Raw genomic sequence first — 51,923 nt, forward strand, 5'->3', positions numbered from 1 at the left:
GGAGGCCAGGATGAAGGCCAGATCAGAACAAAACATCTGAATTGTTGTGGCTCTTGAAAGATAGAGCCTTCTTTCAATTGTAAAAATCCCTATGGGGATTTAAAATAGCCTGCCTATGTAAACTGCCTTGAATAAATTCTTGAATAAAGACCAAGAAAGGCGGTATATAAATACCTGTATTATTATTATTATTATTATTATACCAACCTTCCTCCAAATAGCTCAGGGCGGTGTACGCAGCTGCTCCCCTCCTTTTATCCTCACAGCAGTTCTGTGAGGTAGGTGAGGGTGACTAGCCCAAGGTCACCCAGGAAGCTTGGTGGCTGAGGGGGGGATTCAAACCTGTATCTTCCAGGTTTATGTCTTTATCCCAGACCACTACACCACTCTGGCTCTCATCCAGGGAACACGTTTCAGGGAACAAGTTCAGGAAAAGTTCAGGGAACAAGTTTTAGCTCTCTACTCCACAGGAAAAAATTCAGACAAATTGGTGGGAGCTTTTTTTATTGGGGGGGGGGGCATCCAACTTCTGCCCAGTAGTGCCCAAACACACCTGTGGTAAAGCATCCCCCCAACAGTGTCACCTCATGTAGTCAGCACCACTCTAATGATGCCATGGCGGAAGTTGCCGCTAGGTGACTTCAACCTATTCTTAATTCCTGTCCTTCCCTGCAGCTGCCACAAGTTGTGAAAAGGGGGTTAGCAGCAGTTTATATCCCCCCACCTGCCAGTTCTAAGGCATGCATCCCCTGCATGCGGTGTTACTGATAGGCCCCAGACCTTCCACCCTTCCCCCACAAACACCCCTAGCTGAGGAAATTCAAGTTGTTGTAAAAAACATAAGAAAATGCTTCCTTGGGCACAATCTTATGCATGTCTACTCAGAAGTAAGTCCTATACCTCCGCAGAGGCGGGGGACCGTTTTCTATGGTCCGCCCCCGGAGGCTAATGGATCCTGAGGGTTTCCTGAGGGCTCTGGGGGATTTTCCCACTGCCAAGACTGGTGCCTCATCTGAGGCCCTGGTTGACCTCTGGAACGGGGAAATGGCCAGGGCAGTGGATGAGATTGCTCCGGAGCGACCTCTGCCACGTCACAGACTCGGAGCGGCTCCTTGGTTTACTGAGGAGCTGCGAATGATGAAGCAGCAGGGCAGACGTCTAGAGTGACGGTGGCAGAAAACTCGTGAGGAATCCGATCGGACACGGAGTAGAGCTCATTACAGAGCCTACTCCGTGGCGGTGGTAGCAGCGAAGAGGTCATTCTTCTCTGCTACCATTGTGTCTGCTGATAGCCGTCCGGCAGAGCTGTTCCGTGTGGTGCGGGGCCTCCTCCATCAGGCCCCTCCAGTAGATCAGGAGGAATACACGGGCAGCCACTGTGATGTGTTTGCGCAGCATTTCGCAGATAAAATCGATCATATTCGTCACGACTTGGATGCCACATTGACAATGTCTGACGATGTCCCCTTGGCAACTGCTTGTCCAGTGTTGTGGGATTCTTTTCAGCTTGTGCAGCCTGAGGATGTGGACAGACTCCTTTGGAGTGTGAGGCCGTCTGCCTGCCTGTTTGATCCTTGCCCGGCTTGGCTGATAAGAGAGGCCCGGGGTGGACTGGCTGAGTGGACGGGGAGGGTGGTCAACTCTTCCTTGGTGGAGGGGATATTGCCACTCACTTTGAAGCGGGTGGTGGTTCACCCCCTCCTGAAGAAGCCCTCCCTGGATTCTACTGTGCTGAATAACTACCGGCCAGTCTCCAACATCCCGTTTCTGGGCAAGGTAATCGAGCGGGTGGTGGCGGCCCAACTCCAGAGGACCTTGGATGAAGCGGATTATCTGGACCCTTTTCAATCTGGTTTCAGGCCGGGCTTTGGGACGGAAACTGCCTTGGTCACCTTGGTGGATGACCTACGCCGGGGACTGGACAGGGGGAGTGCGTCCCTGTTGGTCCTGCTGGACCTCTCAGCGGCTTTCGATGCCATTGACCATGGTATCCTTCTGGGCCGATTGGCCGAGTTGGGAGTTGGAGGCACCGTTTTGCGGTGGTTCCGCTCCTACTTGGAGGGTTGGTCCCAGATGGTGGTGCTGGGGGATGCCTGTTCGACACCCTGGCCCTTGAAGTGCGGGGTGCCGCAGGGTTCAATTCTGTCCCTCATGCTATTTAATATCTACATGAAACCGCTGGGAGAGGTCATCCGGGGGTTTGGAGTGGGGTGTCATCAATATGCTAATGACACCCAGCTCTATCTCTCCTTTCCTCCAGACTCCAGGGTGGCGGTTGAGGGCCTGGAGCGCTGTCTGGAAGCAGTGAGGATCTGGATGGGGGCTAACAAGCTGAAATTAAATCCGGATAAGACAGAGGCTCTCCTGGTTCGGAAATCCTCGATGCAGGTGCTGGATTATCGGCTTGCTCTGAATGGGGTTGCACTCCCTCTGAAGGAGCAGGTCCGCAGCTTGGGGGTCCACCTGGACTTGCAGCTGCTCCTGGACTCCCAGGTGGCGGCTGTGGCCAGGGGGACCTTTGCTCAGCTTCGGCTGGTGCGCCAACTGCAGCCGTACTTGGATCGTGCAGACCTGGCCACGGTGATCCATGCTACGGTGACATCGAGGTTAGAGTATTGTAACGCGCTTTATGTGGGGCAGCCCCTGAAGACGGTTCGGAAACTGCAATTAGTGCAGAATGCGGCGGCCCGTGTGGTCACTGGAGCTAGGCGGTTTGACTCTGTCAGTCTGCTTCTCCGGGGGCTACATTGGCTGCCCATTCGTTTCCGGGCCCAATTCAAGGTGCTGGTCTTGACCTTTAAAGCCCTATACTGCTCTGGGCCAGGCTATCTTAGAGATCGCCTACTCCCGTACAATCTGGCTCGTCCTCTCAGGTAATCAGAGAAGGCCTTTTTGCATGTGCCGCGGCCTAAAGAGGTACGTGGGGCGGCGGCAAGAAATAGGGCCTTCTCAGTAGTGGCACCAACGTTATGGAACTCCCTTCCCCTTGACTTGAGAATGGCTCCCTCCCTCGAGACCTTTCGGCGAAGCCTGAAGACCTTGTTGTTTACACAAGCCTTCTGACTCTATGGCCTTTTTAACATCTTTTATACATCTTTTAGTTTTTTACAGGTGTGATTCCTCCTTGAGCAGTTTTATGCTCTTTTTATTCTGACTTTTATCTGATTACTGTTTTTATGGTTTCTCTTAATGTGTTTTTAATGTTTTTATCTGTTAAATTATGTTTTAATCTGTTGTTTGTTGTTTGTTTGTTTGTTTTTTAATATGTTGTAAGCCGCCCTGGGTCCCTTTGGGGAGAAGGGTGGGATAAAAATAAAGTTTATTATTATTATTATTATTATTATTATTATTATTATTATTTTGTTCAATGGGACTTACTCCCAGGAAAGTGTGGATAGGATTGCAGCCCTTGACACTCAAAAGCTGCAGGAGAAGGGCTGTCATAAAGGGTGGGGGGGGGGAATCAAGGATGCTGTGAAAAAGGTTGGAGAAGAGTGGAAAGTTAGCCAGCAAAGCCAGCTTGTCAAGAAAACCAAAAGGAAAAGAAGGAGCCACCCTATCACTGACTCTCCCTCCTATGTTTTACCTCAGAAGTAAGTCCCATTGTGGTCATTGCTGAAGCCTTTCCTCGTTAGGGAGGTGCCCCAACCCAGCAATCATTTTGGTTTCCCCTTTCTGCACCTTTTCCACTATATCCTTTTTGAGATGTGGTGACCAGAACTGGATGCAATACTCCAGGTGTGGCCTTGCCATCACTTTGGCTGTTTTATTCTCAGTACCTTTCAAAATTATCCCTAGCATAGAATTGGCATTCTTTGCTACCACCACACAATGGGTTGACACTTTATTGGGGTCCACCAGCACCCCAAGGTCTCTCTCCTGATCTGTCTCAAGCAACTCAGAACCCATTAGCCTATATGTGAAGTTTTGAATTTTTTTGCCCCAATGTGCATTAGCTCACACTTACTTACATTGAACCACATCTGCTGTTTTACTACCCATTCTCTTAGTTTGGAGAGATCCTCTGGAGCTCTTCACAATCCCTTCTGGTCTTTTGGTCTTCACCACCTGGAAAAGTTTACTGTCATCTGAAAACTTAGCCATCTCACTGCTTATCCCTGATTCCAGGTCATTTATGAACAAGTTAAAAAGCACTGGTCCCAGGTCAAATCCTTGGGGCACACTGCTTTTCACCTCTCTCCATTGTAAAAATTTCCCATTACAGCCATTCTGTTTCTTGGTCCTCAACCAATTCTCAATTCATAAAAGGACTTGCCCTCTTATTTCCTGACTGTGGAGTTTTCTCAGCAGCCTTTGGCGAGGGACTGTGTCAAACACCTCCTGAAAGTCCAGATATATCATATCCACAGGTTCGCCCACATCCACATGCCTGCCGACCTTTTCATAGATTCTAAAAGGTTTGTGAGACAAGACTTACCTTTACAGAAGCCATGCTGATCCAACCTCAGTAAGACTTGCTCTTTTAAGATTTTATCTTTGATGAGGCCCTCCACCATCTTACCTGGAGCAGATATCAGTGTCGGAGATTGTTGAGCCAAGGTACACAAAGTCATGGACAACCTCCAGTTCATGCGCAGAGATTGTAATGCAGGGAGGTGAGTCCACATCCTGAACCATGACCTGTGTTTTCTTCAGGCTGATTGTCAGTCCAAAATCTTGGCAGGCCTTGCTAAAATGATCCATGAGCTGCTGGAGATCTTTGGCAGAGTGGGTAGTGATAGCTGCATCGTCGGCAAAGAGGAAGTCACGCAGACATTTTAGCTGGACTTTGGACTTTGCTCTCAGTCTGGAGAGGTTGAAGAGCTTTCCGTCTGATCTGGTCCGGAGATAGATGCCTTCTGTTGCAGTTCCAAAGGCATGCTTCAGCAGAACAGCGAAGAAAATCCCAAACAAGGTTGGTGCAAGAACACAGCCCTGCTTCACTCCGCTTCGGATGTCAAAGGGGTCTGATGTGGAGCCATCGAAGACAACAGTGCCCTACATGTCCTTGTGGAAAGATCTGATGATGCTGAGGAGCCTGGGTGGACATCCAATCTTGGGGAGAATCTTGAAGAGGCCGTCTCTGCTGACCAGGTCGAAAGCCTTCGTGAGATCTATGAAGGCTATAAAGAGTGGCTGTCGTTGCTCCCTGCATTTCTCCTGCAGTTGTCTAAGGGAGAATACCATATCAGTGGTGGACCTGTTGGCTCGGAATCCACAGTGCGATTCTGGATAGACGCTCTCTGCAAGTACCTGGAGCCTCTTTAGTGCAACTCGGGCAAACAGCTTTCCTACAACGCTAAGGAGAGAGATGCCTCGGTAGTTGTTGCAGTCACCCCTGTCACCTTTGTTCTTGTACATGGTAGATGTACATGCTCTTGTACATGGAAGACGTACAAGAACAAGGTCAGTGACATAAGAACATAAGAACATAAGAACAGCCCCACTGGATCAGGCCATAGGCCCATCTAGTCCAGCTTCCTGTATCTCACTGCAGCCCACCAAATGCCCCAGGGAGCACACCAGATAACAAGATACCTCATCCTGGTGTCCTCCCTTGCATCTGGCATTCTGACATAACCCATTTCTAAAATCGGGAGGTTGCGCATACACATCATGGCTTGTACACCGTAATGGATTTTTCCTCCAGAAACTTGTCCAATCCCCTTTTAAACACGTCTAGGTTAGACGCCAGCACCACATCCTGTGGCAAGGAGTTCCACAGACCAACCACACACTGAGTAAAGAAATATTTTCTTTTGTCTGTCCTAACCCGCCCAACACTCAATTTTAGTGGATGTCCCCTGGTTCTGGTGTTATGTGAGAGTGTAAAGAGCATCTCCCTATCCACTCTGTCCATCCCCTGCATAATTTTGTATGTCTCAATCATGTCCCCCCTCAGGTGTCTCTTTTCTAGGCTGAAGAGGCCCAAACACCGTAGCCTTTCCTCATAAGGAAGGTGCCCCAGCCCCGTAATCATCTTAGTCGCTCTCTTTTGCACCTTTTCCATTTCCACTATGTCTTTTTTGAGATGCGGCGACCAGAACTGGACACAATACTCCAGGTGTGGCCTTACCATTGATTTGTACAACGGCATTATAATATTAGCCGTTTTGTTCTCAATACCCTTCCTAATGATCCCAAGCATAGAATTGGCCTTCTTAACTGCCGCCGCACATTGGATTGACACTTTCATCGACCTGTCCACCACCACCCCAAGATCTCTCTCCTGATCTGTCACAGACAGCTCAGAACCCATCAGCCTATATCTAAAGTTTTGATTTTTTGCCCCAACGTGCATGACTTTACACTTACTGACATTGAAGCGCATCTGCCATTTTGCTGCCCATTCTGCCAGTCTGGAGAGATCTTTCTGGAGCTCCTCACAATCACTTCTGGACTTCACCACTCGGAAAAGTTTGGTGTCGTCTGCAAACTTAGCCACCTCACTGCTCAACCCTGTCTCCAGGTCATTTATGAAGAGGTTGAAAAGCACCGGTCCCAGGACAGATCCTTGGGGCACACCGCTTTTCACCTCTCTCCATTGTGAAAATTGCCCATTGACACCCACTCTCTGCTTCCTGGCCTCCAACCAGTTCTCAATTCATGAGAGGACCTGTCCTCTAATTCCCTGACTGTGGAGTTTTTTCAGTAGCCTTTGGTGAGGGACCGTGTCAAACGTCTTCTGAAAGTCCAGATATATAATGTCCACGGGTTCTCCCACATCCACATGCCTGTTGACCTTTTCAAAGAATTCTATAAGGTTTGTGAGGCAAGACTTACCCTTACAGAAGCCATGCTGATTCTTCCTCAGCAAGGCCTGTTCGTCTATGTGTTATGGATGTTAGGCTGACTGGCCTATAGTTTCCCGGGTCCCCCCTCTTTCCCTTTTTAAAGATAGGCATGACATTTGCTATCCTCCAATCTTCTGGCACCGTGGCCGTTTTGAGGGACAAGTTGCATACCTTAGTCAAGAGATCTGCAACTTCATTCTTCAATTCCTTAATAACTCTTGGGTGGATGCCATCAGGGCCCGGTGACTTATTGATCTTTAATTTATCAATGAGGTCTGAAACATTTTTCTTCATCTTCAGATTTCAGATCTTCAGTGACAAAATTAAGGTGGTCATTAACAGGCAAGAAAAGGGTGGTCCTGTGATAGGGGTAGTCCTAGGTGACCTAGGTATAAGGAGGCACTGTCCTGGGAAAGGACGGCCCATCCATGAGGCCAAGTGAAATGGTTGCATTAGACAACATGTTGGCAGAGGGCGCCCAATTCTGATTGCCCACTTGCTTTTGCAGATCCTCCTCATTCCAGTACTTGAATTGGAAACAGACAAATTGGGTGAACCGGGAATTCTGGATAACAATGGATGGATTCCAGTAGGGCAAGTTCAAGGGCAGGCCTGTACAGTTCCTCAGCCACTGCTAAAATCCAAGGGTGATGGCCTCTTGATGGGGTTTATATATTGATATGCAAAGCAGGTTGTAGAAGCCTTCAGAGCTGCTTCTCATACAAAAACCTCCTTTATCATGCAATTCATTGAAACACTTACTCCCAGTGGCATAGCTAAGGGCGTGCAGGGCTTTGAACAGGGCATCAAGCTTTAGGGGGGGAACAAGCTGAACTTGACACTAGTGACCAAAATTGTGAAAATTATGATATGCATGAATAATGCCATCATGTTATACATCATTGGAAAGGTAATTTTATGCTGAATGCAATGAAACAAACTGCACTGGAATATCTGTATTCTAGCAAACGTTATGGCCAATTAACCATAAAATGAAAACAACTGCCATATGGAACAAAAAGTGGATTTTCTTAACTCAAAACCGACCTAAGAAACTGATTGTTCTAAGAGGCGATGGCATGTTATTATGTTATTGACATGTTGCAATGACGTGTTATCATGATACAGCATGAAATCAATAAGGTGTTAATATGAGTCAGTCGTTTCCATGTATCATAATACACTTACCCCTGCTAACTGGGCAAAAAGGCACTTTTTCAAGTGGTGCTCCTCTTTTATTTAGCAGGGAGAGAATAACAGTCCCTCTTCACCCCAGCATAGTGTCTCTAACCAATAAGGGGCACACTTTTTATTTACTTAATCAAATTTGATTTTGCCATGGGGGGGGACTACAAATCTTCTTTGATCCCAGGTAGCAGATAACAGCAGATACACTTTGTTTTCATAACAAAGTATAAGTAGAGGTGAACAAGGTTTTATTTTTTCACATATTTCAGTGTTTTCCAAAGTTAGAAGTGCAGAAACTGGTGTTATGTGTTTTTATTTAAGATTTACATTATAATCATAAATTATAATCACTTTCAAAGTGTATTAGGTAGGTGATATGGATGCTCTAGTGTCAGCAGATGCAGCCACAGTCATTACCTATGCACCCTCATTAAAATAATAAATAAAAACCAAAGAAAAAGTGACCTTTTTGCATTTTTTAAAACAAAAATTAGAAGTGCAGAAAACGGTGTTATGTGTTTTCATTCTGTTATCACTGTTTTCACCCACCCTTAACTATAAGAGAGCATTGGTACCAGCAGGTGGCATCTAAGGACATAAGAAAATGAATGCGCATGACAGTTAGACCTAAATCTGTCTTGTGCCAAGGTTCTTTTTTCCGTCTGAGGCAGATGTGACACCACAGCCCATGTATCTAGGACAAGTGACACAAGTTCTTCATGAAATGAGGAAATTGCTTCAAGAGCAGATAGAGACAGAAATCTGTAGACCATGAGACATGTACATGGAATTAGAAACTGCCTGTTAGAATGTGCTGACTGTGCATGAATCATCCTAAACAGACTCAATAAACATTGGGGGTCATGTTATGAAATCTTCTCTTCCATGATGGGTTAATGGCTGCAGCAGCTGCTTCTTGTGGCAAAGGAAAAGTGGAGTAAGCAGGTGTAACAAACATTGCCCTTGGGGTAGGGAAGGACCAGGGGAGACACCAACCCAGCCAGGACTCAACCCCCCTCCACCACCCTCAAGAGCAATGCTTATTTATTTTTTGCTTACTCCAAGCCAGGTCCCAATATCATACATGCCCTGGTCAATTACTGCACCAAATGTTTTACATAAAAGATTTTTATTAAACTTAAGGGAGTTCAATTGCTCCATAAAAACATTTCCATATGCAACACAATAGCTTTAAAAACAAGAAAGATCTTAAAGAGGCTAAAACTATACTTACAAATCTCAGTATTGCTTCCACTATCAAGCTGTAAGCTTCCTTCCCCCTGCACTCTCCTTTCCAGGCACCCAACCCCAGGTTTTATTCCTTAGTTGTTAATACCCTACACCTGACCCAGCCCATCTTAAAGGGGAAGGGACTTGCCCCACCCCGTGACACGCCCCTCCCAAGTTGGAAGAGATTCCAGCCAAAACTGGAACTATTCCAACCCACGGAATGAGATCCACATTAAAATTAAAACCATAAACATTTCACTATCCTGTAAGATACAGTGCCTGCACTATGCCTATACTAGGACTGTCAATCATCTTGTGGACCCCATCTCCGTGACAATGAATCGGCCACAGAATTTAAAACTCCCCGAATATGGGAGATAGAAAATGAATAATCTTGTAAAATCAGTGACCATCTTAAAATCCTTTGGTTAGAAGACATACGCTCCAAACTCTGAAGGGGACTATGATCACTCTGGATTTGAAAATGGGTGCCTAAAAGAAAATGGCGTAACTTCATTACTGCCCAAACTACAGCTAATGTTTCCTTTTCCACAGTGGAATATGCTTGTTCACGCTTCAGCAATTTACGAGAAAGAAAAACAATAGGCTTAAGTTGACCTTGATGATCATACTGGGCCAAAATTGCACCCAGCCCACAAGAACTTGCATCCGTCTGTAAAATAAAAGGCTGTGAATAGTCTGGTGCAGTTAAAATAGGTGCCCTAGCCAAACACTGCTTGAGAGTATCAAAAGCTATCTGACAAGCTAGAGTCCACTTAAGTTTTTCAGGAGCATTCTTTCTTGTTAAATCTGTAAGTGGAACAGCAATCTGGCTATAATTCTGTACAAATCGCCTATAATAACCCGACAAGCCCAAAAATGCTAACAAATTTTTCTTAGTTTTTGGAGGTTCCCAGTCTAATACACTCTTAACTTTAGCCTGCAATGGTTGAATTTGTCCTCTCCCTACTCGAAACCCCAAAAAATCTACATATGACTTAGCAAACTGACACTTGGATAACTTAACCATAAGCCCCACCTGCTGGAGTTTTGTGAGGACCAAATCTAAATGTTTCAAATGTTCCTCCCATGAATTTGAAAATATACAAATATCATCCAAATAAGCAATTGCAAAAGTACTAAATTCACACAAAACTAAATTCATCAACCTTTGAAATGTCACTGGAGAATTTGCAAGTCCAAAAGGCAAAACTTTAAACTGGAATTGTCCAAATGGTGTAGAGAAAGCAGTTTTACATTTACTATCTTGTGCTAGTGGTACTTGCCAAAACCCTTTAGATAAGTCCAGGCAAGAAATATACTGAGCTCCACTAACTTGGTCCAAAAGATCATCCACTCTTGGTAAGGGATGAGCATCAAATGTTGTTATCTTATTAATTGGACGGAAATCAACACAGATTCTAAACTGTGGATCTCCATTCTCATCCAACCCCTTCTTACCAACCACTACTGGGACACTAGACCATGGACTAGCTGCAGGCTCAATAACATCTAATTCCAACATCTCCTGTATTTCTTTTTCTAAAATCTGCTTTAATTTCCCAGAAAAAGGACGACACTTAGTCTGAATAGGAGCACTATGACCAGTATGAATAGAATGTTCAACAAGAGTGGTTCTGCCTGGTTTGTTATTAAAAACAACAGAATGTTCCTGTAAAACTTCTCGTAAAACTTCTCGTAACTGGACTTGTTGATTCCATGTCACATCCTCAGGCAACTCCATTGTTTCCACCCCATCTGGTTCCTTAGTCTCTGCAAGAAGATCTCTATCAATCCTGCCCTCCTCCTCCTCCAATCTTAAGGTTAAGACAGAAACAACATGTTCATAATAAGGTTTTAACCTATTAACATGGAGAACTTTTGGTTTCTTATGTCCCTCCACTGGCACAATCAAACAATTAACATTAGACAAGCATTTTTTAACAATATATGGACCCTCCCATTTGCCCTGCAGTTTATCTTGACGATCCGGTTTTAACACCAAAACCTTAGATCCTGGTACAAATGAACGTATACGACATTTTGCATCATAACGTTCTTTCTGAGAGGCACGTGCCCCCATCAAATTCTTTTCAGCACATTCCCTCACAGTTTTTATTGTTGACTGAAGAGTTGTCAAATAATCCTTCACTGGAACCGGCATATGCTGAAGCTTACCCTGCCAATGTTCTTTAAGTAAAAGCCAGTGATTCCTGAGGTGCTTCCCTAAATGCAGAAAGTAAAAGTGGAAGCCCCAGGTCCCAATCTGCCCCATGATCAGCAACATAAGAGCGTAACATTTGAGTCAAGGTCTGAATTGCTCTTTCAGCTACCCCATTCCCACGCTGATTATACGCTGCTACAGGAAGATGTTGAATACCTGATATCTCTGCCATTTTTTGTATTAATTTACTCACAAATTGAGGTCCCTGATCTGAAATCAGTGTGCGAGGCACTCCTAACCGTGCTGAAAAATCAAGAAGTACCTTTGCTACTACTGGAGCAGTAATGGACGATAATGCAAATCCTTCCACATACCTTGAAAAATGGTCAAGAATCAAAAGAATATAACGTTTCCCAGTCTTAGTTGGACTCAAAGGCCCGAGAATATCTAAAGCAATTGTTTCAAAAGGTGCTGAGGGAAATGGATAATATTGCAATGGAGCCCTAGTTTCATCAGTTGGTATTCCTCTAAATTGGCAAGTTTGACATACTTTACATTTCTGCTGAACATCTCGCCAAATTCCAGGCCAATAAAATCGCTCAGATAATCTAGCCAAAGTCCTCTTAGCTGCCAAATGCGCTCCCCATGGGGATGCATGTGCAGTATTCAGGAGGAGTTCCCTAAAAGCAGTAGGCACAACAAGTTGTCTGGCAGGTTTCCATTCAGAAGAATGACCTTTACGCACATAGACCCGATAAAGGAGGCCTTGTTTCCAAAAAAAACCTTCACTCATTTCTGCCATATCTTCTTCTCTTGATACTGCTTTCTCTCTACAACTTGCCAATGACAAATCAGATTGTACCCATTCCCTAAACTCACGTTGAGCAACTTCACTCTCCAATGCCATAGTCCATGCCTCTCGCAATTGTTGTTGTTCTTGATCTTCCAACTCATCTACCCTTTCTGCACTCATAGACAATGCTGCCCTTGCACCCTCCACATTACTACTTCCATCCTGACATATAGCCTGTGCACGGGTAATAGCTAAAATTTGTGTAGTACGACAAAGGACATCAGCCCCTAAAATCAAAGGTGGTACGGGCTCAGGATGTATTATAACCTGAACTTGAGCCTCAAAATCTCGAAACTTAATATGAATTTTTGCAACTTCAAAATAACGTGTTGAGGTTGCATATGACCTAGCACCCATACAAACATCTTTACAAATCATATCTTCTGTAATCAAGGTCCTAGATACACATGACACATCAGCTCCAGAATCTAAAACAGCACGGACCTTCATACGTCCATGAAACAACTCCACATCCTCTTCCCTTTGCTCAGATGCCCATTTTCTTTGTTCAGGAGTAATCCACTCATCTGGTCTAATCTCTCTCCTTCCTTCAGGTTTTCTCAAAAAAATTGTGTTGACTCTCACTGAACACTGTGCCAATGTCCCCAAGGCCTCTTGAACACCCACCTCTGTGTTCTCAACAGAACTCATCCTTCCTGCCACTACTCCTGACTCAGCAACCACCTCCCGCTGATGACTTGTAACTACCATTGGCACAACATCTTTATTTGAATTTTGAGACTGTCCATTTGCCAATGCAGTTACTGTAGAGCCTCCCAAGCCTGTAAGAGTAGATACTTCCTCATGAACATCTTGTAAGGCTTTGGCCACACCCTCCTGTTCCCTAATTTCTGTAAGAGCAGCCACATCCTCCACTAATGGATGCTTAATATATCGAACCTGTGGGCGACCACCCTTAGCATCCCCTCTTGCCTTATACTGCTCACAATCCCTTTTTACATGGCCAGGTTCCTTACAAAAAAAACAAGTAATATGGGATACAGTATCTACTAATGGAAGTCTCCCTCTTTCCTTAGAATGTCCAAGCCCTTTACAAACAGTACGATTTGACTCACGAGGAGCTGACAGTTCTTGAGAAACTGCCTGCACTTCCCGCTGTTCTCTATGTGAGCCTATATCATACTGTCTCTTCTCCCACCCACGATCAAACCGTGGTCGTTGTTCTGGGACTCGACGCAGATTAAAATCTCCTGGTCTCCTTGCAAGTATAGCATCTCCCAGATCTGCAGCTTTCTGGGGCGAATCCGGCTTCTGATCCTCTATCATAGCTGTAAGATCTACTGAGAGTAAAGAATAAAATTGTTCTTTAAGAACCACATTCCTTAACTGCTGCAGGGTCATAACTCTTTCTGCCTGCAGCCATAAATCTAATCTGTGTTCAAGCTGAGATATAACCTCTACTAATGAATCTCCAGGCTGTCTCTTGAACTGACGAAACCTCCTACGCAGACCATCAGAAGTAAGGGCTAGTCTGCGAGTAAGAGCATCCTTAAATTGTTGGTAAGTAGCTTCCTCTGATAAAGATGCCAAAATGTTCACAGCCACTTTATCTTGAACCAAAGGAGTAAGAAACTTTAAATATTTACTTTGTTCCACTCTGTTCTGTCTCATAGCTCTTTCAAACAAACACAAATAGTCCAAAATATCCACATTAGATGCCCATCTTGGTAGAGTACGTGGATCAATCTGTGGTTCTTTCTCCATTTCTAACCGACGCTGGTACTCTCTCTCTTTTTTACGATCTCTTCTATCTTCCTCAAAAAATTGACGCTGGTCCTGTAACATCTGAGTCTGTACTTGCAGGAGCTGATACATTAAACTCAACTCCCCCTTCATAGACCCAGCAACCTCAGAAGCACTTCCTTCATTGGAGGTATCAGGCAAAACTTTGTGCTTAACTTTCAGGCGAGCTCCAAAGTCCCGAGCCCCTCCTACAGCACCATCATATCCATCATTGTCTTCTTCCATCTCCTTTAAATTATCCAGTTCTCCAGAATACTTAGGAAGTGACATTGTTACTCCTTCAGACTGCTCCTGAAGAAAATGAAACTTCAAACGCTCCGTCTTGGGAGTAGGGAAACTCTGCAACAACTCCAATTCAGCAGCTGAAAATTGTACTGCTCCCAGAAGTAACTTAGCAGCTCCTTTCCCTAAGCTATTTTCCTGTTGCATTCCTCACTCCACAAAACAAAAACAGCTACTGCAATTGCATATTAATCAGTGCAAATTGACCAAGGACCATGTATCATTGGTTAGCACCACCCAGTTCTATTCCAAGTGACCAGCACCACTATTCCTTGTTAGGTACAGGTGTGCATCACCAAACACCGTGACTCACCACACCCACCTAACAACTCACCACTGGAGGTACCCACCACTAATTACCATGCCAGACACTTAGTAGAGTCCACTACTATTTACCATGTCAGGCACTTAAGAACCCTGGCTGCCACCATGTAACAAACATTGCCCTTGGGGTAGGGAAGGACCAGGGGAGACACCAACCCAGCCAGGACTCAACCCCCCTCCACCACCCTCAAGAGCAATGCTTATTTATTTTTTGCTTACTCCAAGCCAGGTCCCAACATCATACATGCCCTGGTCAATTACTGCACCAAATGTTTTACATAAAAGATTTTTATTAAACTTAAGGGAGTTCAATTGCTCCATAAAAACATTTCCATATGCAACACAATAGCTTTAAAAACAAGAAAGATCTTAAAGAGGCTAAAACTATACTTACAAATCTCAGTATTGCTTCCACTATCAAGCTGTAAGCTTCCTTCCCCCTGCACTCTCCTTTCCAGGCACCCAACCCCAGGTTTTATTCCTTAGTTGTTAATACCCTACACCTGACCCAGCCCATCTTAAAGGGGAAGGGACTTGCCCCACCCCGTGACAGCAGGTGCAGAAAAACTGGGCCTCAGCCTTGGCAAATGTGGGAAGCAAGCACACTCGCTTCTGCTCAAAGGCACACCTTGAGCAGGCCCTGTTCATGAGCTAAGAGCATGAAACCCGGTAAACAAGTATGAGATGGCATATTAGAAAGAAGAAACGTTAAGACCTTAGGAATGCTGTTATCTAGGAATGTTACTATCAACAACCTGTATTGTGCAGACAGAGAGAAAGTGAATAAAAGCAAGGTGGCTGGCTGGTAAAACAAACTTCACTCCCTGCATAAACCTTGAAACCTGACTCCGTCTCCTGATTGTGACTCATCATTGCTTCAAAAAGGGACATAGAACAAAGTTACAAAGGAACATGGCTTCTTCTAGACAGCTCAAATCATTTTTTTAAAGTTCAAATTAACCATTTTTTTTAAAAAAAACACAGCAAATGATCCTTCTCAGACTAGATGAGTGCAGAACCAGCAGCAGTAGCATTCTTAGCCCAATAGAACAAAAACAATCCCTGATCAGCAGGGAAGGGGTGAGGTGGCAGTTTCCAGGTACAATCTTCTACTCCGAGTACAAATCAGAACAAATTCACTTTTTTTTTTCTTTTCTAAACAAGGCTAAAGGTGAGCAAGTGCGTCTTCATTGTACTACCTGGGAAGGATGGTGTCAATAATTATCTCTCTGCTTTCAATCTAAGGTGAAATCGTATGTCATGTAATCATTTACCCAATAGAAAAATGCTGCTCAGGTGCTCTAACTGGGTGTGAGCAAGATAGGAAAAGAGCTCTATTAATGGTTGAGCCTCCTATCCCTGTAGAACAGGGCATAGGTGATGCTTGTTGGGTAGGCAGAATTTGGCAGGGAAAGAGACCAATCCTATCCCTGTTTTCTGTCCTCAATTCAGCTACCTGGGTCCTCTTGAACTTACACCGGCAAAGTATCAGGAACAGATCTGGGTAGATGGCTCAAGATAGGGGTGGCCTGCCCTAGGGCAGCAGTTCTCAAATTCCCAGGGAGCTTGAGAACCGCTGTAAGTCCTTGTGGGGGAGCGGGGAAGGCATCAGGGGCAGGGGGAAGGCAGCGACGTGATCCCCTGGATTGCGTCACTAAGGGGGGGGGTGCAAGGACTGGCATGCACTTACCAGTCCCTGCAGCAGCCTTCTGGGGGTGCAGGAAGCTCTGCACAACCACCCCCCCCCCCACACACACAGGGCTCCCCGAGCTTTAGAAAATGAAAGCAAAGCAATTGCATTCCGCCTCCGGTTTGCAATCGCAAACCAGAAATGGGGCACAATTGCTCTGCTTTCACTGGGGATCGCATTGCTACCTTCCCCCTGCCCCACCCCTTAAGGGGGCAGAGTCCAGGGCCCTCAGGCTGGGGCGTTGTGGCGCATCAGTTTGAGAGCCCCTGCCCTAGGGCAAGGGAAACAAATGTTCTCTTGCATCGAGGAAGCCTCCAGTACACAAAAATCCCCTGCTGCATTGGGGGAGACTTAATCTGTATCTGGCTGCCCATCTGTTAAGGGCAGGAGTTGGGGTCTGGAAGAGTACTGAGAGCAGAGCAGGCACAGCCTCAGTCGTGTCTGCAGGAGAGACCAGTAAAGTTACTGATAAACTTGGTGGCAGAGAGGAGTCACTGTTGTTTATCATGGTGGGATAGCGGTCCAGAATCTTGAGAATGTCAGTGACAAGAACAATAACATCTGGAAACATCTCCTGCCTGATGCGATTTGTGTCTTGCCTGCGCAAAGCTGGAGTGTTCCTATAGTGAAGAGAAAGTCTGCTGCACCATTGAACCATAACAGCTGGAGTTTGAAGGGTTCTATACATAGATAACAACATTGCAAAGGTCCTTATTGGGTCTAGGAAGCCTGCCTATGTAAACTGCCTTGAGCAATATCCACAGAGTATTCTTAGGAGGAGATGTTGTTGGCATCCTTCAGTCTTGGAAGACTATGGTGTCATGCTCTGAATGGTGGTTCTGGAACAGAGTGTCATCTCCAGTGCGCGAAGCCTGTGTAAAGTAGGTATGGAGGATAGGCTGTTACCCATGCAGCAAATCCCCCCTCTCCACGTCACTGAAATGGTCCAATGGAAAGGCAAAGGCCAATACAGTTGGTTCCAGCGGTGTCGCAGGAGTTGCCAGAACGTGACTGTGTTCAGCCATGAACTGCCTCAGGGACTCTGGCTCCGGATTTTGCCTCGAGGTTGACTCCTGAAGCCTTTTCCATAACTGGATGTAGCCACAAGGCAGTGGAGGTTTGGGATCAGAGTTTTCCTTCTCTCAGATGAGCTGCCTTCCCAGGCTGATGAGTCCCATCTACCCGGTGGCTGTTTAGTCGCCTCTTACGACAAGTACAGCCAAACTGAGGGCCTATTCTTATCCCCAGCCCCCAGGGGATAGGGGGAGTATATAGGAGGAGAAGGGGCAGTATATAAATACAGAAATGAATAAAATAAACAAAAATCAACCAAGAACACATTTTACAGCCTAATCCTACCCCCCACCAGCCTATAGGACACAGCTATGGATCAGGCTGCCCATATTATTAGTAGGGTGCTAAATTATTCATCCCTTGATAGGGAGTCATAGCAAATGAAATCATGAGAAGCTCTAGCATCATGCAGCCAGCTTACAATTTATATTTTTTAAGGAACAAAAATACCCAGACACCACATCCTATTATTAAAATACACACATTCAGTATCCATGCGTAGAGAAGTAATCCAGCAACTCTGACTCAAAGTTCACAATAATTTGCAGCTTCCATCCAACATTCATCATGCTATAAATGACCAAATTCAAAATGCAAGAGAAGCACAAAGGGAAAAGAAAAGAGACGCATGGAAAGGGGATGTAAACTGTGACTTATTCAGACCCATGAATGTCTTTGACTGACAGGCTGCCCAATCCTATCCCCTACCATATTATAGCATGCAGCTGCACCAACAGTGGCTGCCCTGCATGCTATGGTGGGGGAGGCCAATTGCACAGCCTTCAGGATATAAGTAAAATACCTTTTCACTTACCACTTGGTAGGCTGCCCAATTGCCCATGTGTCTCATTGGACCTACACCAGCCATTTTGCTGGTGTTGTCCAAGGAGAGTCAGAGCAGGGGCATTCCAGAGAGAGTGAGCAAGGATAGGAACTGGGCTCAGGTTGTAGCTGCCAGCTCTACCCCCTCCCTCCCCAACACACCCCTGGTTTCTCCAGCACATCCCATCACTCTCAACCACAGATAATTTCTAGAACATTCCCCACGATTCCAGTAAAGAACAGTTCAGTCTCAACAATCAGAGAAGAAGTCTGGAACTCCTGTTAGAATGCCTCCAATGAAATATCTTCCACAGGGCAGTATGAATCTCTTTGTTCCTCATGCTATAGATGAATGGATTCAGCATAGGAGGAAAAATGGCATATATCACAGCAAAACCAAGATCCAGATCAGATGCAGTAGTACTGGGAGGGCTTGTATACACAAACACACCAGTGAATACAAACACAGAGACAACAATGAGGTGAGGGAGGCATGTGGAGAGAGCTTTTTGACGCCCTTGTTCAGAAGGAATTCTGTACACTGCAGTGAAGATGGACACATAAGTTGCAGTGATAAAGATAAAGCATCCAAAGCCTGTACAATTACCAAGCACAAGAAACCCAATTTCAATTAGGTACAATTCAGAACAAGAGAGTCTCAGCAACTTTGGAATTTCACAGAAGAATTGATCCACAGCATTAGAGCAGAAGGTATTTGCAAAGGTACCACTAGTGTGCAATAAACCAAAGAGAAAACCAAAAATCCATGCGCTAGTTGCCATCTGAATGCAAGCTCCTTTGTTCATAATAGTTTCATACTGTAGTGGATTGCAGATGGCAACATAGCGGTCATGCGCCATTATTGTCAGGAGGGCAACGTTGGATCCTGCAAAGAACACATAGAAGAAGACCTGAGCAACACATCCAGAATAAGAAATGGTTCTGCTATCCATGAGTGAATTAGCCATAGATTTGGGTACAATGACAGAAATGGAGCCAACATCCATGAGGGCTAAGTTCATCAGGAAGAAGTACATGGGGGTGTGCAGGCGATGATCAAGGATTACTAAAGTAATGATGAGAACGTTTCCACCCGTGGCTATCGAGTACAAAGTGAGGAATGCAGAGAAGTGCAAGATCTGTAGTTCCCGGACCTCTGAGAATTCCTGGAGTAGAAAATTAGAAGTGGACGTAAGATTGGGCATTTTTTTTCTCCAGCAGGACATTACATGTGGGAGAAAGTAAGGATAGGAGTTCTATTAAAGGTGATTTTCCAGTCAATTGAAGCAGGAGTGGTTGTGTTTAGACCACTCCAGTCTATCTTCAAGATGATGAGCAGTACAGTCCCCTTGACCAGAAAATCTCTGTTGCATGGGAGGAGATGGACGATAATAACTGGAGGCCTCACCAAATCTGTTGTCATGAAACAAAATGATATTGATAATGATATTCACTGAAATGCATCAGTGTTGATAAGTGCACTCCTGCACAGACAAGCACAACACAGTGAAGCTTCCAAGTTAGGCAAGTTTGTTCATTATTTCAGTGGCATTGCTAGGAGTTATAGGGGTTGCAGGCTGCATTGGGTGACTTGCACGGGCTTGTGGGGGTATGACACCACTACTCACCAAAAATGTTTAAATCTTGGTATTTTCAAATAATATCATGTTATATATCAATTGATGTATAATTTCATGCAGAATGCAGTGCAACAAACTATGTTGAAATATCTCTATTCTATAAAAATTTATACCCAAAACCCAGTGTGGTGGGGCGATGTTATAACATCACGCCCACTACACTGGGTTTGGTGCTGTCCCACCCACTTCATGGGAAGAGGTCGATCGTAGGGGTGATGCGCTGACCTCCCTTACTGATGACACAGATTCTAGTGACATCACTGCTTTATTTTCTCCCTGATTGACCATGGCTAATCCAAAATACCTAGAGACAACATGAACTGAATGGTTTCTAGATGACGGAAAAGCAGCTCAAGTTGGTTGCAGCTCATAGGAATGAAGTAAAGTGAATCAGCAGATTTACCACCACCACCTAGAACTCCTGTATAGCAACTACACACCCACATAGCCACAAGTTGCAGTGTGGATCTGCCACAGAGCAGGAAGCAGCCTTAGGAAATTATATCACTTTGATCTTGTATAAGGGGACATGGCTTTTACTACAATGCTGAAATTCTTTTTTCCCCTCTCAATCCAAGCCCTCTCTTCCAACACAAAATCAGCAGGAATTCAGTTTTATAAAAACATAAATGAATGTGAGTAATCACTTCTGAATTTGGGACACCAAGGAGAGATGCCAATAACATAGGCATAGAAAATTGAGGGTCAGAAAAGTTTTTCCCACACTTTATGGTGGTTTGATAAGAATTTGGGGTGCCGATTCCAAAAATGGCATCCGTTTTGCACTATCACGTCTAGTTTTGGAGATATAGTATAGCCTCTTTAGTGAATGGTTCAAGCAGCTTCCTCATGAGGAAGCCATGGTGTAGGCTTCCTCATGAGGAAGCTGCTTGAACCATTCACTAAAGAGGCTATACCAGGGGTGTCAAACTCGTTTCATACAGAGGGCTGAAGTTAGCATTCAGGGCTCCAAATGAGGGCTGGAAGTGATGTCATTAAGTGACATCATTAAGAAGCTAATGGTCAGAAATTAGACCCTGTTTTCATATAGAAACTCATTAACTGCAAACGACAGAAGAGAAAGTACGCAAATCTTGATCATATTTCAAGATTTGGGAGAGCCCAATTTTCTTTGGGCTGCCATTTCAGCTATAACACCTCAGCAACTGAGAGCCTGAGGGCCAGATAAAAAGCTTCCGGGGGCTGCATCTGGCCCCCGGGCCTTATGTTTGACACCCCTGGGCTATACTATATCTCCCAAACTATGTGATAGGGCAAAACGGATGCCATTTTTGGAATCGGCACCCCAGATATACCCAGGAATTGGGGTAATGTTTAAGGAAGCAAAATGTGTGTTGGCCTGTGTAATTATCTCTATGCTACAAATCAAAGGTGAAGTTGTACATTGTATTGGATTATAGTAGGTGACATGCATTTGATCTGTTAGAATGAAACACAGTTTCTACTATGAAACTGAAACAGAACACAGAACACGGCCTTTCCCAAATTGATCGGTGCTGAATCAGAAGACGTGGCATCCACAATAGAGCAGAAATAGCAGAAATAGCAGTGAACAGCCAGGAAGGAGTAAGGTGGAATCCTCAATCCAGCCCTCTATTCCAACTACAAATCAACAGGAATTCAGTTTTAAAAATTAAAAAAAAAATGGCTAAAGGTGAACCTTCATTTGTCCTTCTTCATTTGTTCATCCTGGGAAGTATTGGGTCAATATTTATCTCTATACTACCAACCTAAAGTGAAAACTTATGCAGCCATTTATCTAAATGTCAATCATAATGCAATCATTTATATAAAGATAGAAAAATGTTGCCCATGGGCTCTTACTGGGATGAGCAAGATATGAGAGGAGCTATTCTAATGGTGGAGTCCTCTATTCCTACAGAAAAAATAGTGAGGCAAATGGACATCTGCTGTGAAGCCATTGGACAGCAGTGAAAAGAGCAACTATACTGTCAGGTGAACCCATCTGTTTCCATTTTGCATAAATTTTCCCATGTAATGTGGAGTTTCTGTCATGTTTTTTTTTAACTGAATATTTTTTATTCAGTTTTTTTAACTGAATATGTTTTTTTAACTGAATATTGTATCAGCAGTATCACAGCAATGTGATCGCAATAGGATGTTATGCTAAATGCTATTCAGAAGAGTAAAAAGATGGATGGATAGATGGATGTTTAGGTTGACAGATGGCTGAAATGTGGAAAAATTGAAGAAATATTTCCTTACCTGTTGCCTCGGTCTATCAATAGTAGGTAACACTCCTACTCCAGAATCTTTTAGGTCATTATGTTCAATATCGTTCCCTGAATCATTTTCCCTTCTTTGAAACTGGGTGCTATACGTGTAGCTCTTTGTTAATCAGAGACAGTGAAAATGTTCTGCCTATGAATGAAATTTTATTACTGTCTCCTTTGGTGTCTTTGAGACCTGCTCCCAGGAGTCCAGGGCAGGTGATCAGGGAAAAGAAACGTTCTTGAGTATTTTTTTTTCTCCTGTGATCTGATTTCCCCCCCCCCCCCCCGCTTTTCCAAATAAATTATAAGAGAGCATTGGCACGAGTAGATGGCATATGAGGACATGAAAAAAATCAATAATTGTGACAGCTAGACCTCTGTCTGTCTTGTGCTCAGGTTCATCCCCCCCTTCTGAGACGGATATGACACCACAGGCCCATAAGTCGGGACAAGTGACACAAGTTCTTCATGAAATGAGGAAATTGCTCCAATAGCAGATAAGAGTTGGAAGTCTCCAAACCATGGGATGGAGATGTGGAATCAGAAACTGCCTGTTAGAAAGTGCTGACTATACATGTATCATCCTAATGATAATCAACAAAAAATGGGAGGCATGTTATGAAATCCTTTCCAGTATGATGGGCTAATGGCTGCAGCTGCTGCTCCCTATGGCAGAGAAGAAGGAATAGGTCAAAGGATAACAGATAGGCAAATCTAGTTTGGCTTGCCTTGAGTTGAGTCATGAGTCTCCGCCCCCTTTAACTCAACTCGAAAATAAGTCCCAATGGGCGAACATTCCAAGTCACCCAGAGCAATTTGGGGACGAGTTCTGAGTCTTTTCTGTAAACAAGACAGCTGTGCATAAAGATATAGCTGCTGGTGGTGTGTTTGTGTTGCGTGTGCATCTGATGTCCCCATCCCATCTGAAAACAAGGAGGGAAGGGGTGGGATGGACTGCAGTAGCGGCAAGAGGGAGGAGGGTCACATGCAGCAGCTGGGAGGCTTAACAGGATGACCCAATCCTTGGCAGCTCTACTCAGAAGCCCCACTTTGGCCATACATTTAATGAGCTGCTGGAGCTATGCCATGAATTTCTCCTGGATGGCTAGGAACTGCCTCCGTCTGCCTTCTCCCCTCAATCGTCCAGGGGGAGAAAACCTTCATCCAATGATCATCGGTTCCTTCAGAAATGGACAAGACAACTCGCTTGCACCTCCTTCCCGCCCGCCTCCTGCTTGATGCAAAACCAAAACATTAGTCCTTCCCTGCCTCCTGGCTGAAACTGCTGCTTGCCCAGTCTGAATGATAGCCCCATGAGGCCTTTCACACGGTGAAAAGGGTAAGCCAGCACACCCAGACACAGACAGACTTGAGTCTGCATGTGTGGGGACTCAGTTCCGTGCCAGTGGCCTGAGACTTGAGTCAGTGCCGGAGTCATTGGCGCAGGTCACTTGAGTGTACACAAGTCAGCAAAAAACATGTGTTTTTGCGACTTGGACTTGAGTCACCTGACTCGAATTCCCATCCCTGGTGCACACTGCATTCTGTGGCAGGAGCAGTCTTGGAGGACCCCACAAGAGAATTTCCTTATCATGTGGAAAGCCTCCACTTCCAATATGAGTGTCCTCCGTTCTGCACCAGCTATTTTGTGGGCGTAGAACTGAAGAGAGTAAGGGAGAGGGGTGGCATAGGGGAGAGTTGCACATGAGTGCCATTGATACCACCCCTCTTTCCCATGTTCTATCTCCTTCCCCACCTCATCCCCACCCATAAACACTACATTCCTCCCCAGACGCACTCTCTCTCACACACACACACACCCAAAAAGAAATAAAAGCAGGAAATTTGGGATCTATTTTCAGGCCAGAGTCTACTGATGGTCAGTGAGTGGAACTAAAATCTCTGAGACCCAGGAACACCTCTGTTCACCTGTAGAACATGAACATGCAAAAACAACTCAGCAGTTCTGGTGACAGTTAGAATTTGCCTATATAGCACTTCGATTTGACTCTTTAAGGCTGAGGTATTCAATCTGTGGGTCCCGCCTTCCTAGTGAGGCATTGCTACCCTCCAGGGGCATCGTGAGGCATCTGGGGAGAGAGGTGGCCATAGCTGCTCAGGTCAGCTGCAGGTGCTGCCTGCTGACTTGCTGCTTTTCTACAGCTGTGAAGGCAGTGTGAGGTGGGGAGGGTGTGTGAAAGGGGGGGGAGAGAAGGCTTGCTGGGCAGTAGCAGAGGTGCTGCATCTCATCAGCACAGGGCATGCTCCTGGCAGGCTTCAAACTGGGAGGGAAGAGCAAGTACAAGCAGCTCATCACTTTCCTCTGCTTGGGAAGGAAGGAGCCAGCCTGCTCTTAGGGAGGGGGAGGGGTTCCAAATGCCCCAGCCTGCATTCCTCCGTCTTGCCTGGGGGAATAGGGGTGGCATCTGCATGTTGGGTGTATGTGTGTGAGCAGCCCCCATCTACATTTGGGGTGAGTGGTAATCTTGCTCAGTGTGGCTGCAATCCTACCCGCACTTTCCTGGGAGTAAGCCACATTGACTCAAATGGAACTTACTTCTGAGTAGACCTACATAGGCTTGGGGTCTGTGTCAGCTTAACCAAGGATACTCGCTTTTCTCTTTTTCCTCCGCCTTCAAAAAAGAAAAAAAAAGCCACTCTTGATGGCTTTGTCTCCAAAAATTGATTAAAATACCCATTCCTTTTCAGCCATCCCCCTTTTTCCTCCTGCCTCCTTTTTTGGAGGGGCAGGGGCGGGTACTCTGTTGGCTGCTATTGTAAGACAAAAGGCACAATCCTAGCTAGGTCTACTCAGAAGTAAGTCCTATTGTGTTCAATGGAACTTACTCTCAGGACAGTGAGGTTAGGATTGCAGCCAAACAGTCTCTGGGTCTCATTTTGCATCAGTTTGGAATTAGCAGATACACACAAAACAAAGTCTTCCTCTCCCCCAGCAAATTCATCACTTCCCCCCTCCCTTTCCAAGACCCTCCAGGTGTGCTGCTAACAAACTCAGGGCACAATCCTAAGCAGGTCTACTCAGAAGTAAGTCCTATTTTGTTCAGAGGGGCTTACTCTCAGGTAAGTGTGGTTAGGATTGCAGCCTCAGAGTGCTGGCAGCTGTTTTTTTTGTTTCTAGTGTATAATTATAACACCTTCATCCCCATTTTGGGAGTAACTGAGATGAGGAGGTGTAATGGGGAGCCGTGGCCTATGGCCACAAGGACCAGGGGAGCTGCGAGCTGGAAAAGTTCAAGAACCACTGCTTTAAGGGTTGGGGACAGGGAGATTGCCACAATGCAATCCCCAGGATTGTGCTGCTACTGGAGAAGGGGGGGGGGTGTTTCTGGTGTACCTGAAGCCAGGGACAGGGTCTGGGGATTCTGGGGAGCCCTGTGGACACCTCCATGAGGTTCCCCAAACCTGAAAAATAAAAATAAAATTGTGACAGAAAGTCACTTACAGTTCTGTAGTCGGAAACCAGAAGTTACATTCTAAGGCAGAAAATCATGATTGGAAGTATTTCAAAGACAATAGGAGTTGGCTAAGGAATGTTTATTCATGTGGAATCCACACTACTGTAGAAGAGTAGAGAAAGCATTCTTGGAATTGTTCTTTAACCCTAAGATTTTTGATAGAGCAACCTTGATGTCCTTGTTTCTCATGCTGTAGATGACTGGATTCAGGATGGGTGGAGCTGTGGAATATATTACAGTAAATGCAACATCCAGAGCAGATGGGGTATTAGAGGTGGGTCTCAAGTAGGCAATGCATCCACCGAATACAAATGTGGAGAAGACTCCAAGGTGTGGAAGGCAAGTGGAGAAGGCCTTTTGCCTTCCCTGGACAGAGGGGATTCTCAGCACTGCACTGAAGATCTGCACATAAGTTACAATGACAAAGATAAAGCACCCAAAGACTATACTTATACTGGATATAAGAACTCCCAATTCAACTAGATACCAGTCTGAGCATAAGAGCTTCAGTAGGTTTGGGATGTCACAGTAGAACTGATTCACATTATTAAAGCAAAAGGGACCTGCAAAGGTACCACTCGCATGTATCACACCATAGAAAAGACCAATTATCCATACACTGGCAACCATTTGAAGGCAGGCTTGCCTGTTCATCACTATCTCATACTGCAATGGATTGCAAATGGCAGCATACCGATCATAGGCCATCACTGTGAGCAGGAAAAAGTCAGAACCTACAAAGAACACAAAAAAGAGAATCTGGGCCATGCAGCCAGAATAAGAGATGCGCCTGGTATTCATGAGGAAATTGGCCATGGATTTGGGGATAATGACTGAAATGGAAGCCAGGTCAAACATGGCCAGGTTCATCAGGAAAAAGTACATGGGGGTGTGCAGATGGTGGTCCAAAGCTACTGCAGAGATGATGAGAAGGTTCCCTGATATAGCCAGGAGGTACAAAACCAGGAACAGAAGGAAGTACAGAACTGGCAGTTCCAGAATCTCAGAAAAATCCAGAAGCATAAACTCAGATATGTGGGTCTTATTATCCATCTTGGAATCATTACTTAGAAACATGGTGCCTATGGAAGACAAGAGTAGGGCAATTATTTACACTACACTTTAATTTAGTAACACACTTTCATTTACTTTTGAAATGGTTGGGCTGGATTGCAATTTGCCAATCAAATCTATCCACCACAGATTGCCAGATTAGATGGGATTGTTCAACTGGAGATGCAGCCAGAGTTTAGTATTTTGTATACCAAAGGTCTCGGGTTCAACGTCTGGTATTTCCAGAGGGTTCTTTTTTAAAACAAACAAAAAACATGTAAAACATGCACACATGGGGAGAAACAGTGATGTGTAGGGATCCTGTGTACTGGTCAGGTGTGCAGCAGTATAATTTTCCAGAGAAAGGAAAAAGGAAGAAAGGGTGGATAAGATTGCAGCCTAAGGGCCCAATCCAGAAGAATGTGTGCTGGCTCACTGCCAGCATGCACTTGCAACCTGCCATAAGGCATGCTTGTGGCAGTTAGTGCTGGACCAGTGTGTTAGTTAGTCAGTGTGGCAGTTAGTTAGTTAGTCAGTTAGTTAGTCAGTTAGTCAGTGGCAGTTAGTCAGTCAGTGTGGCAGTTAGTGCTGGACCAGTTAGTGCTGGACCAGGCAGCTGGACCAGTTAGTGCTGGACCAGGGCCAGCACCTGCTGGAGGCCTGCGCAATGCCACCCGGAGCTCTGTGCACACGCCAGGCAGCAGAGAGGTAAATTGGGACAGGGAGAAGGGCATTCATGGCAGGGGAGGGTGGGGGTATGTGTGACAGGGAAGGGAGCATGACTGGAGGGGGCAGAACCAGAAGAGATCAGCTCCTCCAGATCCAAAGCCCTGCGTTGGGCCTCCTGGCACAAGATGGGGCTCCTTTACTCTGCGCCAGCTAAATTGCTGGTGCAGAGTTGAGTAGCCCCATTGCTGGGGCTTACCTGGGGAAGAGGATGAATGTCCCTTTCTTACAAGGAGGTGTTCGGAGCCACCTGAGACTGCCTGGCACCCATAGGATGCAGCGGCAGCCATTTTCGTGTTGCTGCAGCCTTGGGCACCTGGCAGATCAGGTTTGGGCTGTAAGTGTCATACGAGGGGTGCCAAATATTTATGGGCTCTGGGTGCCAAATGATCTTCATACACCACCAACAAATACACTTAATTGATGTCTCAAGACTGTGAAAGATAAGAGCTGGATCAACTGATTTTGGAGGAGTTGAGATATCAGTTAAGGGAGTTTGGCAAAGGAAGCACATGGCTGACCCAGTTCTCCTCTAAAAATGCTGCAAAAATAGAACAAAATCCATGCACATGCACTCCCAAAACCAAACACTCACAGTCAAAGAAGGTCAGAAATGCTAAACCAAAGACCCACCAACTCCCCACTATTTTTCCTTGTCTATCTATTCCATAAGACATTGGTATTCAAACTGGGGTGTCGCGATGCCCCAGCCTGAGGGTCCTGGTCCCTTTCCCCTTAAGGGGCGGGGGCAGCCAGGAGGCAGGGAGGAGGCAGCAGCATGATCCCCAGGATTGCACCGCTCAGAGAGGCTGCAGGGGCTTGGTGCACTTGCTCAAGCCCCCTGCAGCCACCTGGGGGTGCGGGGTGACCTGTGCGACCTTTGGCAGGGTTCCCTGGGTCAGGGAAGGTGACAGCAGAGCGATCGCGCCCTGCTCTGCTAAACCGGAAGCGGTGCGCGATCGCTCCACTTCTCCTTTTGACCGGGCTGCAGGGACTGGGGTGCACCCTCCAGTCCCTGCAGCAGCCGTCCCTGGCTGCAGGGAGCCAGGCACAAGCACCAGCTCCAGAGCGCGATCGCCCCACTCTCACTTTCCCTGACCCGGGGAGCCCTGCAGGTGGGGAGAAACAACCCACCTAGCCATTCCAAGCTCTATGTCTAGTAAGAACTTACCGTTTTTCTCCATGGAGGTGTCGGTCAGCTTTTGAGCCCAATTGTATGCATGTCTACTCAGAAGTAAATCCTATTATAATCAATGAAGCTTACTCCCAGGTAAGTGAGGATAGGATTACAGACTTTGATTCACTTTCCACTCCAGTTCCTTCAAATCATTATGTATCTGCCTAGCCTGTTGTTTCAGGTCTTCTAGCATTTTCCCCCATGGAAAGTCTGTTGCCACTGACACTAGGGAATTTCTACCATGGAGAATTGACTTGTCATGTTCCCTAAAATCTAGTCTCAAGACATCAAACTCAACAACATAATACTAGATTAAAGAGAAAATGTTAACTTGAGAGACTACACAAAATTCACAGAGATCTCATAGCAATGATGTCTTCCTGTGCTGATCCAGAATGTGATTTTTAGGTGTACTTCAACAGGTCTCACTTTTTCTGAATTTGAGAATATGTTTGATCTCTATTAATATGCACCAGCACAATGTTTGGTCAATCACTTATTTTGATGATATTACTTTGTGATGAGTATTTGATGAGAGTATACTTCAAGGATCCAGAGCCTTTGTCTTTAGCACTCTTTGGTTTCTTTGGCAGCTTCCTTATGAAAGGACATTAAATAAAGATATCAGGGATATTTCAGAATTCAATGAGATGTGTGGAATTTAGGAATGTTACCAAATTCCACTCTTAGGGTAATTTTATGACAGAATGCAAGGTTCCAGACCCCTCCACTCATACCCCCCAAAGGAATGGATTTTTTCAGAAATGGAGCTGTGTACACTCTGGGCCTCAGAGCACAATCCAGGAGCACTCTTGGGCTGGTGCAAGTCCCTTGCACAGGCCTGAAGGTATCACAAAAGTGCTGCAATGATTTGGGATTTGGGAGGCTGAATCCGGCCCTGCTGCACTGGCAAAATGGTGAGTTCACACCTGCTGAGTCAGGCTGGTGCAGGGATCTGGAGAGAGTGGGAGGAGGGCATTCTGGGGTGGGGGAGGGAAGGCAGCAAGCAGGCAGTAGGAAGACCAGGACTGGGAGGGGGTGGGACCAAGATCCAGCACTTAAGCCAGAACCTAAACCCCCTCCCGGCCAGCCTGGCCTTACACCAGGCCACTCAGATCTGTGCCAGATCTTTAGGTGGCATGGATCTGAGTAGCCCCCTAGGGACAGCTGCCGTGCGATACAGGGTAAGGAGGAGGATGCAGGGTAAGGAGTGATGCTCTGGATGCTCTGGATGCTCCAGGGCAGGTTAGGATTGGGCTGTTATGTACATTTGTCTAGAAACATGAATTTAGATTAGGGGTGACCATCCTTACAACATTAGAGCTCCTGGACCTTTAACAATTGTGTAGAGGAGGAAATTTCTGCAGGTGCAGCTTGTCATCTGTGAGAGATATCTATCCATCTCTAGTAGAATTCCCCTGAGAAGTTTTGCTAGATTCACAGCACATTGTAATGCATGTCTACTCAGAAGAACATCCCATTGTGCTCACTCATTGTGCTCACTCATCCCATTGGGCTTACTCCCAGAAAAGTATGCATGGGTGTGCAGCCTATGCATGCCTAAGATGTAAACCACATGTGTTCAATGGGATTTACTCCCATGTCCCTGTATTCAGGACTGCAGTCTTATTGAAGGTATTTTAGCTTTCCTTGAAATCCCTTTCATTATTTGAACAATGAAGAACAGGAGGAAGAATGGAGTTGGTGAAACTTTGCGGCAATGTAGACCTGTGAGACACTGATCTCCACCTACCAAACTATCTTGATGGTCTCTTCAAAACTGGTTTCACTACTGTATAAATTCCAGTGAATTTGCCTTGAATTCCCTGCTCTATGGACCACTCTGTGGACTAGATGACATACAGGTTATACCCTCCTGGGAAACAATAGAGCATGCTGAGTAATTTCTGCTGTTACTTTTATAACCACAAAAGGAGAAGGATATCAGTGCTCGTCCTTTTACTTTGTTGGGTGTTAATACAAAATATATACTAATATATTCATACAAGTAAATACCTTATGAGAGGTGGCACTACTAGCTTTTTACACTACTTTAGGATCTGGTAACACATCATTTCCACACCCCAGAATAGAGACACAAGCCACAGGAAATGGGCCTGATTCTGGGTCAAAACTTTATTTACATACATGTTTGATCTGCAACTTAACACTTCAATGCAGCTTTCTTCATCTAGATGTAACTTTCTTCATCCAGGCATACATACCAAGTTAAAGCAAACTCTTTTGAAACCACTTAAGAATAGGAAAAATAGAACAAAGAGAAGGAGAGACATATAAGTTCAGAGATAGTTATCTTTCACACAGTAAATGCTATGTGTACAGTACAATTAGGAATTGCAATTTGAAATGAAGTGAAATTAATTCCTGTGAATTAATCATGAACATCAGCATATAGGTGTACTTCCTACCAATTTGAGAGCTAGGAAACAGTGTATCCTGCATTCAATTTTTGAGCAGAGGACTTCATCTGTGTTATGTGAAAATTCCCCTTTTTGCCTTTTAGCTGTGATTTTCTCTCTCTATATCTGGTTGTGTTATTATGGACTATAATATCATGCAAGCTAAACTGTTCTCCCAGCATACAGGCCACATTTCCAGGACTCTGGTCAAGCCACAAGCTCATGGTTACACAACCACACACACACCCCCGGCCACAGTCACACATTAAGTCTTGCATCTTAATCCAATCACTGTTTAAGTGTCTCCTATGCAAATTGTACCTACACAGAAACTCATGGTTACACAACACCCCCCCCCCCCCACAGTCACACGGGAGGAAGTCTTGTGTTTTAATCCAATCACTGTTTAAGCATCTCCTACATTACTGCATGCAAACTTGAACTGCCTTCTTGTATTGCTGAGTCATTGTATTGTTTCCACTCTGTCTTTGTTAAGTTCCCCCTTTTAGGAAGCCAACCATTGACCCCATTGAATTTTGCTGATAACTGATCCCCATTCAAATGTATACATACTCGAAGCACCCAGCCTTGTGCTAGCAATCAAGCTATCATCCAGCTCAGCACTGTCTCCCAACCCCTTTTAAGAGAGGGCTTCCTCTCACATGCTCTCTCTCTCTCCAAGGACCAACACATTTGTGTTGTGTCAGAGGGTCCTCTCCACATGATTCTTCCCCCCTCTCCAACTGGCTCTACAAGAACAGGTAACTATCTTTGCACCTGGAACTCTTTCCCTTCTCCCCCCCCCTTTTCCTCTCCTTCTCTCCCCATCTTTAGTTAGCAGCTGGGGTTGGCAAAGCAGGGACCCCTAAAGTCCTTCCCTACACCTCCCTTCCTTTTTCTGATTTCCTCAGATGCACCAAATACTCTTCACATGCAACCACCATGAAAGCTAGGTACCAAGAAATATATTTCTCCATGTGCATTATGTTTACCTTTGTTCTTTTGCAATAAACCATAATCTTTTATTGAAAGTTATCTTTCTCTCAATCTCCTCTTTAAGCAAAAGGGAATTTCTCTGCATTACACCATCTTGTTATCCAGCCTACGTTCCTAATGTTCCAATAAGGGCAGTATAATAATTCCCCTAAACAGAACAGCCCTTTTGGTAACATCTGGACCGAAACCATCAATCCAGAGCTGGCTTTAATGTTCAAAAGTCTGAAATTGTAGTTGGATAATTCGGTGGCAAAGACAGGGTTGAAAGAATTCAATTCCTTTCACATTTCTTTGCCTCTGACTCCTATGTTCTGTAGTGGCAGCATGACTCATCTTACAACCCAGTCTCATCCTTCCCCTTCAGGTCTAGCCACACCAAAAAAAGGGTGTGCTGCATCCAGGAGGGGGAATCCATTGGTTTTGGAGGGGATAGGGGGTTTAAATCTCCTTACTTCACTGGTCTGAGACTGTCAAAACTGTCCAAGCAGCATGCAGAGGGGGCTTCTGAGAAAGAAAGAAAGAAAGAAAGAAAGAAAGAAAGAAAGAAAGAAAGAAAGAAAGAAAGAAAGAAAGAAAGAAAGAAAGATGGCTACTAATGGAGACTTTTGTTCCTAGAATGCTGCCCAAAATGTATAGTGTCACTCCTGCAGTAGAAAAGTGTGGCCTGGGAGATACTTAAAACAGAAAGTTGCAATTGCGGATGCTTACCTGCTATGGAGCCTCACGCAACTTTCTTCAGTATTCTGAAAGCCCGACGGAAACCAGAAGTACTGCTAAAGATGCTCTGGAGGCTGCAGAAGGCTTTCGGAGGACCGAAGAACCACAGCGTGGGGCTCTGCCTGCCCTTGGAACAGCTCCAGAGGACAGGTGGAGGCGGTGCAGCATGGTGGTGCTGCCCAATGGGGCCTGCAGGTGTGCCGCTTGGGGCTTTTGCCTGCCCTGCCACTGGATGGAAAGGAAAAAACCTCTGTCTTCCCCTTGAGAGAATTTTACTGATCCTTTTTTCCCCTAATCCTTGGTTCATGTTGGAGTCACTATTTGATTGAGATCAATAAGGTAATCACTGACCCAAAGCATAGTTCAAGTTGTATATTCAAACCAGGTAGAATTTGATCATGCAGAATTGACCAACAAATTTACACTGAAATTTAGCAACAGAGAATTAGGGCTGCCACTGCACAGCAATCCACAGGAGTGTGTCTGTGTGAAGGGACTGAGATCAGCCCAGGTCAGAATACATTTTGATGGTATCAATTTATTCCATTACAAATTAAAGGAACTGGACCAAGTCTTGTCTAAAGCAAAACGTATTGGCAAGGCAGCTAGAGAATTAAAAAGGGCAGCCTGAGTGATATCAGATGTATTTTACAATACCCAAATGCACGGGGGTAAGCATTATCTATTTACATGGTCAAAACGCATCAACCTGACCACCACAGAGCAATTCAAGGGGTGCTCTTCAAAGAGCACCAAACATGCAACAGCTTCCACAGGGCCACCTGGAGCTGCTTATTTCTCAAGCTATATATTACTGGATTCATCAGAGAAGGAATTATAGCATACAAAGTGGTGAAGACCAGATCCCAGGTGGATGAAGCACTAGTGGGAAGTCTCATATAGGCAAAGCTTCCAGTGAACACAAACACAGAGACAACAATGAGGTGGGGCAGGCAAGTGGAGAAGGCTTTTTGCTTTGCCTGCACCGAAGGGTTTCTCAGCACTGTAATAAAGATGTGCACGTAGGTTATGACAAGGAAAATGAAGCAACCTGCCGAGAGGCTTAAGGCAAGATCAAGAAGCATAACTTCAACTAGATACAGTTCTGAGCAGGTGATCTTTAGTAACACAGGCAGTTCACAAAAGAATTGACTGATGACATTAGAACAGAAAGGGATGGAAAATATGCTACTTGTGTGTATCACAGCATACAGAAGACCAGTGATCCAGGCACTGACAGCCATCTGAATGCAGGCTTTTCTGTTCATAATGGTCTCGTACCGAAGTGGATTGCAGATGGCAACATACCTATCATGTGCCATTATTGTGAGGAGAACAAAGTCAGATACTGCAAAGAACAAATAGAAGAAGACTTGAGCCACACACCCCAAATAAGAGATGGACCTGCTGTTCATTATGGAATTTGCCATGGATTTGGGCATTGTGACAGAAATGGTGCCCACGTTCATCAGGGCTAAGTTCATCAGGAAGAAATACATGGGAGTGTGCAGGTGATGGTCAAAAGCTACCGCAGCAATGATGAGTAAATTCCCAGTTATAGTTATCAGATACAATGCTAGAAATACAATGAAATGCAAGATCTGTAGTTCTTGGACCTCTGAGAATTCAAGTAGCAAAAAATCAAGCTTCAAGCTGAGATTGTACATCTCTCTCCTTAAAGTAGAGGTGGTTGAATCTCCAGTATTCCTTTCCTACTGAACTTCACGGTTTCTTTTTACTTCCATTTTCTCTTCCATTAAAAATCCCCATCATGGGAAATATTTAAATCCAAGTATTTGCACACATTTCTTTCCCAAACAACTGATGTGTCAAGACAGGTCACAGTCTACAATGAAATATCTGTCTGCTGCGCAGGTACAGAATGTCCCTCAAATGGTAGATACATTTTCTCTGAGCTGCATCAGGTCATTCTGCACAGCTGAGCATGAATGTACATTCTCCATTTTGAAACTGCAGATCCATGTGCAACTGGTATCTACAGAAAGCACTCTCTTACATGGGGAGGAGGTGCTTTATTGATGTCTATTCTCATGTCTTGGGACATTCACTCCCAAGATACTATTCCTGTTGATCTAAACAAAAGGGGATGCAATACACGTTCCAAGTCTGCATCACTGCTTCTATTACCCTTTTGAATCAACAGGTAGCCCAATCCTATTCTGCACTGGAACGCACTGTATCCAGCACTGTTGGGACTGGATGCAACCGGACTGGATGCAACCGAGGTCAAGGGGAATCAACTCCCCATCCCCCAGGTAACATGGCAGCAGCCCAAATGGGGCTACTTGGATCTGTGACTCCTAAAGAGGTGGCGCAGATCTGAGCAGGCCAGCACAAGGCCAGGCTGCCTGGGAAAGGGAATAGGATCCAGCCTAAGTGCCAGATCCTGGCTCCACCCCCCACCCAGGCCCTTTTCACTTAATGGCCCGCTTGCCACCCACCCACCCCCTGCAGTGCCTCCCCTACCCTCCCCAGATCCCTGAGCCAGCCTCCTGACTTACCCAGTGGTACAGAAGTGCCTTACAGCTCTTTTGCGACACCTGGAGTCTGGCACAGGGGACTTGAGCCAGCCTGGGGGGCCTAAGATAAAGAGCAGAGTCATGGAATGAGCAGAGTCATGAAAGTCATTGTCAACTTGTTACAAGATCTCAATTTATCATTATCTCTTCTTCCTTCTACAGGTAGCACATAGCTGAGTATCAAGAACAAAATGCTTCACAGGAACTCTATATTCATGTTTGCGCTCTTGGAAAAGTCAGAGAACCAAGAGCTACAGACCTAACATTTTCTGTATTCCTAGCAATACATTTTACAGCAATGACAGGGAATCTTCTTTGTTATCATTGCATATTGCATATCACCTGTACAACCCTATTTACTTTTTCCTAATGAACTTGGCCATACTGAACCTTGGCACCATTACTGTCATATATACCCAAGTTAATGACAAATTCTCTCTCAAGTAGCAGACTGATACCTTATTCTATTTGTTTTGCTAATGTCTCCTTCATTTTCTTTGCAGGATCAGATATTTCCTCTGAACAAGAGGGCTGGTACCTCTTTCTTTCTTTCTTTCTTTCTTTCTTTCTTTCTTTCTTTCTTTCTTTCTTTCTTTCTTTCTTTCTTTCTTTCTTTCTTTCTTTCTTTCTTTCTTTAAGAAAACCAATAATTTATTGTGCAATCCTAGGCATGTCTACTTCAAAAGGGAGTCCCAATGAGTTCAATAGGACTTACAGATTAGACAGAAGAGAACTGCAGCCTTAAAAAAGATAACCATTCTATGTTGCTAATATAGAATAGATCCTAGTTTCAAAATTATATACCTACTGAATTTACTAAATTATAAAATAATAATTGACACTTGATGCTTGAGTCATAATCTTGATTTCAAAAGTTTGAACAGTGCAGATCTAATCTCCTGGTTTCTCATGCTGTAGATCATTGGATTCATCATGGGAGGCAACATGGAATATAGTACAGCAATCAGCATAACCAGATCTTTGGGGGCATTGCGGGTCGGGCACAAGTAGGCAAGAGTTCCTGTGCAGATGAACAAGGAGACAACAATGAGGTGGGGCAAGCAGGTAGACAGAGCTTTCTTCCTTCCCTGCACAGAAGGAATTCTCAGTACATTGCTGAAGATCTGAACATAAGAGTAGATGATAAAGACAAAGCAACCAAAGGCTACACATGCAATAAATACAATGACTCCAAGTTCTGCCATATATCTGTCATTGCAAGAGAGTCTGAGCAATTGTGGTATTTCACAGAAAAACTGGTTAATCGCATTGGAGCAGAAGGTCATTGAAAAGGTGCCCCCAGTGTGCAGGATGGCACAGAAAAGTCCAGAAGCCCATGCACTGGCTGCCATTTGGATGCAGGCTCCCATGTTCACCACCATCTCATACCGTAATGGACTGCATACGGCAACATACCGATCATAAGCCATGACTGTGAGGAGGAAAAGATCAGTCACTGCAAAGAACATGAGAAAGAAGACTTGGGAGACACATTCTGGATAGGAGATGAGTCTGGTATTCATGAGGGAATTGCTCATGGCTTTGGGGATGTTGACCGAGATGTTGCCAATGTCTGCAATGGATAGATTCACCAAGAAAAAATACATAGGAGTGTGGAGTTGGCGGCTGACAGCCACAAGAATGATTATGAGAAGATTTCCCATGATGGTTGCCAGGTAAGTCAAAAGGAAGACCATGAAGTGTAAAATCTGCAACTCCCGAATGTCAGAGAATCCCAGAAGAAGGAAAAGAGTTTCAGTGGTTTGGTTGGGCATTTTATGTCCTGTTGAATAGAAAATGCTTTGTGATGGCAGCATGACCTGATGACATCTGTACATTGGGAACTATGAATGGAATTTAACAATATATGATATATTGATTTGCATGGAGTCAGCTTGCACATTTAGCTGCAATTAAGGTGTTAAGTAATAAATAAAGTTTGTGCTACAGATATGTGAATCAGCCTAAGCCAGAGGTGTCAAACAAGGCCAGCGGGCCAAAAACAACCCTCAGAAGCAATTTATATGGCCCCTGTGATATTTGGGCTCTTTCATATATTGGAAATATGAACTAGATTTGCACTTTTTCTCTTTTGTCATTTGCATTCAAATTTCTATGTGAGAATAAAGTGTTTATTTTAGTTCAACATCTGCTTAATAATGTCACTTCCAGACCTCAGAAGGCACCAAGAGTGCTAACTTTGGCCCTCTGTATGAAACAAGTTTGACACCCCTGGCCTATGCTTTGGGATTCAAAAGGAACAGATGAAAATAACAAATAAATGTGTGTTGTTGTTTTTTAACAATCCTACCCTTTCCTCTCCCCGCCAGTGCAGCCATGCCAAAAACGCATGCATATTGTGTTGGCAGGAAGGCCTTGGAAGAAAAAGATGATTTAAATCCCCTTTTATCTCCATAAGCTTCCTGCCCCACAATGAGTCACCTTGGACCTCCGACAGTGTTTTCGCTGGCAGAAGTCCAAGTATAGAAAGAGCCAGGGGTAACAAAAATGGAGGCTTGGATCTGGCTACTGGATCCTATCCTACTGGATTCACCCACCCCCTCCTGGATCCACCCCCTCCTGCTAGATCCACCATTCCTCCAGCCTCCCTGCCCACAGTCCTCCCCCTCCTGGCCCAGTTTTGCCCCCTCCCTGCCCCACTTCTTCCCTCCCCCCTGCTCCCTCCCACCCGTGCTGGCTTACCTGCTCCAGAGGGCAATAACTCAAGCTAGGAAAACACGGGCACGAAAGCCAAGGCCTTCCCGCTTGCACTCCAGAAGCGCATGCTGCCAGAATGCACTTTATGGCTGTCTTACGGTAGCCACCGCTGGTGGAACACTAGCCCATCTTGTATGACCCACAGCAGTAGCACTATTAGGTTACACTGAGAAGAAGAGGGAAATCATTGTGGGAGAGTTTGTTCTTTAAACAAGAAAACAGGTGTGACATGAGAATTTAAAGGAAGGAAATAATGAAATACATTATTGGAAGTAGAAGAGAGCAGGTAGAAATAAGCAACAGCCGACTGGAAGTTATGGTACATGATAAGATGCCATGCTTTATACTATATACAATGTGGAAACAGATGGCTTTAATACACATCTAGGATTACTGTCTGGCATGTTGAAAATACAACTGGGGGACAGGGTAATGTTAAATTTAATTACCATAAAGCAAGTTGCCATAAAATGAAGGAATTCCTTTGTTCACAGAGTGAGACAGTAAGTCCAAATCTTCACGGCCAGGATGAGATGATCTGAACTCTTTTTGGCAAAAGCAAAACAAAATCCAAAGAGAATATTTGCCAAATTATTTGAAAATGCAAAAACCTCCTTAAAAAATCATTTGAAATATTAATAAAAGAAGTGGCTAAACTTATGAAACACTTTTGAAAATTCCTCCTGGTCCAGTTCTCCTTCTGATGACAACCCTTCAAGTTCTGCCTTTCGGTATTCTAAAACATGCACATTGAGGAACCTCAAATGACTTACTTGTTCTCTTCCACTGACCCTGAAACCTATCTGCAGGGGTAGTGTGGACCTTTGTGTAAGCCTATACATGTTTCCAGGTCATGCAAGCAACTTCATCATTTTTTTAATTGGCGATAAAATTTATACCTTTTCTTAGTTCCATTTGGGCACATGGGAGACCATATTCGCTGAGGACTCCCACAGTTCAGTAAAGAAGGTCAGTGGGGGAATTACCGTTTGTTTCCCCATATGAAGAAGGGATGATCAAACTAAGTGCTATTATCAAAACTTTTAATGAGATATTATTAAAAAGGTTGTTATCCCCTTTCTCAGAGTATGAGCAATAGATCTTTGTGTACATTAGTTCCAACTGTAATAGTTAAGAGCTGGGCACTGGTACTGGTTAGACACATTATCCCAATCCCAGTTAGGAAATCCTCTCAATCCTATCTAAATCCCCATGTAGCCATGCAGCTGCACCAGCAAGGCTTCCGTAGTATCCTGTGGGGGATTTTTGACTGCTGGAGGTTTCTCCAGCATAAGGGAAGATTTGGTCCCTTGCCCTGGTGTAAGCCAAATGTCAGGGAGAGCACCAGGATGCAGGTCTCTTGTTGTCTTGTGTGCTCCCTGAGGTACCTGGTGGGCCACTGTGAGATAGAGGAAGCTGGACTAGATGGATTCCTCTTATGTTCTTAAGTCCCAGCAGTCACAACTCGTCAGCTCTGACCTGTGCAAGTGATATCACTGGTGCAAGTTCACATTGATCCATGCAGGTGGATCAGGCCCAGACAGGGGGTTTGGAAATGGCACACGTCAGTGACTCCAATCCTGCCTCTTTGGAGCCCAATCTGCCTGCCTCATCCCATCACTGACCCATTCACCTCGTTCCCTGCCCACTCTCCCCCCATCCTCCTTTGCCCCTGCACTGGACCAACCTGCTCCAGTGGGCCTCTGGTGCTCCAACAGCATATAGGAAGTACTTGTGCTGTTGCAAAGCGCTTTATGGTTGCCTTTGCAACAGCATGCAACAGCAAAGTATGCATTCCACCAGTGAAAGCCCTCAATAGGATTGGGTTGTAAGATTAATGATGTCTCATTCCAAATCAAGATGGATGAACACTTTGCATTTTGGATCATAATAGCACAGACAGAATCCATCTCTACCCCACAAAATCAGGAAAAGATCAGCTTGTGTCTGAAATGATATGAAGCTCTGAAAATATTCTTCCAGTCGGTAATCCTCTCTAGCCTTCCAGATACCTCCATGCTCTCTTTAGTAACCCCAGCAAAAGGGCAGGGGCATCCTTGCATTCCACTGCATACATAGATTAAAGTGTATTGTGTTTGTGAGTCTTTTTGTTATTCCTTTTCATTTGTCTACTGTGGGAAGCTGACTAGAGACTGGTGGGAGTTGTAGTTCTTGCAAAGACTGCAACTTGGTTCATGTGCCTTTCTTCATCATCAGTAAATTTCAAAAGAAAGTTCATACATGAAAAAGATAACCATTGAAAATTGCTTCAGATATATACCATCTTGGAAACCCCTGTGTGAACGTTATAGTAATCATGAGGATTCTCTGTGGTTACAGTACAAATGGGACCACCTCTGGTCCCAGATCCTCACTGAAGAGACAAACAGGGCATCTAGGGAGAGATGTTTCTCATGCTTATGGACATTTGGTGACCAAAATCAAACACTGTACCTATGAAAAATAGAGCTAAGGTGTGCAGCAGGGTCAGGGTTGCAGGCATATTCACAGACCCACCAAGTCTGACCACACTTTTTTTGTATTGTTCAAACAGGATGAGTGATACATTCCCTTGATTACAAAAGCATAATTTATATACGATGTTTGAGATATAATTTTGATCCCAGAAGTTTGGATAGTGCAGATCTCATATCTTGGTTTCTCATGCTGTAGATCACTGGATTCATCATGGGGGGCAACATGGAATATAGAACGGCAATCAGCATAACCAGGTCTTTGGGGGCATTGTGGGTTGGGCACACATATGCAAGAGTTCCTGTGCAGATGAACAAGGAGACAACAATGAGGTGGGGCAAGCAAGTAGACAGAGCTTTCTTTCTTCCCTTCACAGAAGAGATCCTCAGCACATTGTTGAAGATCTGTACATAAGAGTAGATGATAAAGACAAAGCAACCAAAAGCTTCACATGCAGCAAATGCATTGACTCCCATTTCTGCCATATAGCTGTCATTGCAAGAGAGTCTGAGCAGTTGTGGTATTTCACAGAAAAACTGGTTAATCGCATTGGAGCAGAAGGTCATTGAAAAGGTGCCCGCAGAATGCAACATAGCATTGAAGAAACCAGTAGCCCATGCGCTGGCTGCCATTTGGATGCAGACTCCCATGTTCATCACTGTGTTATATTGGAGTGGATTGCATATGGCAACGTACCGATCATAAGCCATGACTGTGAGGAGGAAAAGATCAGTCACTGCAAAGAAAATGAGAAAGAAGACTTGGGAGACGCATTCTGGATAGGAGATGAGTCTGGTATTCATGAGGGAATTGCTCATGGCTTTGGGGATGTTGACCGAGATGTTGCCAATGTCTGCAATAGATAGATTCATCAAGAAAAAATACATAGGAGTGTGAAGTTGGCGATTGAGGGCTACAAGCAGGATTATGAGAAGATTTCCCATGATGGTTGCCAGATAAATCAGAAGGAACGCCATGAAGTGCAAGATCTGCAGCTCCCGAACATCAGAGAATCCCAGAAGAATGAAAATAGTTTCAGTGCTTTGGTTGGGCATTTTATTCCCTGTTAGATGGAGAGAACATAAGCACATAGGAAAAGCCCTGCTGGATCACACTAAAGGTCAAACTAGTACAGCATCCTCCCACCAGCTTCATCTGAAAAACCCAGAAATCTATCAGAAAATATCCTTCTCTGTCATGAGTGCTCCCCTGCAACTGATTTTCAAAAGCTGACCAGCCTGTAATTTCTTGGCTCTCCCCCGATCCTACTTTAAATATCGTTACATTTGCTGTCTTTCAATTCTCTGATACAGACCTTGATCTGAAGGTTATATATATTTTTAGTGAGAACATCAACAATGTAGATGTTACCGTACAAGATAAGATGTCTTACTTTGAGTCATTCATAATGGAAATAGTTGTTTACTATGTATTGGCACAGATAACTGAAAAGTCAAAATCAGAAGTGAAGGGGCTAATAGTGAGATCAAGCAATTTTCTCTAACAGAACACTGTAAGGAGGGGGGAGCACTGTAGGAGACAGGTAGTAATAAAAGAAACTCAGTTCTCCCCCCAAATATCCATCACAATTCTAGGAAATTGGATAATACTCCATGAACATTGATCTCTACTCAGAAAATTCAAAGACCACACCTGCCCAAACAACAGGCAAGCAGAAAGTACTTTGTAAGTATTTAACTAGATTTCTCAAAACATTTTTACTTTCCTGGAGATTTGTCATATGTTTCACTTCAATGGGAAACTTCCTATGTGTGCTGAATGCTGTATTGGAAGATTCAAAATCAGAAACACAGTTTGATGTTTCGTGAAACCAAATATATTTAGTAAAGTGTGAACCACTTTATGAGATCTCTCATTAAGCACTAGGTTATGGGGCTTGGAATGTTCACTACCTTGCAGCACAATCCTTGGTTATGGCTATCAGCTGGTGAACAGTAAGAACATAAGAACCCTGCTGGATCAGGCCCAAGGCCTATCTAGTCCAGCCTCCTGTATCTCACAGCAGCCCAGCAGATGCTTCTGGGAGCACACAAGACCACAAGATACTTGCATCTTGCTGCTACTCCCCCGCATTTGATATTCTATAACAGTATAGTTTAATGCCCATTTTTGCACATCTTTTTTTCTATTCTGACTTAAGTAGTTCAATGATGGTAGAAAGAGCTGCTCAAGAAAGAGGAGATATATCAAAATCAGAAGTGGAGAATATATACAACAATAAAACTACTAATCAGTTAAAGAAATGGTGGTCTTCTATTGAGATGATGAGACAAAATGATAGGTTAGATTATCTTACCCCATGTATTTCTATAGATAATTTTGTCCTGCTTTGGCTGCTCTTCTGGTGACGACCCATTAAGTTGCAGATTTCTGTGTTGGCCTATCAATGTACAAATACAAAAGTTTGGATATTAAATGTTCAGCTTCTTAAAGGTTGTCTTCCATTAATTCTGGTACTACATCAACCCAAATAAAGATTTGTGCACTTGTTGGTGATTTCAAACAACCTAAGCAGGACACAGTATCTTGACTCTAACATGTATCCTTTTAAAATGTTGATTCTAATGACCTCTTGCAAATCTTGATAGGCACTTAGGGGACTGGTTACCTGGGGACTACGTGCAGTGAAGAAAGTCAGTGGGGAAAAGATCTTTTGTTGCTTGAAGAAAGGAACTGCAAAATGAAATATTGTTTATAGTTTTAGGATATGTGCGTAATTCTGTCATCCTACTATTTCAGAGCAGTGATTGAAATACATAGGAAAATGAAGATATAGTACTAACAAATGGGGTACAATTGATTTTCAGCCGCTTCTTTTTTTTAATTGGGCAGGAAGTGTGGTCTGGAGGTTGAGCCATTGCCTTGCCTGTAAAAGCTAAGCAGGAACACCTTGGGTCTCACCCTGGATGGGTGATCAGAAGCCACTAACTAGAGCAGGGGTGTCCAAAGTTTTTGGCAGGAGGGTCACATTGTCTCTCTGACACTGTGTCAGGGGCCGGGGGGGGGAAGAATTAATTTACATTTAAAATTTGAATAAATTTACATAAGTTTACATAAATGAATATATTAAATATGAACTTGTTTGAATGAATGAAGGTCTTGCAATAGCTCAAGGCCTATAAAAGGCCTTGCACAAAGCAAGGCTGGCCTTTCCTTTGCTGCTGCTACTGCATCACAGACGTGAAACAACAAGCAGTGGAGAGAGCCCTCATCCCACAGCTAACGTGAGAGGTCAAACAGTTGTCCTCACTCTGAGAGCAGTTGCGTCAGGCCAGTGTGGGCTCCAAAGAAGCTCCAGAGGCTCATTGGAGACTAGGGGCTCCCTGAGGGCCGTATTGAGAGGCCTCGAGGGCCACAAGTGGCCCCAGGGCCAGGGTTTGGGCACCCCTGGACTAGAGAAAAAGGAATGTGGACTGGCAAGAAATGGATAACATTTGGAGAACCAGCCTGAGGCCTTGCAGCTGCCTATGGAATCTTGGAGAGTTCAAGAGCTGTGCAGCCAAAGCAATGACTGTACCCTGAAGGGAACCATCTGGAGAAATGGAGACTCTCATAGAATAAATGGAGAATCTCATAGACTAGATAGATTCTATGGAGAATCGCATAGAATTTGCAAAGACAATCTCATGTATTCTCTCATTTGCAGCCTTCCTGTGTAACTGCTTTGAATATATGATAGTCATCACGGATGCAGTGGCACAGCTTGCTGGGGTACCCCACGTTCCACTCTAGAGCATCACATAAGGGGGTGCAATTATGAGGCCAGCCAAGTTGGCAGCTGCAGCCTCTTAGAAGGGGGGGTGGCAGAAAAATCGCACACACTGACACCTCTGAGCGTTTGTAGAGGTGGTGACAAGCTTGCTGAAGTGTTTTGCCACCTTCTACACTGGAACCATCCGCTTCTTCACTGCGCTCCAAGAGCAGAGTGCAGCAAAAAAGTAGCCAAGTCAGCAGCTGCTTACCCAGAAGTAATGGTTGGTGACATGGTGATGTCATCACATCACCACCAATTACTTCCACATCTGTGTAGTGGGTTGATGCCAGGAGCAGACGAGGCAGCTATGCTACTGCACAGATGCCATGCATTCAATCCAGAGAAATTGATTGATCCCATTTCAATCAAGAGCTTCCTCGGCTAATTGATTGCACTTTATTAGCTTCTCTGGATTTCAGCCATATTTGTATTGTATTGTATTGTATTGTATTGTATTGTATTGTATTGTATTGTATTGTTAGCAAGTTGTTTCTGTCCAACATGTAATTGGTGGAAGGGTACAAGTTCTGCATGTTTGTGTTAATCAGCACAACTGCCTTATATGGACTCAGGCCCTCAGCACATATAGGTCAGTATAGCCTGACGTATATGTCAGGCTATAGGTCTGACTGGCAGTAGCTCTCCATGATTTCAAGCAGGGGTCATTCCCAGCCCTCTGCAATCAAAGCACATGCTCTACTACTGCTTTTCTGTGCTTTTGAATACCAGTTACCAGGGGAAAGGGAGAGAACTGTGCAAGAGGACTGTTTGCCTTCATCTCCTATTTGTGGGTGTCCAGAGACATCTGGTTGGCCACTTTGAGATTCTGGACTACAAAAACCAGAATCAAGTATCTGGGCATTAAACTAGAATCAGAGCTCTTCTTAGGCTCTTACAGCCCAATTCTGTGGTGCTACACATGGTGCCACAAAGCCATTTAATACAGTGTGTCTCTGTTCCACTGTTCCAGTGTTCCACTGTTGTAAATGGTTTTGGGTAGTGGGGCATCAACATTTAAATGCATGCTAAACATTGTTTGTTTGTTTGTTTGTTTGTTTGTTTGTTTGTTTGTTTGTTTGTTTGTTTGTTTGTTTGTTTGTTCGTTCGTTCGTTCGTTCGTTCGTTCGTTCGTTCGTTCACCACCCTTCTCTGTTTTTTACACAGCATACAATACCTGTGTTGCAAGGTGTTGCAAGGTTCAAAATCAAGACTCAGTAGGCAAGAGTGGTGATCGTCTGCAAGCTTTATTTTGTTCCCAGCAACGGGCGTCTCAAGGGACTCCAGTCCAAAGCATTGAGAGCAATTTTCAATCTGAACCTGACCCTTATATTTCATTTTGGGTCCTTTGCTTGAGGAGTTTTACACTTTTCATTGGCTGGAGTTTGACATCATAGATGGGGCTTACTCTGGATTGGCCAGAGATAGCTTTACAGACATTTGATTGGTGAGCTTCAAGTTACAGGTTTCAAATAAGGCAATACCATACATTTAAACATATAGAAAGCTTTGTTTTCAAGTACCAGTAGAGTGCACTGTAACCTCATTTTTATTCAGAACTGGCCTGTTGGCATGTCCTTTGTACTTATTTCTTGGCATCCTTAACTTGGATGGCCTTGGTAAGAGCCACTTGTTTATCTCTCTACATTCCTTCTTACCAGATACTGTGGGGCTTTCTGCCAACCTTTGTTAAGCCAAGGTCCTTTGACTTGTGTCTATTCCATGTTGTGATTCTATATGTGACCTGTTACATTTGAGTACCTTTCAAGGGATTTATAGTGATATACTTTAATACAAGACATACCAAACTCTTATTGTAAAAAAAGGATTGCTTTTAAGAAATCTTTTCTCATTTACTTTTAACCAGATTACAGCTCCCTCTGTCTGTTGTAGCCCAGACAGATACTCTCTCTTGGATTTTTCTGTTATCTGTCTAGCTGTTTCTGCAGGTGTTTGTCTCCTTGTTTGTTAGAAAATCCTATTTCCACCTGCCAACAGATAAGCTTCTCATCATAATGTTGCAAGTCCATGTTTTTCCCTCTTGCTTTGCCCGTGTGCTGCTGCCAAGTCTTATCTGAGAAGCAACTCCCTTTGTTCAAATTCGCAAGACTTTGAGTTCTCAAGGTCTTACAGAGATACAGGCTTAGCGAATGCTTTTGCCAAGATATCTGCCCCTGCCAAGGTTGCAATGAGTTACATTTTCAGACTTGAGGTTAATATAATCTTTTTACTATTCTGTGTATTTCTATGCTTTTATTAAACTTTCAAACAGTTAAAACTCACTTCTAATGCTATTACATCCTTATATATATGTTGGTTACATTTTAGAGACAATAACTATTAAGGCATTGAAGAATAATTTGGCAAGCATGCAAACTTTTGGCACTTCTATGATGCTTTGGTATAATACCTTCTAAATAGCTCTCCCAGTGTTTAATATATGTATATGACACTGTTTTTTGTGTTTAAAAGAAGCCTGAAAGAATTATGATTTAAAAAATGGCAAACTGCTTCTCTGTTTAGTTTGACATACAAGCACGGAGCTTCAAGATGGGAATTTCCTCCCTAAATACAATGTGTGTATTCAATGTGTCTAAACTGTTATCTCCTGCCTTAGTATGCTGCCAAGAGTGTCCTTGAAACTTTGCTATTTTTAGCAGAGCTATCTGCTTGCAGTTTCAGGCCTGCTCCAAGCAGAGACAGTGATGTGGATTTTAAGCTTTGAGCATGTGAACATTTTCCCTGTTAAGCTGCTAAGCACTTGCTTCACTTGCTTTATTAGGCTTTAAACTAATAATTTGTTTTAATTGCATAGCATAAATGGCTTTATTACCCTGTATTACCTGTAGAGCATTTGTTCAGATCACACCCCACACATGATTTTGATTCCAGTTCTATTCTTCCCCCTGCTGATGCAACCACATCAAAATGAGTGCGCTGTATCCAGCAGAAGGGAAGATCAGGAGGCTTTGGAAGAGAATTGAAAGATTTTCCCTTACCCTTCCATAAGCCTCCTGCTCTGCAATTGGTCTTCTCGGACCTGCATCAGCTCTGTAGCTAGTGCAAGTCCAAAGAGAAGAAAGGGGTGGGGTGGCTGCTGGAGAATGGGATAGGCTCTGATGTGTGCCTTTGCTGCTGAATCCACCCCATCCCGATTCCTTTCCCTACCTGCCCTGGTTCCACCCTGTTCCTACCCCTACCTGCCCAGTTTCACCCCGTCCCACCCCTCAAAATTTGTGTGTGTGTGTGTGTATGTGTGTTGCAGGGTGTTGCAAGATTCAAAAGCAAGACTCAGTAGGCAAGCATGGCGATCGTTTCCAAGCTTTTATTCTGTTCCAGCAACCAGCGTCTTCAAGGGATTCCTCTCCAAGCTTTGAGTACCCTCTCCAGTCTGACTCTCTCCCTTTTATTACAATTTTGGGTCCGCCTTTTGAGATGTGTACACTTCTCATTGGCTGGGGGATTGACATCATACATGGGGCTTTGACCTCATAACTGGGGCTTTACTTTTCATTGGCTGGAGATAGCTTTAGATATTTGATTGGTGAATTTCAAGTTACAAGTTGACAAATAAGGCAAATCCATACATTTAAACATATACAATTTAAAGGTTTCAACAACCAGTGGACGGCACTGTAACCTCATTTTTGCTCAAAACTGGCCTTTTGGTATTATTATTATTATTATTATTATTATTATTATTATTATTATTATTATTATTATTATTATTATTATTATTATTATTAACAGTATTTATATACCGCTTTTCAACTAAAAGTTCACAAAGCCGTTTACAGAGAAAAATCAAATAACTAAATGGCTCCCTGTCCCAAAAGGGCTCACAATCTAAAAAGATGCAAATGAATACCAGCAGACAGCCACTAGAACAGACAGTGCTGGGGTGAGGTGGGCCAGTTACTCTCCCCCTGCTAAAAAAAGGAGCACCCACTTGAAAAAGTGCCTCTTACCCAATTAGCAGGGGTTGTATTGTATCTAGTATGTATCTAGACTTTATCTCATGGCATAAGAACATAAGAACATAAGAACAGCCCCACTGGATCAGGCCATAGGCCCATCTAGTCCAGCTTCCTGTATCTCATAGCGGCCCACCACATTCCCCAGGGAGCACACCAGATAACAAGAGACCTCATCCTGGTGCCCTCCCTTGCATCTGGCCTTCTGACATAGCCCATTTCTAAAATTAGGAGGTTGCGCATACACATCATGGCTTGTACTCCATAATGGATTTTTCCTCCAGAAACTTGTCCAATCCCTTTTTAAAGGCGTCCAGGCCAGATGCTGTCACCACATCCTGTGGCAAGGAGTTCCACAGACCAACCACACGCTGTGTAAAGAAATATTTTCTCTTGTCCATTCTAACTCTTCCAACACTCAATTTTAGTGGATTTCCCCTGGTTCTGGTGTTATGTGAGAGTGTAAAGAGCATCTCCCTATCCATTCTGTCCATCCACTGCATAATTTTGTATGTCTCAATCATGTCCCTCCTCAGGCGTCTCTTTTCTAGGCTGAAGAGCATATTTTGTTGCAAGAGCTATCTGTGCTTTATCTTGTCTGACATTCCTCCTCTGGTTCCCAGCAAATACTGTGGGGCTTTTGCCTGCCCTTGTTTGAGCAAGGACCCTTGTAAAGGGATGTATAGTGGTGTATGTTCATATACTTAAATACAAAGCAAGCAAAAACTCTTATTATAAGGAAAGATGTATAAGAAATATTTCTCTTATTCACTTTTAGCTAAATTACCTGTCAGAATTAGCTCACAACAGGGACTTTTCCCATGAATATTTTGTTATCTCCTGCATAGCTAAGAAATCATAATGTTGCAAGTCCGAGTATTTATCTGTGAAATGTAACTTACTTTGCTCAAATTCCTAAGCAGTGACCTTTTAACAGAACTGCTTTCCTAAGCTGTTTCTCTGGGAAACTAACTTTATTATTTTAATGTGTTTCTTCTTTTCTAAACCCTTTTAATGACATCAGACAATTAAAACTCACTTAGGATAACTCTTATATGTTGGTTACACCTGTTAGGGACAATACTATTTAAAATATTTTGAGAATAAGTAAAAGTAAACAAACTAGTGATTTCCTTTGATATTTCTATGAGATTTTGTGTAAATACTTACTTATATGCATATAAGGCTTTTTGCTAAGACAATATACTATCCTCTGGTTTCAAAGCATTAAAAAATGTTTTATTGCTAACCGCGTACTGCTTCTTCAAGCTGGACATTTTTCTATGCTTTTTTCTGTAGTTTGAGAAAAAAAGGGCCTGTTGATTTTGCCTGTATTCCTCATATCCTCCCTTATGTTCAAATTATGTTATTCTTCTAAATTTTCTGTTGTTCTGCTGCTGAGAGAGTCCCTGATCTTCCGCCAATTTTGCTTGCTTGCAAACAATTTTGCTTACATTTGCTTGCATTTTCAAACAGAACAGTTTTTTTTTTCTTTTTCAAATTGAGACAGAGAAAAATGGCTTTTTAAGCTTTCACTAAGAGCATAGCATGAATGGAAGGACCGCTATATGACCTTCTCTCATGTGAGTGAGTGAGTGAGTGAGTGAGTGAGAGAAGAAACAATTTTCACCCAAGAGTTAGTATGAAATACGCAGACCATATATATAAAGGCATGACAATGAGGCAGAATACTATAGTGTGATAATTTAAGCAGGTATTATACTATAGGACAACCATCTTTTTCTTTGTTCCTAACTGGACAACATGGTTTGGAATGAGGACATGACTACAGGCAGGCCTCCCATATCCACAGCTTCAATTAACCACAGATGCAGGAGGGCCGCACGCCCTCCCACACCCTTGCTTCCAGAGGGTTTGCTCCCTTCACCTCTGGAAGGTCTTCTGAAACCTTTGAAGCAGCATGCATTAGCCCATAGCTTCTGTGGGCCTCATAATGGCTGTTTAGGCCCAAAAGTGTCACTTCTGGGTTTTTTCCCCAAAACTGAAAGTGACATAAGAACAGCCCTGCTGGATCAGGCCATAGGCCCATCTAGTCCAGCTTCCTGTATCTCACAGTGGCCCACGAGATGCCTCAGGGAGCACACAATAGAACAAGAGAGCTGCATTCTGGTGCCCTCCCCTGCATCTGGCATTCTGAGGTAGCCTACCTCTAAAATCAAGAAGTGGCACATACACATCATGGCTTGTAACCCATGATGGATTTTTCCTCCAGAAATTTGTCCAATCCCCTTTTAAAGGCATCTAGTCCAGATGCCATCACCACATCCTGTGGCAAAGAGTTCCACAGACCAACCACACGCTGAGTAAAGAAATATTTAATTTTGTCTGTCCTAACTCTCTCAACACTCAATTTTAGTGATGTCCCCTGGTTCTGGTGTTTTGTGAGTGGGTAAAGAGCATCCCTCTATCCACTCTATCCTTCCCATGCATAATTTTGTATGTCTCAATCATGTCCCCCCCTCAGGCGTCTCTTTTCTAGGTTGAAGAGGCCCAAACGCCATAGCCTTTCCTCATAAGGAGGGTACCCCAGCCCAGTAATCATTTTAGTCGCTCTCTTTTGCACCTTTTCCATTTCCACTATGTCCTTTTTGAGATCCAGCGACCAGAACCGGATGCAATACTCCAGGTGTGACCTTACCATAGATTTGTACAACAGCATTATAATATTAGCCATTGTATTCTCAATAACTTTTCTAATGATCCCAAGCATAGAATTGACCTTCTTCACTGCCACTGCGCATTGGGTAGACACTTTCATCGAGCTGTGCACCACCACCCCAAGATCTCTCTCCTGATCTGTCACAGACAGCTCAGAACCCATCAGCCTATATGTGAAGTTTTGATTTTTTAATGCATTTTTTATGCATTACTTTACACTTACATTGAAACGCATCTGCCATTTTGCTGCCCATTCTACCAGTTTTGATGCCTTTAAAAGGCATTAGGAGGGCTGTGAAAGTGACTTTTTTTTACCTAAATGGAGGCTCATAGAGGCCATGGGCAGATGCTCACAGCCTCTGAGGGCCTCTGGAGGCGGGTGTCACCAGTATCTGTGGATTCAGCTACCTGCAGCGGGTTCCTGAATGGAACTCCCGTGGATACTGGGGTATGCCTTTATTTTTAAAGGTCATAGAGACTGGCTTTGAAACTATAAACACCAAAAATAGTCTGTCCTGCAAAATGCCTTTCTGTTTAGAACATTGAAACACAAGGCATCATAACTATCTGTAAGCTATTTTAATTAATCCCATAGGGTTCTGAGAAGGAAATTCAACATAACTCATTTAAAGAACAAAACTTTTTATTATGCTCACAGTTGAACACATTCCCAGTGAACTTTATAACCTGAACTGAGCTTTCTAGCCACTGAGGATTCGGAAGACTCAAATGTTAACTATAATCACCATAAATGTGTAAAGAGAGAGACAGACTTTTGATTTGTACTATATGTGCTTATTCCTCTGAAGACAAATCAGAGAAAAAAGTCACAGTAGATTAGCCTATGTGGAATTAGCATGTGCTCCAATCAATATAATGAAATCCAATTAGCCAAACAGTTTTCCAAGTGTTTGTAGACTCAGTTTAAAATTACATTTTAATTGCTCCTTTAGGGATAGTCTTGCAGCTTTGACTTAGCTGTGCTTTAAATGCTAATGATGAGCAGCTTTTTTTTTTCCTTAACAGAAAATGTATGCTTACAGCAGTGAGACAGCTTACTGAAATATTTTAATTGTTAGATACACTGTCTCAATCAGAGAAAAGATATAACATCCCATAC

General features: G+C 44.0%; 5 protein-coding genes across 5 annotated transcripts; all 5 read right to left on the reverse strand.

Annotated features, from left to right (window-relative positions):
- Positions 1–18,442: 18,442 nt before the first annotated feature.
- On the reverse strand, positions 18,443–19,390 carry LOC136654247 (olfactory receptor 14I1-like). The gene has a single exon (XM_066631193.1). The coding sequence runs from the start codon at positions 19,388–19,390 to the stop codon at positions 18,443–18,445; it is 948 nt and encodes a 315-aa protein (XP_066487290.1).
- Positions 19,391–25,655: 6,265 nt separating this feature from the next.
- LOC136653046 (olfactory receptor 14A16-like) lies at positions 25,656–26,633 on the reverse strand. The gene has a single exon (XM_066629970.1). It carries the CDS (start codon positions 26,631–26,633, stop codon positions 25,656–25,658), a length of 978 nt encoding a protein of 325 aa, XP_066486067.1.
- A 6,740-nt stretch (positions 26,634–33,373) lies between these two features.
- On the reverse strand, positions 33,374–34,312 carry LOC136653047 (olfactory receptor 14C36-like). The gene has a single exon (XM_066629971.1). The coding sequence runs from the start codon at positions 34,310–34,312 to the stop codon at positions 33,374–33,376; it is 939 nt and encodes a 312-aa protein (XP_066486068.1).
- A 1,727-nt stretch (positions 34,313–36,039) lies between these two features.
- LOC136653048 (olfactory receptor 14A16-like) lies at positions 36,040–36,960 on the reverse strand. The gene has a single exon (XM_066629972.1). The coding sequence runs from the start codon at positions 36,958–36,960 to the stop codon at positions 36,040–36,042; it is 921 nt and encodes a 306-aa protein (XP_066486069.1).
- A 3,534-nt stretch (positions 36,961–40,494) lies between these two features.
- LOC136653049 (olfactory receptor 14A16-like) lies at positions 40,495–41,433 on the reverse strand. The gene has a single exon (XM_066629974.1). It carries the CDS (start codon positions 41,431–41,433, stop codon positions 40,495–40,497), a length of 939 nt encoding a protein of 312 aa, XP_066486071.1.
- Positions 41,434–51,923: the final 10,490 nt, after the last annotated feature.

This window comes from Tiliqua scincoides, chromosome 5 (genome assembly GCF_035046505.1).
Source record: "Tiliqua scincoides isolate rTilSci1 chromosome 5, rTilSci1.hap2, whole genome shotgun sequence".
NCBI lineage: Eukaryota > Metazoa > Chordata > Lepidosauria > Squamata > Scincidae > Tiliqua > Tiliqua scincoides.

Coding starts and splice junctions, on each gene's coding strand:
- LOC136653048 (XM_066629972.1), bottom strand. CDS start 36,960: ATGCCCAACCAAACCACTGAAACTCTTTTCCTTCTTCTGGGATTCTCT.
- LOC136654247 (XM_066631193.1), bottom strand. CDS start 19,390: ATGCCCAATCTTACGTCCACTTCTAATTTTCTACTCCAGGAATTCTCA.
- LOC136653046 (XM_066629970.1), bottom strand. CDS start 26,633: ATGTTTCTAAGTAATGATTCCAAGATGGATAATAAGACCCACATATCT.
- LOC136653047 (XM_066629971.1), bottom strand. CDS start 34,312: ATGTACAATCTCAGCTTGAAGCTTGATTTTTTGCTACTTGAATTCTCA.
- LOC136653049 (XM_066629974.1), bottom strand. CDS start 41,433: ATGCCCAACCAAAGCACTGAAACTATTTTCATTCTTCTGGGATTCTCT.